Here is a 72,089-nt window from a genome sequence, read left to right on the forward strand (position 1 = left end):
ACTCCCTTAAAGGTTGGAAGACTGTAATTTAATCTTGTAATCTGATAAACCAAGACAAATGAGGTAATTGGCAAACAGGTATTTTAATCACAATACCTCTAGAAAACCACACAAATAACAAACACATGCCAGATCTGAAAGACACATTCATTTCAAAGTGCTGATTTAAGAAAAGCTGGCCAGTATGTGACCAGTTGAATTACCTCCATATTTCTGTGCCGCGTGCATGTAGTATTTTCACTTTCAGATCAAGAACATTGCCTTTAAAAATGGCAAAGGCAATATCCTAGCATAGCCACAACAGAAAGACAGTCTCTACTATATACCAGAGTCATTAACCTAATAATTTTTGCATGGCTGTAAGTTAACCCTGCAAGATTTTGCTTTCATCAGCTGCTGCACATTAAAACTTTCCTCAGTTTTGACTAATCCTTTGAAGAGTTTCATCCCGTAACAGGCAAATTTCTATGTCTAGCTTGTAGTCAGCATTTTATGAAACAGTTCCTTTTGTTATGAAAATGTTTCTCTGCCTTTTTGTTAGGTGCTTTTCTTTCTAAACCCGGCTGTTGCTGTCTTTGCATTTTTCCGTTCAAAGGTCAGGTCAAAGGTACTGAATGGTTGACCATGGCTATGTGGAGTGTAAGTGAACCCAAGAATGGCCTTTCTGATTGATCATCTATTTAAACAGTGAGAGTGTTATGCCTTTGGATTAAAATGTAACCCAGGGCACTGGAAAACTGGAGCTACTGGCTGTTTGTGAAATATGCATAGAGAACTTTCTATTGCTTGCAGTGTTTGATGTGGATCTGAAATTCCATGTGAGCCTTCCAGGTCTTCTTCCCATAACCTCTGCAAATGTCTTTCCCTTTGCTTCACATCTCATTAGAAAACGATGTCTTTAATACAGTGCATTAGCAAGGAGTTACTGTATCTGCACAAAGAACAAGTTAAATGTGGAACGTTCTTTTCAACACTACCTCTTAATTGAAGGCAATTAAGAAAAAACCCCAAAAACCAGCAACCTGAATTATTTCTCTTAACCAGGGCTCTTCTGAAGAGATTGGGTTGAATCTGGTTTGAGAGCTTACTACATTTTTGTAGGCACGGCACGATATTATTTTTAGAAACTTGTCCTTGTCAAAAATAAATCTATTCTACATTTTATGCAACAGTAGCTGCTCTTAATTTTTGCTCTTGAGGTTTAATGTAGTAAGTACATTGCAGGAAATGTACAACAAAGAGAGAATCTGATATAACCTGAGAACATCAAGCAGAATAAAGATCACTGCTAATGTTCACTCCCACCTTCTGCTGTATCATTACTTCTGCAGTTAAGTAGTTCTAAAATAGCATCTGTGACACCAGTACCTGTGCTTGTGCATTACAATATCACTTAATGAGACCTACTTTGATGTAGCAACTGCTGTTTCAAACAGTTTCTTTTACTTCTGAAGACAGAATGAAGTCATTATGAGCAGGGAGAGCATAATTTTCAAATTATTAATTTCAAAAACTAAAAACGTCTCCAGACAATTCCAAGCAGCTGGGTCTGGGACTCAGTGAGCTAACAGGGCATTTCTCACAGACTTTTTGCTGACATTTTGTCGTAACAGCCAAGAAGACAACAAGCCATCTACTGAATATTAAAACAAAATGGAATGGATCCTAGGAGAGTAAGGGGGCACCTGTCTCTTGTTGATGGCAAACTATGAAAAAATATTGAGTCTTTAATAATTTCATCTCGTTCCCTAGATTCCAGTTTTACTAGCATGGAGCTTCCAGGTTGTGGCTCAACAATTGCACTTGCTAAGAGTGATGTTATACAACAGTAGGTGTCTAGGACAAGCAGGTCTTCATACCCTGTCAAAAATTATTCTGGTGACCCTGTCCATTGCATTGCAAAGCTCTTATAACAATGCAAAAGGCATAACATCGTGTTCTGGTTTAGTGACATTTCAAATTGTTGCTTCCCAGCAAACAGGAGGCTATATACAACTCAAGACACTTGGAGGGTTGGGCTGTATATGTCTGTGAACAGTGAGACCATCTCTGAATCATAGAATCATCTAGGTTGGAAAAGACCTTTACAATCATCTAGTCCAACCATTAGTCAAGTGACGCTTGTCCGGCTTCTCAGCACCACCCAAGTGAGAACGAGCTGACAGGAGAGTGATGGGCTCTTCTCCTCTCTCCTGTCTTGGAGGGTGGCCTGTGCCTGGGAACGTCCCCTTGCTGGAGCAGGGACAGTGCTGCTGGTGGCACCACCTTTGGCGGAGCACGCCAGCCCCTCCCCGGTGGGCCCTGCCCATGGGCAGCTCAGCCCGGCCCCGCTGCAAGGTCTCCAATGATAACTAACATTTGATTGTAAGGACTTTATAACTCACATGATTCTCTTACCGAAGCAGATCACAACTGTACCTTGGAGTGGTATCCACAAGTCACCACTTGCTTCCAATTAGCTCCTGGCATCAGCTCCTATCCACCAATTACTCATTTTCCAAACAAGCTCTTTCATCAAAGAGCACGTGTCATCCTTTGGTCCATGAGACAATTGAGAGCCAGGAGGGCCTCAATGACCCACGGGTCCATGACTGAGTTCTTAGTGCTTCAGGGACATAAGGGATATCATGACATTAAAAAAAAACCTTTCACTCTGATAAGTCTTGGATTAAGAACTAGTTGTGAATTTGGCATTCATTAATTTTAGATCTGAACAGGATCACTATGACTTGACCTTTGATTTTATCTGTGTTGCTGCAGCTGGGGACAAAGTAGCAATGTAGTTTTTTTATTAGAAGACTATAATCTCAGAGAGAAAAGGACATTGCAAGCTGCAGTCTGTGTCTGCCTAGTAATCTGAGGTTGAAAAAGCCTGTAAGTGGTACAGCCTGTAAGTGGTACAGTAAATAGAGCATATTATGCAATACAATTACTTGTCTGACATTCTTCTGGACAAAACATGGCATAATTCATGAATGGCTTAATGTTCTTAGCTGCTTGTGAAAAAAGGGCAAAGAAAATCCTTTCTCAGCTTTCTCAAGGCAGACTGACTCCTAGTATTAGCGCCTCATTTGCCCTGGCTAAAGATAAATTACCCCATTACACTACACCTCCTCTGCCCTCTGGCAGTGGATTAAGTAACTTCAGTCAGGGTATGCCACAAGTTATTTCTGTGTGCTTTTACACCGCAACTCAAACAACGTTCTTCTTATGCAGGCTCTGTATGCGTGTATGTAGTTATTAGGGTAGGTCATGGCCCCATTATGGTAGATGATATACGTGTACATCATTAGAGACAACCCCAACTGAGCCTGCACCGCAGCCCTACCTGCACTGAGTGTAACAGTTCACTCAGCTGAATGTGTTCCCCAGATGTGCTCCCCAGGACCAGACGCTGCAGAAAAGTCCCATTCAGCCGCCTGGGCTGCGCAGCCCGCAAGGGGACTAAGGCATGGTTTCAGTTAAGCATGTGCTTAAACGCTTTCCTGGGCAGAGGCCAGAACGAGCTGTGTCCTGCCGGACTGACTTAAACCCTCACGGCTCCAAAGACATTTGCAAGGGCTCTGTAGAGGTAAATCAAACCCCTAGACTTGGATACAAAGTGAGCTCCATTTTCCTCACACCGTCCAGACGAATCCCATGGAAGAAACAGATATCTACGGGATTTTCCACTGATGGCGTTCTGCCCAGCTCAGCCCTTTTGTGGCTGTCAGATCTGCAGTTAAAGCTGGACCCCAAAATTCTGGCAGACTGTCATTCCCTCAGAATTTGCAGTTTCATCAAATACGAAATGTTTTGCAAAACTGATCTGACTTGGCCAAAATAAAGTTTTGGAAGAGACACGCGAAATGTTTTTTCACTATGTTTCCAATATTTTAAATGAGCTTTTTTGATGTCCTAATTAAAAAAAAAAAAAAAAAAAAAAAAAAAAAAAAAAAAAAAAAAAAAAAAAAAAAAAAAAAAAAAAGAAAAGGCTTTTTTTAAAAAATGTGAGCTTTAAGTTATAAATATCACTATTCAAATGTCAGAATGTTCATTCCATGATAAATATAGCCACTTTGCAGTAGGAAGGGAATCTCTTTCAGCATGAAAGATACAGTCATTCGATTTACCCATGGAAAATCAGGCAGGGTTTCATTTAGGTGTAATATAAATGTTTTGTTACATGTATTCAGAGAGCATGTACACTTGAGAGAATGCATTCATTCCCTGAGGCAGCTGAATCACTCGAGCAGTATCCAAGGGCTTGCAGGTTCCCAGTTCCCTCTCACCTCTGTCTAGGGGAAACTCCCAGTCGGAGAGCCTGGGAGCCCAGATAGCTCTAGCACAAGCTAAGGATTTAACAGTGTCCAGACACTCAGCTGACGAGATGAACTAACATTTCTGGGGTTCCAAAAAGGAGGACAAGTGCCCTGAGGGCTCCTGTCCCAGACTGAAGGAAGCTGCAGAGCACAGAAACTGAAATTCACTGAACCGAGTCAGCTTGAAAAGTAACATTACCCAAAGGGAATGGGAAGACTCAGCATCCCATCAGCCATGTGATAAATTGTTGGGAAACCAGGCAAGTAGAGCCCATATTGGAGGTCCTCTCCCATTGACACCTCTTTGGGACATTACTTGGTTTTATGAGCTTCATCACAAGGATTTGTCTGTTCCACAAAACTCTCATTTAGTGCTAACTATATCTCAAGAAAAAAAAAAACAACAAACAACAAAACCTACCTGAAAACATTATTTTGTTTTGCTTCTCTCTTATTTCAAAGACAATTCATGCATCCAGGGGCGGGGGAGGAGGCAATTGCAATTTGAGCAGAAGATAAAGGTCAGAGTCTCAGAATCCTTTGCCAAATGGAACTGCTGCCCTGAACACAGCTTTAATCACAGTAGGACAATGTTCTTCTCTATTGTACCTTAGTGGGAGATCTCTGTTGGCTCAAACAAAATAGGTTCTCCTGAAAGAATGAAATGAGATGACACTGTCGATATTGTCTTTGAATGACCTCCAAAAGAAAATCAGGAAGTGCATACCAAACTTGATTTGAAATATACTTATTGTACTGACTGGGAAAAAAAATAATCAGATGAAATATCCTGATTATACAATTCACCAACATAGAGGGAAATGAGAAATAGGAAATACATGCAAACATCCCTATTCATAGGTTTATATGGTCTTTTCAATTTTCATCAAGCATAGAAGACAATGAATAGCAGGGGATTTGAAGTGTACAGAAATGTTTCTGCAAATCTAGAAGCAGTGAAATGTTATAAAAGACCAGTTTAATAGAGTAAGAATTGTTTTTCCTTTTCAAATTGATGTGTATAATTTTTTTTTTCCGTATCCTAATCATCCTTCCATGTTTATCTTTATTTTTAACTAGCATTTTGCTGTCAGACATTTGATTCTTTTCTCTCTATTGAAATCTTTTCACACTATAGCATTTATCCTTATCCTGCTCTATCCAAAATTTTTTAAACAGGGGTCTTTAAAGGCTAGCGTGGCTGCATACTTTCTTTTTTTTAAAGCCTGGCTAGATCTGGGCACTGATCTAATGGTTCAATAGTGTCTCCTGTTGACTATTTCCCTCGAGGGAAAAAGAAATTCTGCCTTTGGGAACATGAGGGCAGTTCGTAAGAGCTGAGGGCAGTTCATAAGAGCTGTGAGCTCAAACTTTATCCAGAAACTTTAGGAACAAAAGCACACTTTGTGGAATATATCTGTAAAAGTGTGAAGCTTTTTTCCTTGTCTACTATTTTTTATTGGACCCGTTGAATTCTTTCCTAATTTAAGTGAGTACTTGTACCATCTCTGCTTTTCAACTTTGTGACTGTCTATGGTTTTGTCACTGTGGGGTTTTTTCCATTTTTGGATTGATTATATCACATCTCGGAAGGGCATAGCCTATTTTCAAACATAAGGCTTTGTTTCCCTTAACAATCAGGTGTGAGAGTAAATAGGGCAAAGGACTCTTTCCCTTAACAGCTTGGGGCTATAAGAACAATAAAGGTGATGATAATGATGAGGGAAAACAGGTATCCCAAATGAACACTTGTGAAAATATAAATAAAAGTGCAAAAAGTTGTCTTTTAATTAGCAGAAGGGCACAAAATGTTGAGTAATTTCATTGCCAGAATGCAATAGGAAATTGCTGTCTTCTAGCTGCTGCTCTAGATTCCCCCGAAACCAAACCTTACCTCAAGGGGCTGCCTGATGAGGTCCTTGCATTGTCCCCGGTTTCATGAGTGGGGTGAGAGCAAGCCTGAATGACAGGAAGGGATGCCGACCAGCACGCTCACCAGCAGCCCATAGCTCGGCTGCCCAGACAGAGCAGAGGCAGGACTGCACTGGGATGCAGTGCTCTCAGCTGATCCAGCAAACAGATCTTTTGCAGCTAAACCCCAGAGCTCCTGGTGAAACCTGCCTCTCCTGTGTATCTCCCTGGAGCTGCAGACAATTTGAGCCCCTTGCCTGATGCAAGGGCAGGGCCCACATCCCTGCGCCTCTGAGCCAGTACATGCTCCCTCCTGTGCACCTTTGAGTCCAAGTCATAAGAAGTAAGGATATCTTATGAGTCCTGCATATGAGCTTCTTGTAATACAGAGGCCCCGTAATAACGTTATGTACTCTTGAGCAGCAGCATCTGGCCTCATCTTTGTTCAGTGACTGTTGCCACAGGAATGTTTGGCAAAAGAAGGGTTTCTATATAGACAGGCAACCACATAAATGCATCTCCCATTTATCATGTGTTGGTGTCCTGTGTACCTGTAGAGCACTTCATTCTGGAACACTCCTGTGCAAATAGTGCACAAGCAACTCTGAAACCTAGTGGTTACTCTGGAGATCTGGGTATTCTCAGAGGCAGGGGAGTCACAAGATATGGGATGGGTGTTTTGTACACGATTGTATCTTCACAAAGTGAATTTTTCTGTGCTTTACTGTCTTAGGGATATGGTGGCAGAGATATTTGCTATAGTTGCAAGCATACCCATCTGAACTTTGCTTCGGACTTGTCTGGACAGTCATTACCACTTGATCCAGCTCTAAAGAGGCACCTAGTTAGTCACGCTGAAATGTCAAATGTATCCTAGCATGATGCTCGCTTCATCAATCCCGTATGACCCATTGGATCACATACATATTGATGTGCCAGTAAAAAGAGAAATATCAAGATAGAAGACAAAACACTTATTGCTATTACTTTATGAATTTGTACTTTCTGTAATCACTTACAAGCCAAATAAAGCACCACCTCAAGAATTTTAGATTCAAAGAAGAAGCACTTCAGTGGCTGAAAGTTCAGTCTTAGACAGTGGGGAGGAATAATTGAATTTGTTTCTTCAGACTAGAAAAGCTTGCCTGAAGAGCAGGATTATCAGCAAGGTGTCTAAGTCCATACCTGTTAGTCTGAGGCATGAGGAGAGCACAGGCTGAACCTGAGGAGAGTAGACCTGCAGACCTCACATGCAGAAGACAGGCACATTCAAGTCCCTCCAATTCTGTGTTCCCCTCCTTGCACGGATACCCTTTCAACAGTGACACCTGATGGGGATGAGATGACTCAGTGACACAGCTACTACCTAAAGCAGGAATAATACAGTGCTCAACATTATTCTATACCAATTTTCTCACCTGTCAGTATCATTGGCAATATTTCTGCTACCAAGATGGATTTTATGTTATCTCTGTCCTGTTCACCGACAGTGTATATACTCCTGTTTTCTCTGCTGTGGTGCTTGATTGGATTAGTCCTTTGTAAAGTTAATTGAAAAGGCCTGCTGGAGCCCCAAGCTTCTATTATCTCTCCTCAAGAAGCTCATACACAAGTCATGATAGATTCATATGCATTTGCTGATTTTAAATACTACTTGGATCGGTGACGAGATTAATACTTGCCAAAGTCTGATCAGGAAGGTTCAGCGTTAAAAGCTGCAGCAAGCAGAAGTTGTGCAGGCTGCCAATTATTTCCAGCTGATATTCCTGTGTCAGAGAAAAGGCTGGTAGGCAAAATAGGGATTGGTGTATTTGGAAGAGGGAGAAGGTTTCAGATCCCAGGAGCTGGTGATTAGTCTAATACCTCTGTTTGGACTCATGGTTGAGCTGAGTCTGCCAGAAAAAGGAGAACACAGTTTGAGCAAATTATTTATCCTGAAACGCATCTCTGAAACCTTGGGGAATATTCTTCTGAGCTTTGTAGCAATATTATAGTGCTCTTGGGAGATTAGAGATTCATTGAATAAGTTGCTTACATGTTCACTGAGAGCATTAGGCTGTTATGTCCAAAAGACCTTCTAGAGAGGGAAGTCAAGAAAATTACTTATGAAAGAACTGCCAAAGATGGTGGGCCTGATTTCAGCTGTTAGACTATGCTGTGACAGGGAAAATGGTTTCTGGGATGCTGACTCCAACTGCTATGGCTGCATGGTGTGCCTGCAATACAACCTCTCCCCTGGCAGCTCTTCACTGTAGATACATGCCAGGAAACATGCTCTATGACTATGGGCTAGTCTTGCTTTCCATTTTTCCTCTGTGATAGAGGGATAATACCCTTTAATTCACCTACATTGAATGTCAAGTATCTCATCACTTCAGCTGTTGCGAACTATGTACATTGGAGGTAAGGAACAAGGCAATACAGGTTATGGGGAAGAGTTACTGATGTCAAAGAAACACCTCAGTATTTTTATTTTTTGTGAACGTTTACTTACTCTGTCCTTCAGTCTAGACCCTTCTCCCTGTGCCTCTGCAGATGGAGAGTTAGGATTGCTCCAAGACTATCTGGAAGAGGTAGAAATAAGTTCAGTGCAGGGCTTGCTGCGAGATGGAAGAGCACTTCCCTGCCATGCAGTATAATAGAGGAAGGACTGCAGATGGCAGGTAGTAATGTGTTCACCATTTCTGCCACTAGAACTTTCCCTATTTCATCTGGCACAGATTAAGCAGTAAGTGAGCAGCAATGAGCTTAAAAACCAGAGGTCCCATCCTACACTGGCACTTGCAAATCTCTGCAGTTCTCAGATACAAGGCTTTATTCTCTCTATAACAAGACTGAAAATACTGTGGCCCAGATTCTCCTATGTGTTTAATTTAAAATGTAGTTATCTCAGTCATCTCACCACATTATAATCCCATGGAAAACCCACACTGACATAAGCATCTCATAAGCGCACCTGTAGCTCACTAGATGTCTGTCTGGTGGGGAAACATTTGGGAGACAAGCCCAAAGCTGTCTATGAAGAGTTGCTGCAATCACTATTCAGAACAAACTGTTAAAGCTGATACATTGTTTTCAAATCATCCTGGGTGACACAGGAAAACTTCGCAGGATAATGTTCTGAACACAGAATAAATTCAGAGTTGTCCTAAAGACTGCCCAGTCACATCAGAGGGTCAAATGAAAGTTACTGCAATTATCCCCTGACTATTTACACCTATGCAGAGTGGTATTGGCCATCTCATGGCAGCAAGATACTGAGCTGCTCCTCAGTCACATAAACCAGTTTTTCTCATCTATGAAAGGCAAGTGTGAGGACGGTAAAATGTATTATTCATTTTAGTGTAGCATTAATAAGATGTAGTGTTAGATTCAGGCATGCTGAAGTAAATGACATGAGGTCACCAGTCTCCTTACTTTCAAACCAGCTGACTTGTCAGAAAAGGCAGCTCCTAGGAGCTGCTCGGTCTTTTAGTGCTTTCCTTTTTCCTTCCCATTGCTGCAAACTAAAATAAAAAGATTTAATATAAATTTTTGTAGCCTATTTTGCAAAATGCTGTGCTGTGGCAAGGTGGAAAACCTGAATTTTACAGGAACTGTGTTGTTTCTGTACATTGTTTCTGCAAGTCTCGGAGCTGCTCCTAAAAAGGAGGAGCACAGAAGAAGAAAAGAGCAAACAAAAATAATGGATCTCCAGAGGTGGAGCAGAGCAGAGAAATAGAAATACTTTCAAGTCAGACACAGATTCAAGACTCTGGGGCTCAAGCTGTACATCATGTCACTTGCCAGAACAGTGAGGAGCTGTTTTGTAAAGTGAGATGTTGGTAGGTAGCCTGAAAGAAAAGGAAACCACAGAGGAATTGTTGTTGTTGTTGCGGTTTCTGAGAAGCGAAGAGTCTTCACATACACATATATGTTACAGGCTTGCATGGTCCTACTGAAGTCCCACTGAAATACTTGTGTGCTTGAAGTAAAAACAATGTTTTTTTGCCTTAGTGGATCAAGGCCAGTGAGCTCCATACCTTCCCAAACAATCTTGAAGCAGTTTCCTCCTCTAATCTGGCTTCCTTGACAAGAGAAAAAGCTCTCATAGGTTGTCATCTCTGCTTAGCAGAGGCTCTTATCATGGATAAGATGGTGTTAAAGAAGAGATGAGTTGTCCTAGGAGTACCTCAGTGCATTAAAGCTAATATGATGAGACAGCCCTAATCTGAAGACAGACACAACCACCTCCACCCAGACTCTAGTGGCAAAAGAATATAGTGTGTTAGGACACATTAGGCAATGAGTCATTTCTGGCAGAGAAATAAATTTATCATTTTTGATTTGCAAGAGTAAGAGGCCTTCCAGGTCCACAGAAAAGAAATCAGACTGATATCAGTTAAGTTTGTAGACAAGGCAAAAGGGCAATTAGGATTTTCTACAAATAGGCTAAAATGTGGGATTTAGCCATGCTTACCCAAACCTGATTAATTAGGTTATAGCAACATTTAGGATTAATTATTCCCAGCCCATAGGAAAGATGGAGAAAAATCATTCCAATAACACTGAAAAGAATTTTGAAGAAATAACCACTGAAAAGAGACTGTAACCCACCCCAAGGCTGTCAGCCCATCATTGCCCCCTTTTTCTTTTCACTATACCATTAACTGGATGGCAAAACACAGCACGAGTTCTGCCATGGGAGTGGAGTCACTGCATGCAGGTCTAAGCAGGTTGCTCCCTGTCTCTCTACGGCCCATCACAGCCGCGTTTCCACAATAACACCAGCGTAGCTACAACACCTGCCTGTTTGCCTGACACTGGTCCCAGAAACGGCATCACAACCACAGCATAAAAAGTAATAATTCTCTTCTTATCTCTGAAAGGGCTTTGCACATTAACACGTCGGAGCCTTGATCTCTTTGGGATCGTACAGTCAAGGAGTATCCTCTGGCTGTCTGGTGGAAAGCCAGGGATTTCTGAAGGAGCGATCACTGGTACAGCCAGGGTTTGGTGCCATATCCAGCTCCTCAAAACACCACTTTTCAAGCAGCCCCTCTGATCTCACCTGATGTAGCAATTCCTCAGCATATAAAAGATGTGTTGTTCTGATTACTGTACACAGAAATTTACTAATATTGGTATTATATTATATATTTATATATATATAAATATATATAATTATATAATAACCTGGATTAGGTCTCATTTACTGAGGTTAGCCTGCCACCAGATTTACCTTCAGTGAAGTCACTCTCAATTTTAGTTGCTTCCACTGAATAGGACAAGAAAGGGGGAAATGATGGTTCAGCTTTGTGCTTCTCTGGGGTGGTGATCACTGCAAAAAAAAAAAAGGGAAATCCCACTGCCTAGTTTGGCCTTTCTGTGCTGTCTGTGTCATTGGTCTGCATATGTAATATACATACGTTTGTTACTTCTCAAGCAATCAGAACTGTGAGAGATATGTGGCAGGGCAAAAAGCTAAGGAATTCTATCCAGAGGAGCATATAATTTTATGGCAACACGACACACTCTGTGTATGCCTGTTCACAGGCTTTTCGTTACCTTTCCTACCTAAGCAGCTACAAATTTCTCTTTCTGAACTCCAGTCCTTTGAGAACCTGAGGTGCATAGTTAAGAAGTCAAATGCATGAAAACCCCAAATTAAATGGAAATCCAGTGTCTTATCTGTAGATGCTTATAACAACGTAAGAAAATCTTTCTCAGCCAGCAAAATTTATATTTTGTTCAGCTTCACTGCTTTTCTTGCATACGAGTTCCCTTAATTAATTCACAGTTTTGAAAAAGAGACTTTTATTTTTCTCTGGTTGGATGGCCTTACCTCCAGAGCCAGCTAAACAAAAAGGTTCAGATAACCAAACCAAATTTTCTTCTTCTGCTTTCTAATGGCTTTGACCTGAAGTGCTTTAGAGAGAAAATAAAAATTTGTCAGGTGATAGTCTTAAATCAGGGAGTCGAGAAAACCAAGAGGAAGCAAGCCAGCCATTCGGAAGCAGTTAGGAGCCATATCAGCTCACTCTGGTGAAGTGCAGCTGGCTGTCCCCTCGAAACTGTCACTGAGCCACTGCTGGGCTCTACTGTCTGTGTTAATTATGTACTCCTGGTAAAAAAAAATGTAAATCTGAAAAGCATATTCTCTTTTTACCACCCAACTGTAAATAAAGTGGGCCAAGCTTATTCCAAACATATTTATGATCAATTTTTCTTAAGTTTCCCATTTCTTAATGTATTCAGCCTGATTCCACTGTCCCTTCCACCTGCTTGAAGCATGAGTGTGCCATCAAAACCCCTGAAGTTTCAAAGCTTTATGAAAGTAAGATGGGAACCAAGCCTGTGTTCCCCCAGGATAAAATCCCAATTCCGCTGATGTCAGGACTTCAAGAGGCAGAACTGACCACACAGCCAATTTAAACCCCATTTCTTTCACTGGTGTGAACCCTGACTTATGCATATATAGAAGTGCTTATTCCACCTCTGCATATTTTTTTCTTCCAGCATGTTCACAAGAAGAGGTTTAAGGAGATGAAGAGGAAAAGAAAGAGGAAGAAATGTACATAAGAGTTTTTCTTCAGCTTTTTATTGGCAGATAAAAGTAAAATCCCCAGTGAAGCCAGCAATGATTTATTTATTGTCAAAAAAAGGTCAATTAAACTTTATAGTCACTAGTACTCTGTTAAAAAATAATAAAACTAACAGATACATTAAATAATAGGTTTACATTAACGGCAAACAATGTTACCATCTGCCCTGTCAATCAAAGTGTATGCTGAAATTCTTCACTGAACTGGAACTGCAGAAACAAAAAGGGATACAGGAGCATTATGGCAGCCTGGGTTATATATAAATTACAGGCAGTAGATATATTGTTATGAAAGCTATATCATTCCTTAAAATGAATTCAACCTTCTTGACCTACCCCTTTTCTTCAAAATTTCATCTCTTTATATGACCACTTTTTGGACTGCCAGGCCAGAACTCAGGTGTTTGAAGATCTGCAGCTTGTTTAAAAAGATGAGAAACGACAAATACTTTGACGAATTATATCTCAAGCCTGGCCATTTCTGTAGCGCTTCATGCATTCTGATCAGACCTCATGGCTTTAATGAATTTGCCCTTGGTGGAGGCCATGAGGGCAATATTAGTGGTTTTGCAAGGGGGTGAAATCCAGTGATGGCTGTTGCAGTGGGCAGCACCAAAACCTTGCCTGCTTCCCTCCTGAGCTGGAGAACGGGGGAGGGAGAACCAGCTCTGGGGAGGACTCATAAGATCAAGGTAAACCAGATCTTTCCATGTGTGGAAATATTTTTCCTGGTTCCTGAACAAAATGGAAACATTTGTGTGCAAGCGAAATTCTGTGCGAGATGGAGGTCTGATAAAATGTTACTTCGGGTCAATCAAAACTTTCTGCCGTTATGAAATCAAAGCATTTTGGTCCAAGTTTGTCCTTTGAAAGCTTGTCGATGTGTTTTTGTCTGAAAATAATAACAATGAATTGCATGTGGAAAAAAATCATTTCCAAATGAAAACTGAAAAGATTCCATTTCAGATATGTTCACATGGGCCACTTCAACCTTATGGGAATGCTTTGTTTTGGGACAAGAAGTTCTGGAAACAAAATACTGCCAAAACTGACAAATTTTTACAAAACACTGTGAATAAGAGAAAAAAATGGCACTTTTCGCTTAGAAGAAACTTTGGTTACAAAACAAATAGTTTTGCTGTTCTTCTCTGAGCTCAAGCATCAGGGGTTGAACCTGAGCGTCAGGATACAATCTTCAGGTGGCATTAAGTGGTGCTGTTAGTTAAACAGCAATTCCTGCTGAACTCAGGAACCTCATGTGAGCTCAATATTATAGTTGTAACTCGTTGGATAGTTCAGGAGTCTAATCCAAGCTCGAGCCTGCATCATTTTAAGCCTGTAGACATGCTGACAGTTGGGTACGGACACCGTAAGTGCCATGTGGATTTTATTTTAATTGGCTGTTTTCAGGCACAGAGAAGCAGATATCTATTTTGCAGGAGGCAGCTTTCTGTCCTTGCAGGGACCATGCTGAAGGCCAAACTCTGCCTATGAAAAAGCAGGTCGTGGTCTGAAAAAGAAGGGCAGTTTCCCGCTGCCTCACTATATCGATATTTATTCATTTTCGATTTACTGGCCAGAGCTGTCTAGGGGAAAGTGGTGAAGCGTTTATCCACGGCAGCGCAACCCAGAGATAGACCATCAGATTAAGATAAATTTCCTAATTTAAGAATTATTCTGATGGGGTGGGAAAGGGCAGCTCAGTTTTGTCACCTCTGCCAAGAGCCCCTCGGCATGCACGACTGCTCTCATTGTGGAGGCGAGCTGTGCCTATCAGCACGGACATTAGCTCTCAGCCATTACTGCGGGCAGAGCAGCTGCAGGAGCATTGCGACCCCCCCCTACGCCTACACCACCGGGCCATTTTAATTGCAACCCACAGCTAAAAGTCTTCATTAAGTTCTCTCCGAGCCCTGCCTCCTCCTCTGTAAGATCAGCCGCTTGTCGCCCTGACCGGCAGAGCAGCGAGGAACATCTGCAGTTCAAACGTGATGCATATGCAACAGCGGGCTCAGGATTAAAGGTCAACAGACTCCTCCGACACCCAGGACCGTCTCTCCCTTGCAGGGTGTCTGGTGTCTTTTGTTCGAAACTCTATCCTTCCTGCCAGGCTTTTTGCCCACTCGCGCAGCCCAACTGCTGCAAGGCTGGCGCGGCGCCTTAGCAAGCTGGCCGGAGCTGCCCTCGCACAGTGGCTGCCCACGAGTGTGCGGGGGCTGCCGCAGGCAAATCATCGGGTCCTTCCCTCGGCTTCTTGTCGCAAAGCCCAGGGAGAGGATGACTGCAACAGCTGCAGTGCCGGCTCGGTCTTGACAAATGGTCCTGTCACTCTTCTTATTGATTAGCAATGTTATGACATTTCCCTTCAAAAACACAGATGTGGCACGGGCAGCGACAGGAGCACCGCTCTGGGAGGAACATAATGTTTGCTGTTGTTCCCATTCTCCTCTCTGCATCTGTTCATATCCGCGGCGGGCGATGGTTTCATGCGCTGACTCTTTTATCAAGAAGCAGTGGGAGCAGGTGAAACCTTTGCCTGGGTTAAAGGCAAATACGTCCTGTCGCATCAGGGGACTGAGTGTGCAGATGACAAGCCTGGTTCTCCCCCACCCTGTACCAGTGTGCAGGGAGACGGCTGGGGACTCAGTCAAGCTGGCGTCTCCAAGGGAGTGTGAGGGTGTGGTGAATCCATACGTGATGTCAGATTCCTTTTGTGAGGTCCCTGGGTCAATTTTTTGTCTCAGGATGTATTATAAAAACCACATAATAATGGCTATGAAGTTTCAGTAGCATGTCTGCATCCACCAGGTCACTCTCTTGCCCAGTCAGTCTTGTGTGGGTACACACCTCCGCACAGAGCCATATGTGAGCCTACAAGGTGTGACAGGGGAGGCTTACTCATGGGTTTGTTGATTGTGTACAAAGCCTGGAAGCATCTCAGCATGCTCCTCAGAGGACAAGATAGAGCATGTCCATGAATTATCCATTTCTTGGGGGTTTATCCAGGTGAATGGGTTTCACAGCCCTCCAGGGAAGCCATCTTTTCATCCCCTGGAGCCCCTAAAGGGGATGTTTGCACATCAGCAGAGCTGTTCTTATGCAGGTGAACCCTAACTGCACCCCAGCTCCATGCAAATCCTTCCCCCTGCAATAGAGAACAGTGATCTAATATTGGCAGTTTGCAGAGGCTTGGAAAGGGTAGCTAATGAAGAGCACACCAGGGCTGATACTTGGCATGAAGAGGAGGGCATCTGACAGGGACAGTCTAAGCTAGCACAGCTTCCAAGCATCTGATTAAAAAGGGATGATTTGAAACATGTCTGCCTGAGCCAGGGTCTTCTAGGGGATGGAAATCACAGAGAGGGAACCTCAAAACATCAGGACGCCAAGTCTGAGATGGGCCATTCCACGTAGGGTTTAACTGTGCATTTCTGGGCAAAGCCAGCGCTAGTGAACTTTGGGTATCTCCACATATCCATACTCCATGCTCAGACCTCACTGCAAAGGCATGTCCTGGCCACACTGCTCTAACAGCACTGGAGAGAAATCCCAGCTGGTATAGTAAGAAGTAATATTTTCCTCAGTAGGGCATAAGAGCTGACCTCCTTGTATCAAATATTCATAGGCCAAAAGGCAAGTTTAAGAGGTTGTCTCTATTTTCACTGGCATGAAGGAGAGCAAGTTTTTTCTACAAGCATACAAAATACACCCATTTTAATCTTAAAATGGCTTAAAGCCTTTCTTATTAGTCTGAAGCATTTAATTCAGCTTTCAGTGAATCCTTTGCATGCTTCACAGGGAAGCTAGTTAGAGGAAAAGTGCTTACCTTCCAGTCCTAAAGGCTGTTCCTTGGAGGTTGAATTATGGGACCATGCATGGTCTCCATTAAGAGTCTTGGAAATTCCTGATAAGCTGACTCTATACACAACAGTTAATGAGCTTGTTGTTGCAACTCCCCAATTACAGGGATCTCTGTATCTTTTGATTCAGAAAAAGCGAAGTATGTCCAGTATAATTTCTTTCCTTGACCAAAGTCTCTAACAGTGCTAAAACAGCTAAAATGGGCTGATCCACAAGCTTGATTTACATGAACTTGAAGCAAAGCACATTAGCATGATTGTGTAGGCATTACTGTACAGAGCATGCTGGTAATGAGAAGCATATTTGTGAATGTCTCTTGTACAGCTTTCAGCATATTTTACAGCCAAAAAAAGAGATATAGTCTAGAGGGAAAAAAGAAAAATACAACAAAACCATGGTTTTGAACCCCCAGGCAACATGATGTAGATTAATATGAGTTAAATGGCATGTGACCAATTTGTAAGACATTTGGTTTGTATCTTGAGAAATTGAAGACAAGATCATTTTTCCTTGCAATCAGAGTAAACCTTAGGCTACAAGCTCTTGTAGTCTCTACCATTGCCACAGGCCTCCTCTTTTAATATACTAGTGTATCCTAGAATATTTCTTACAACTTTCCTAGTTCAATGATGTGATAGATTTGCCAGTATGATAGTCCTGCTGCCTTTCCTTGGGAAAAGCCTCCATTAGCTGTAATGTGTGCTTATAGCTTCTGTGAGTTTCATCAATTTTTGTGTAAAACTTTGCCCACAGCTGTTTATTTATGCAAGAAAAGAGTTACAGTAATCTACATCCTATACAGTATGCAGGGCTTATAAAGCAAGAAAAGCATTTTTCTGCCAGAAGTTTACAGTTTCTGAAGAAGTTTGTTTTAGTCTGGTAAGAAGCAGTAAATTGTGGGTTCACTACAAACCCACTTTTTTTATATATATAAGATTTTATTTATATAACAACAACAACAAATTCTCAGAACTATGAGGTTGTCAGTGTTTTATTAATGAATATAAAAAGTCTTTGAGATTTAGAGGTGAAAACTTATAAGTACTTAACCAACAGGTTGTAAGACAGTATTCTCAGTGGAGTAGCTGGTCCAGAGAGAGACTAACTGAGGTCACAAGGAACTCAGTAGAAGGCTTCAAGTAGAGCCCAGGAGCTCCATACTCATGAATCAAGCTGGACTTCCTCTAAAATTCATCTTTATCACATCCTTGTCACCTTCCTATGCCAGCAAACAGCCAGGAGACCATCTCAAATGTCTGAAGTTCAGCTTAAGCTTCTACACCACCCTCTGCAGCTATAATTCAGGAAAAGATTTGCCCTTGCTTTTCAAATGACCTGAAGAAAGTGCTCCAAAGGCACAAATCCAGCAACTAACTTCAATATGCCCTTCAGACTTCTTATGCTTAAGAAAAAAAATACCTATGATATATTTGGCAGTCTTCCACTTGGGTGTGTGGGCAATATCATTCAGGAACATTTGGTAGCTATAACAACAAGATGTTCTGTAATTGTTAAGCTCATTTGTTTGACTAGTGGACAAGGAGGGACAAATAGAGGTTGCTTTCCACTCATTTATTTATATATTTAAGAATTAAGACACAAGGATTGAAAGATGGGCAATCGGGAAATCATGGCTTCAAGTGCAGACATTTGGGGCAAAGCTCATCTAGGACCTCTTTGCACCTCCAGATGCCACCATCTATGCCGCTGGTGGAGGCAGCTACGCAGTTCTGCAACCATTAACTCAGAGCAGAGAAGATGTAGCAGCCATGAATGGCTCCTTCTGCCTATCAGTGAGCCATAACAGTGCCTAGAAAGTTCTGCCTCAGTCCTGACTGCAGGTCCTGGCTGGATGCTGTGTCCTTTGCAGAGTTTTGCATCACAAAATACAGAAATCTATTCTTGGTTTTGCAGGCAGTAGAAAGGCATTTTTTCCTGTGATTCTTTGAGCTGTGCTTGTTGAAGAGAAATGTGGGACTGTGCTCTCAGCTAATGACACCTTTTTACATGCTGGATACACAATGGGAGAGGAGGACTAAGCATTTTGACATTTCACTGCTATTGCCACCTTCTGTACTGTACTAATAGTTATGGTGTGCTAGCCCTCAGAAGCATGCCAAGCTAGCCTTAGTCTCCCTCTCTTTTCAGTGGTGTTATGGACAGTTTGGAGAGAAGAGGGAAGGGGAAATTTGCCAGATACCTGTCCACAAAGAAAGAAGGGGAAATGAATCCTCATCCTTTGTAATATCATCTATTCTTCAAGAAGAATTTTATTGGTTTAAATGGGGTTTCTAAGAAATTAATGTCCTCACAGGATTTGGGGTGAAAGGAGCTGCTGAATGTCACCTAGTCCAAACTTTGTCCAACCTTTGAACCTCCTGTTCAAAGCAGAGCCAGCCTGACAGTTCAGGCTGGTCAGGGCCTTGTCCACGTGGGTTTTGAAAACATGTCAAGCAGAAGAGCCAGCATTTCCTTGGAAGAAGTTGCCCAGAGAAGCTGTGGCTACCCCTCCTTGGAAGTGTTCAAGCCGAGGTTGGACAGGGATTTGAGCAACTTGGTCTAGTGGAAGGTGTCCCTGCCCATGGCAGGGGGGTTGGAACTAGATGATCTTTAAGGTCCCTTCCAACCCAAAACATTCTATGATTCTATGATTTAAATAGACAGACCTCTAGGTAGTGCTTTGTTTTTCTTTTTTTAAAACTTGAGTGGCTTAAACTGTGATTTGCTACTGAAGAAGATTCATACAACAGTATGAACCAACCACTTCCTCATTTGTATTTGGTCTTCCTGAAAGCATCCCTGTTGGAGGAGTGTACCTGTATTGAATTTGGAGGGTCACAGTCCTTTATGTCATGGCTGTATCTGGCCAGCATACCCATTCAACCCTTTATTTTCAAGACTTACTGTCCTTTCTTCCCCCACCACTCGTCAGGATGCATCCTCCACGTCAGTTCTTCAGGGTAGCAGCCCTGCCTTGCATCCATCAGCCTGGGTAAAATGGCAGACTGCTCATGAAGGGCATGGGTTAGGCAGGAATTTTCTTTTCCCTCTTGCTCTCCAGCCTGAGATAATTGCGAAACTGGTGGGCTATCTCTCCTTTAAGTTCAGCAACAATGCCTCGCAGCTTGTAAGAATAATTCAAGCACAATTAGCGTTGGTGTGAAGCCAGGGCCTCCCACGGATGAGTCTGCCTGGTCCAGTGCAGAAGCTACAATCTCTTTAATGATGGGAGGTTTGACTAAATTAAAGCTGACCCTCAGGCTTCTGGCAGCTAAATTCCACCAGTAACCTTTCCTCCCACCCGTTCCTCTGGAAAAAATCCTACCAACAACAAACTACAAGTGAGAGGGGGAGGAAACCTCTCTGTTGTTAACCTTTACAGGACAGTGGATGTGTCCAAATCAGACAAAAACCATGATGTCTCCCGCTGAAGTGCCATAAATAGTGCTATCTCCCAGTGTGATCTTTGAGAGAATCTGTTTTGGGGAAAGAACAGAAGAGAAGTCCTAAAAAGAGTGCGTGAAAAATGATGAAAGTTGCTTTGAAGTGAGTCCGAGAGCTGCAGTGCTTTCAGCAGCTTCCCCCTGGAAGCCCTTGAAATTCTATCTGCAATAAAAGGTACCAAAAGAAAACAGCTGGCAGGAGCTGTTAAAGTGGAAACAATATGCAGTTCAGAAGAGATAAACAGGATGGGCACAGAGCAGAATGAAAAAGAAGGTATGGATCTCTTATGTGATGGGAACAGCCCTTCTGTCCTGAGCTTAAACTGTGACAAGGAAAATATCACTGGTTTTAGGAAAGCAGACTGGGGGAAAACAGATTTAGCACTTGGTTTTCATGAGAACGTGCCTTTTGCTTTGCACTGGAGGACAGGGGCATCTGATCTGATCTCCTGATTCTTTGCTGGATAGGCCTCAGCTTGCACAGAACAGATAAGGGTGTAGGGATGTCATGCTGAATGACACTGACAAAGAAGAAGCCGGTCTTCTGTACTGATATTTATCTGGTACCCAACACAATGGCAGCTGGAATGGGAGCCCCTTTCCAGTTTCAGGACAGTGAGACACTCCTCTTGCTAGCTGGGCAGTAACACTCTGCTTCCAGCTGTAGAGATGGGTCCAGTCCTTGTGCACCTCAGAAGCAATGCTGAGGCTGTGGCCAAATCTAAAGCCTGCCACCAAATAGAAAGCCTGGTTTTGCCCTCACTGATACCACAGCCTTTGGAAACAGAAACTGGTGAAGGACTAACATTGGAGTTGGAATGGGATCCATCTCTTTGTGTAATGCAAACTAAAATATTGCTAACGGAGTGTGCATGGACCTTAACCTGTTCTGATTTAGAGATGTAAATTGTAGATATTGCTGTGGTTCCCAAATCAGTTCTGTAGATCTCTACTGAAGGGACTGAGAGCAGATTACAGCCACAGGAGGATGGTGAGGAAACCACATGCAATCACATCTATGAAAAAATCTCCCATGCTCTAATCTGCTATTGACTCTGTCCATGCTGTTACTGACAGAAAGTCTGCTTAGAGACCTCTGCTCACAGGGGAAGGAGTATTAATCAAAACTTTTGTCCTGTCTTTAAAGATGCGCTTCAGATCAAAAGCACTTCTAGGGGAAAACAGTGATTCAGAGATGTGGTGGGAGTGGAGCAGAGAGGAGCTGAGTCATACCTCCCATCTGCTTTCATTTCTGTTTTATACAATTCTCATTCTGATGCTCCAATGTAATTATTTGTGTAACCATTAGACTGTCCCAGTGTTAGGACAGAAGAAAAACTGTATCCCATGCAGCTCCACTGATTTTCCATGCATGTGTATTTTCAAGGAATATTAAAATACAGAGGTCCAGCCTCCAGCTAATTTTAGAAAAGGTATGAAAATGCTTATATCAAGTCATTGTGCAGATGACCTAAGACATTGTATGAATAAAATGTGGCATGGTGTACTTACAGTTTCCTTGAGAAGCCAGCTTGGGCAGGACCATGCTGAAGAGAGAAAAGAATAGCTAGGATTTATGTTTTCTAGATATATGTTTAATCTCCTTCATTTGGGAAGGAACTGGCACCTTGCTGAAGACTAAGGATAATCCATAAACAGGGAGAGAATTGCAGCTGTTATAGTAAGTACCATTTTACCCTGTAGGCAACTCCTCCACCTTCATAAAGGTCCCAAATACTCAAAATGCTTTGGGGGCTTAAATCCTACTGAGGACCTGTGTCTAAAGTGCCTATTCAGAAAAGGACTCAGGCACTTACATAGTTACTGCAGCTCTGAGTGCTTTGATACATCTGAGGTTGCAGAACTCTTTCTCACTTGCACCAGTTTTATCCTGATTTGCAACTGATTTAGTTCCCCATAAAATCAGTGGCTCTACCTCTGCTTTCTTTAATAGATGTTAGATTGGGTGTTAAAAAAGAGAAATTCAGTCTATCTAATCCATATGCACAGATACTGTTGAACTTGCTTATTAGGAACAGAGCTTGGGATGGATGAAAATGAAGTGCTAAATATGTTCAAGAGTCGGGAGACTGAAGAAGCCACCAGCAATGGAAAGGTGGTTCCAATGTATATAGCAGTACTAGACTGTATACTATGCAATTCCATTTTCTCCTATACCTAAATCCTCTGGAATTTAATAAAAATTTCAACCTCCTCTGAATGCCTTTGAGCAACTGAATGAAATTTATTTGTGAATTACAATCTGACCATGAGTTCTAGATCCAGAAAAGTTACAGACTCTTCCCTGTTCCATTCTGTAACTTTTATAAGCAGATGACTTAAGATAGAATTAATTAAAGCACTGAGTTTCATTCTTTTTAAATTCTTCACAAGTCTTAGAAGTTTTACACTGAGAAATTGACAATAATATATTTCTACCTGAATGCATGCAGCTAGCAATTGATATGTACACTGAAAATGAAGATTTTCTCTTCATTGTGAGTTTATAGCCTAGGTAGAGTAACTGCATATACTTGTTTATTGTTTTCATAAATATCTAATAAATTCTTAAGATTTTTGCATAAAGGTCATAGGATATTAGAATGCCCAATAAGTTAAATATATCAAGTTTGGATTTCCTTTCATACTCCTCGAGTGTTAGTTCAGATTTTTTGTGATGTAAGTGCAAATTGAATTTGCACTTTAAAATTTTCATTTTCTAAAGTAACTGAATTATGTGCCTGTTTCTATGATATAAGGATATGAATCTAAACTGCAGTACAAAAAGGAAAACAAGATGGTCCTTGATCCAGTCTTCTCTGTCTGTCTGCCTTATTCTTTCTCAAGTGTCTCCGAACAAATAATTCTCATGTTAATCCTTTAACTCCCACTTCATCTTTGTTTTACTGAGATGTTTTATATTTCTGCTAACATGCAGAAATGTAAATATTATGCCAACATGCTTCTTCATGACAGTGCAAGCCAAAGTGTATACACTTTGTAAGAAGATCCAATGATACTGCAGTAGAGTGAACACCACTTTCCATCCTCTTTTCCACCTCAGTGCAAGATCTGGTTTGCACAGGAGCTGGTCTTCACTGCCACTACTGGTCCAGTGTCTGATGTCTTTGAGATCTGGCTGTACATTGGATATTCCATCCTTTTTGTACACAGAATCAATACTACATGTGAGGAATCGAATGATTACTTCCAGTGTGGGTTTTTTTATGTTTGCCATTTGTCTACCCTGATTTTTGACTTACCAAATATTGTTCCCTCAGCTAATTTGAAACTTGAGACTGTAAGGACTTCTTTGACACTCTCCAGAAATAAAATAAGTGAGACTTTCATGTGCTCAGCAAATTCTCAACATCTTTTGAGATGAAACCTAATTTTCAATCTCCCTGACATTTTATTCAGGACTCAGTAACCTATTGAAGTTGCTATTGCTGAAAACCACAGAAACTCCATAACACCATTTAGAGTTAACCACATCCCATTCACCCAGTGACAGGTCTTTGTTTTCCATCATCCGTCACCAGGAAGGTTATCCCCAGCACCCAGGGACGGGAGCGACCACATCCCCACAGCCTGCACCAGAGCTCAGTCCTGCAGCTGCTGCCTACACCACTCCCATCCACCTTGCCAATAACACCAACCCTCGAGCTGCTGCAAAATCAGGGTCTTGGGTGAAAAATGGCAGGATGGGTGGGTTTTTCCTGAATCGAGAATTGATGGCATTGCAGCCAAAAGGAGAGCAAAAGGGTAGAACAAGGAGTTGTAATCTCATTATACCCCCATCCTCACTTCCCTCCCCCTGATCAAATATAATTTGATAAAATAATGCAGGCAATAACTGCCAAAGCTCAAGCCACCTGGGGAATAACTAAGCACATGCAAAATGATGGATTCAAAGCAGCATGTAACATTTCTTAATACAACATGTTTCCCTCTAAATCATCGTTTGAGTCTTAACTCCTGGAGCAACCTCAATATATGCTGTCTGTCTCTTCAGAAGTGCCCTCTGGCAGGGAACAGGCTCTGTGTGCAGTGTCTTTGTCTAATTGCATTTTGGCACAGCACACTGAGGAGAAAAATAGAGAAAATGATCTAGTTAATTCCATGGTTAAAACCTGTCTATGGCTGGAAAGTGGAGGAGAGTTGAATCCTTCCTGCTTTGCTGAACTGTCCTGCGTAAGATGTGAAACACTACCGTCCTGGTGACTCTCAGCGATCATTAAGGGGCAGGTTTCAGTTAGCTGCTTGCATTTGTGCACATTCACTGGTAATGGTTAATGTGACTATAATTATTGCATGGATATACTTGGTTGACTTTCCCACACCAGCTATTTGTTGATATATGTAAATTGGGGAGAGGCAGGAAACTATTACAGGACACGGGTACTTTTTGCTGGCTAGTTAGAAGCATTTTTACAAGCTGAAGCTTTGCATGAATGTCCTTGGCCAATACTTGACAAGGCTTTTCCATACCTCTGTATTCAAAGCACTTTCAACTCAAGAAGTCAAGCACATTAAAAATTATCCAGAGTATCCCACCTTACATTTCATGACACAAGCCTCTGTTTACGTGTCTTACCTCTCAATTACACCGTCAGGTTTTGCTTTTCTTTGCCTTACCCCGTAAAACACGCCCTACCCCCTGTGAGAGGCTAAAGCAGGTGGGAAAGGTGGATGCCCCTCTAAACTGTGTTCCAGGAGGGAACTGAAGGAAAGGAATAGTCTCTTTTAGGAGGTTATTGATGCTGCCTCTGCTCAGAGGAGACAAGGGAAGATTTCAGGAGATGAAAATGTGCCTTTCTTGGGCAAAGTGCCTGGGCTCTGTACTAGAATTAAAACTGTGTCCTGAGACAAGGTGTTGCAGTGGGTACTGTATAACAGACATGCTTAATACTGCAGAAAAATATGGGATAATGATCATTTCTATAGAGGTGATAAAAACAGCCTTTGATTTGTCTCTCAGTAACAAGGGCATGAAAGCAGATGAGCTTGGACCCTGATTTCAAAATCATCTACCCATGCTCTTTGAATCAGGGGGAGTACTCTTGAAAAACAAAGGTGGAACATAAAGTTAGCTTTATTTTTCACAACTTCCTATAAGCTGACCACGCGAAATCAGAGCCAGTGAATGACAGTTGCCATCGGGAGTAAACTCACAAGGATGAAGTTGTAGGAAGGTATCCAGCACAGTATTAATGCAACCCCAAGCCTTGCAACAGCGCTCTACTCTGTGGCAGAGCCTCCAAGTTCACCAAGGAGAGGAGGAAGGGAGAGTGCAGTCCAGAGGGGGAAAGATGGATTATCTTGTAGCTAGCTCATTCTTTGTTCATCTCTGTGGCACCACATCCTTTGCCACACAAGTCATAAAATTTCCTACCAGTAGCTATTTTGACAGTGACATAAAAAAGCTCAGAAGGGAATGAAAAAAACACATCCAGAAGTGTCAAAATAATGTAGTATACTGTGTTTGTACTAACGTTATAATATAGTGGATTATCAGTAGTTACACGGACACAAAAGAAGAGTAAAACTGAAGTGTTGGGGTTTTTTTTCCAGAGGATCAGATATATTTTGCTTTTACAAAGTACCTTCACATACCTTGAGAAAGAGCCCTTACTGTTAACCTAAGAAGGAATGATTTCCTTGGAAATGAGCATGATTGCTGTGAAATTATCTGGCAGGAATACAGGCAAGAAAAATATAGTCTAGTATCAAAGTGCTCCGGAAAGACATGACTGAAATCATGGTTTTAATTTATTTTGAACAATTTCTCATCTGGTAACATTTTACCATACTATTTTAATGGCTCTGGTACTCTTACTGCATTCTAAAATTAACCTTCACCTTACATGAACTAAAGAAATTTCATAACTACATCCGTATGCAACATTGCATAGGATTGTTAGTTGCTCTACTAATGGTATTACTTTCAAATATATTTCAATTTTCTTTGAAAAGCAACATAATGGAAACAAATGATTTCAAATGCAATAATAATAAATATTTTTTTAAATGTGTATGTAAAAGTAGTAGTCAGAAGCTCCCCTGATACTGGTGTGCAGTTGTGTCAGACACTTCAGGAGCATGCCATACACAGCAAAAGGCTATGAACTGCTAGACCTGTTGTTGGTATGAAATAGGAGGGGGATTAAAGGTGCCACAAAATGAACTGACCTGACCAAGGTGTGCTGTCAGGTGCCAGAGGGGCAGCAGATAAAACATGGGACTCAGGAATCCCTGATGAGTAATCTTTCCACAAATGACCCTGTCCCTGTCTGTATTTAACACAGTCCTTGTACAGAGGCACAGTAAACCCAAGAAGAGATGGGAGGGTTTGAATCCAGGCACTGCCAAAGTCAACCCAGCGCAGTTCCATGTGTGAGACCTGTCTTGCCTCTCTCCAAGGAGAGTCGGGGTCAGCCCTTGCTGGAGCTGGGTGGCACTGGGTGTTTGCTCCAGTTCCAAGTGAATGACAGGTACATTTGGTCAACAAGCCCAAGAAAATGCATCTGCTGCAGCGCAGCAAGAGCAGGGCAGAGTGCCTGTTGTGCTGAGCAGAAGATTGCAAGACCTGGTTTCTCCTGGCCCTGAGCAACAGCAAAATATTTACAAATTGGCCATGATGCCTTTGAAAGGAAGGGTGCTTTTCTGGGCTGAAGGGACCAGGGAAGACCTGGGAACCTGAGCAGAGAGGAGTCACAGAGCCTGGCCATAATGAGATTTGAGATGGAAAGAAAACTGCCTGACAGCTTTGTCTGCTTCATCAGGCTGTGGAAAGGTATAGTCTAGAAATAAGTATAGAGAAGCCACTTTAAGGGATGGCATTCTTAAAGTTAATATACAGTTTATTCTCTATGTCTCCACATACTTACCACAAGACGATGGCAGCTTGCTTGGGTTTTTTTGCTTGTTTCTTTGTGTATTTTTTTATTTGGCACTAATATCTGTTCATTTTTATATACATGTCAGGGACCCTGAGGGGCAGGTAGATGGCTTTCAGATCATCTGTCCTATAAACTCACTGGAAATTACCCAGTCTTCCTTTGCCCAATTATTTGATTCTCCAAATGTTGATACGAAAGAAGACATGAAATTGGCTCCAGGGCAGGTTTAACTTTTTCAGTCCAAGAGCTCTGAAATGGATTTTTCAAGCCAAATACCCAAGTTTTATTAAGAGAGATGTACAGCAGTTTGGGCTCACCTATACGACTGCTCAGTCACTGGCTGCTCAGCGGTGGTTTCCAAGGAGAGTGCCAATCAGTGCTAATTGCACAGGCATTTATAGGTATGTAAGTGTGAGTGTAATGCGGACCCATGTCTCCTCCTCAGATCATCACTCATGTCACACATGCCATAGGCCCATCCAACAGCTGTGAGGTGACCTGGAGATGAAAAGCTCACATCCCATATCCAAACCCCAGAGCCAGCTGGGCCCATCCCCTAAATGACTATATAAATCCTAATAACAGCTAAAGACGGCATCAGCAGGTACTCCAGGCTTTTCTGCTGCCTCCCAGGGAGCTGCCACGGTCATGTGATAACTCAGCTGGTCCTCTGGAAAATCCCATGATACGGTGTGTGCTTCCACCCATCCAACAACAGAGGACATTCCTCTTGGGAGAGGGGTGGAGGGGCAGCGGCTGGACGGATGATCTCCCCATCCTCTGCTCCTGAAGAGCAGGAGAAGACCTTCCCGACAGGTCACTGAAGAAAGGAAAATGGCCCAAATTTCCCAGCTGCCTCAGGAAAATTGCTGCCAGCCCCAGTGAGCAGCTGGTATGGCCCTTGCTGGCAGGACACCAGGGTTTTGGGGCTCCTGGAACATCAGGAGTGGGAGACTTGTGCGCTCCCAGATGCTTGCTCACCTGCACCCAGTTTCTCACTGCTCAGCCCTCCTAAAAGTCAGTTTTGCTCCTCTGTTTGCTTTGCAAGTGTTTTAAATGCAGCACCTAGTAAAAAGCCTGCACCCAGCTAAGCAGGGTATTAGTAATACATGGAGAGCCTGCCTTGACCTGTGTTGTCTTAAGGATTTCATCTCTTTTCGTTCACTAGAAATGTCTGCAGTTAACTTGCCATGGTGGGAGCAGAGCCTTGTAGATCATGGTGGTGTGTGTGCTGCACATTTATAAGCAGACACTGGTAAATGGGCTTTTTAGGACTAAAACTGAAGGAATTCACAGTGAGACAAGCCAACTTGCCACTTTCTTATCATTTTTTCCTAGAATTACAGTCAGAAATAAAATTATTTTAAGGAAAGATTTCCCTTCAGAAACATCCTGATCTGGTGTATTTTAAAGCATAATTCAACAGATATTTCCATGGAATTTAGTACTTCTGCATAAAAAAAAAAAAAAAAAAAAATGCTATTAGGGAAAGTTCTAATGCAGTATCGATGTTTTCATTACAGAATGTATAATAAATTGCTTACCAGTGTGTACTGCATATAGTTCACTAAAGAGCTGCTAGTAAAAGAAGAGGTAAATAGTATTTTTTCTGGAAGGGAGAGAAAACATGCACTGAAGAATCAAAATTTTTGCCTGGGATAAACTTGCAGAAAGTTGTGCACACTGACTTATACTCTTTAGTCAGGAGAGACGAGACCAGGGATGCGATGGCAGAGGCATGTGGAGACCTTTTTCTATGCTGTCGCTGATTTCTGCAGAGCTTGTGGAGCAAAACTTGTGCAGCACTGAGCTGTCACCGGCAATGAAGTAGCTCCACCATCTGGGTTTTTTTAGAATTGCCTTTCTTCTTCTATTACGCTGGATTGTATACATGTTTTTTGTTTTGCTTCTCTTTTTTTTTTTTAAAAAAAAAGGTAAGACCACATACTGGAAATAAAGGTCATTATAAGATAAAGCTGTAAATGTGGGTAAGTGACAACATCCATCTGATGCTTGTGGTCCAGCCAGAAAGAACTTCTGACTCTGAACTAAGAGGAATCTTTGTTTTACAAGTGTCCCATCCTGTTGTGTTACAGCTACTAAAATCTTTAGAAGTCACTGTCCCAAGAGATGACTGTGAAGTGGAAGAAAGGGTTTATTCTAAAAATATTTTTCTGAGACACAATGTATTTATTTAATTCCATTAAGACCAAGTGGAGTTATTTCTGAAATACAAAGGCAGATCCAGAGCAAAAAAGTCAAAGGCTATGGTGAAAGAATTAATAAAGCCAGTGCCTTTATAGCTATCACTTTCCTTATTGTTAAGAGCCTTATCCCAAGATCCTTACACCCTGGTTTCAATTAAAAATCCAGTATGTAAGCATGAATTCCAAACATTAGGAAACTCAACCTAGCCGAGATCAGCCTGCCAGCGAAGAGTATAATCAAAGCCAAACATTGCCCATGGCATGGCTTTTCCCAGTCTCTCACACATTAGTGTAGCTGGGGCTCATATTATGCCCCCAAAGTCTATTTTTTTCCATCCTTCTGTATTTTCCAGAATCCATTAGCTATGGATTAGTTGATATGAATTAATTGTGAATACACACACACACACACACACACACAATTTAGTGCAGGTGGACAAACTGAGGGAAGACACGAAATTTCAGAGCTGTTTGGGAGCTCTAAGGGCTCCTGCTGGCATTGATTTCCCCAGGGCTCTTTGCCGGTGCTGCCTTGCCTAAGGCTGTGACCAAGAACTGATCAAGGCAAGTCCAAGTGGTGATAGCATCCCCTCTGCCACCCCCGAGGTCCTGCTATCAGCCCTTGCACAGTTTAGGGCCAAGCGTCTTACCTCAGTCCCACCCGCCCTTCGGTCCACATGGGCACCTCTTCACAGGGGACTGATGTACAACAGGTCACAAGCAGCCACTGACCTTGGAAGGATAAAATGTGTATGATCAGTCTCAGACCTCTGAGAACTATACAGAGAAAGAAGGAGAGAAGTCGTGGTGCCCTGGATACACTGAGGATATTTTTTTTCCCAGCAATTCTAGTTTTAAGTCCCACTGTATATAGAAAATGCTTATTCCTCTATCACACATGGCTTAAAAAGAGCATGCCTAGAGATAAATAGAACTGGTGTTTGTATTTCCTGTTTGTGAACTTACCTGCAGCAGCTAAAATCCCATGTAGAGACCAAATCTATTTTATAAGTGTTTTACTGGGTGTAGCAGGAGATTTGGCATCAGAGCAAAGAGATGAAGGAGGGCAATAGTCATTGCTGACATCATGCCACAAACAAAATAGACTCTCTCACTCCCTTTCTTATACAGGAGACATTATAGAAGCATACTCATGGCTCTGTTACTTTGTTATTTCTGTTCCTCCCTATCCTCCCTAAAAATCTTTGCTTTCTTCTTTTATTATTGCCTTTTGTGGCACTCTTCAGGATGAGAAGAAAGCAATCCTAACAGAAAAAAAAAAAAAAGTAAAAAAGTAATATCCTCTTTTATAGAAACTGTACAAAAAGCAACAATATTCTTAACAAGATCACTTTGGAGTCTCGAGGAATTGTAGACCTTTGTTTCTGGTGAGGAAATGGGTTTTACACTGCAGACCATGAGCAATTGTCCCATTGCCTCCAGTGATACAAATAAACTGTCGCAGAGTCCATGACCTCAGTGTTGCCGCAATGATCATCTCACTGCTTTATTAACTGAAGAACCAGTAACTTATAGTCCTGAAATCAATGAAACTCAAGTCGATGAGAGAAAGAAGTGGTCCAATGTCAGACACACCGTTCATTCTTCTTGGATAGCAATGCCCTCAGTACTGTGCCTGGTTTTGGCTGGAGAAGAGCAGACTCCTGATTTCATTCAACAGCCATGCGTGCTCCACCACAGTAGCAGCTTTTTTTTTTGGAAGAACAGAAACCTGGAGACCAGGAAGCATCTCCTGTATGTGCCACTGTAAACTCCCCTAAGCACTTTTTCTAGTTGTTAGTTTTCTCAGACCGGTCCCTATCCCCAGTTTATACTGGGCCAGCATCCTCAAGGATCCTGGATTATACTGAGTCAGCCCCCAGCCCAGGACCCCGTCCCAGAGTGTGGGCCACAGGGGCTCCCAGAGCCACGTCCCAGAGCAGGAGCAAGAGTTACCAGCCCACCCTTCCCTTACCTCCAGCTATTCGCCAGCAGGGCACTGGGGATTTACCCAGCCAGAGGCTGCACCTATGTCACCTGTATTTAAAAGCCACTATCAGATCTATTTTTCACACATCTGTTGTGTTTTCAACCTGTCTATACTCCTGGCCTCCACAAGAGCCCATAGTTTCATGGTTTAACTATCCATTGTTGTAAACTATTTAACTATTTGTTTGTTTGTTTGTTTTAAACTCCTGCCTCTCAATCTATCAGAGTTTAAAAAGCAGGACAGAAAAAACCCCAACATTTCTTAATCCTCTTATGAAGCCAAGTTGAAGAAAAGGAAGGGGTTTGATCTGAGATGAGATCAGGCTTCCAGAAGGACTTTTTAAACCTTCCTAATTTGTTTTATTTAAGACCAGTGAAATGAGCTGCATAAAAATACACAAAAAGTCTCAGCCTTTAAAGAACCAAAATTACCAGAAGCTTCTGCTAGTAGAAAATTCCTCTATTACATATTTGGCAGCGAAGTGGCTGCATAGACAGATGACATGCCATTAGAGTCCATATAAGTAACCGCTAGGGAAAGCACCTGCTGCAATACAGAAGATGTTGTTAGAAATGCAAAGATCTGATTGAAAAGCAATTTATATTCCAAGCAACTGCATAATAAGAGAAGACATACTACCCAGTGTAGAGCTTCCTGCAGGGGAAAGTGACACACAATAGAAAGTAGTTAATCCTGTGGAAGTAATGAAACAAGATCAAGGGGAAAATATATTTGAAAATACACAATGCTTAGCCAAAACACGGCTGATTCAGCTTAATGAAAAGGGAGTTTGTGCTCTTGGTCACAGAGTCTTGCAATGTAGAGAAATTCTTTAAGCTAAGAAATAGAGAGACAAGTACTGAGGCTAATTCAGCAATGAGATCATGTTATTTCTGTGGCTGTACCTGCCTATTTTTGCATAAAATGAACACATGCAAGGAAATTCTGGTTTTGTTTCAGAATAAATTATATTACTGCCTTCCTGTCCTAGATATCCCTGTTTCTGAGAGGGATGGGAACAGAGAGAGCAAAGGCTCTTGCATTCACTTTTTATACCAGTAAAACTAATGAAGTTGAAGTCAGTCGGTGCTTTCTGCCCCATTTCTTTGCACTGATTGGATCTTGCTTCCCTGGATGTTAACAGAAAGAAAGATCTATTAAAGCTGGCAGGAGACTGAGTCAGACCCTGGAGTTATATACACAGAAGTGGGACAGTGATGAAGAAAAGAGGTAAGATTGCCTAGCTTGTGCCACTCCACCCAAAGGCAACACAGGTCAAAACACAAGCTGGAAAAGGACAGAGCAGAAAAGCTTATGAACATGGATACACTAAGCATATTCTCTCTCCCGGTAGGAGAAAAAGAACTGACAGCTGTGTTTAGGGATAGGCCTTAGGGAAAATGAACAACTGAAACAATCCTGATAAGACTATGGGACTTCCCTACAAGAAGTATTGACTACCAATGGCTCTCCTTGTGCACTGTCCTGCTCTGGTAGAGTTATGCATCTGTACCATATGGCCAGGGCATGAGGTCACGCTAACCTGTGATGAAACCATGTTTAAATGGAAGGGGCAACTCTTGACTGTGGTGGAGGCAGACAGGAAGATAGAAATGCTGAAACAGAGTTTTTTGCTGAACTCTCCACTGCATCTATCATCTATCTAAGGCTTGAAGAAATCTCCAGGTAAAGCAAGGAAATTGAGAAGTTTCAAATAGAAGTATGTTCATTTTTTTGTCCTCACTGCCTTTCACTTCTTAGTCTGCATGTGATCATGTAACTTAGAAGTGTAGCCTCCTGGCCGTTGTTTTATTTGCCCTCCCTGTCACTGACTCCCTGAAGGGTGAAACCACATAGCCTGTCAGGATGAAGCTCTGGGCAAGACTGCAGGGGCTCACTAGGGAATATGGGATGTCCTCTGTGATCTTGGGACCTACATCAGTGGGACTGTACCCTACAAAAGCATGCTGGCATTGGTATTTCTCCCTTAGGAACTGGAAAGTCACATACAGAGCCAGGTCTGTGTGCTGGCTGGCTGCAGTAGAACCAAGGGGTTTGCCTCATACACAGCCTCCTGGCATCTCTCTTGTGCTTGTCTGCAGGGGGATTCACCTGGGACCGTGGATAATGCTGGATTTTTCCTTTCCAAGGACTGATGCACAACTCATTACAGTAATTTCAGTGGTCACTGGTGAGGTCCTGAATATCTGCTCAGACCTGAGTTGCCGAATAGGTGACTGTGGGTTTTTTACCTCTGAGTGCTTTTGCAAACAGAAGCAAGAAAAAAATGCTTCCAAAATGATAACAGCAAGAATCTGACTTCAATCTGCAAGTCAGATAGGAACACAAAGAGCATTTCATCTCCTTTGTGATTAAGAGTGAGCTTGACACATGGAAAACAATCAGATCACACAGACAAAGGAGCACTGGAAATAATAACCTTTAAAGAAGCACATCTGAAAAAAATAACTCTTCCAATGTTTGAATTTGCCTAGTGAGTACAGATGCCAAATGCATTTCAGGAATAGCTCTGCAATGACTGAGTGCAACATTTAATTAAGTGATTATATAATCAACCCTCTGTTTTATGAAGCAATAATTCAATTCCCAAGTGGATAAGCTATGAGGCCGAAGGCCGGGCAGTTTATCACAATGAAGGAATCAGATTACTGCTGAGGAAAACATAAGGACAATGATGTTATTGTTAAAATAGTAGTTTAATTAATATAAAATTAATAAGGTGGTTTTGTTGTGGGTTTTTTTTTAATTTATTTATTCATAGCAATATGAATTAATTCAAATATGAATTAAAAATAAGCCTGCCAGAAAGATAGTGCTTCCTCCATCTTCCATGTGGAAGTGGTGATTATTTATGGCCACACAGAATGTGCGGGAAGTTAATGATGTCACACAGTCAATTTATTGGGGATAAAATTACAAGAGTCATTTTAACAGGGAATGATATAGTTCTCTTCCTGGAGTATAAGTAGACAAGAGACCCCACTTATGCTGTAAAAGAGAGATCAGACAAGGTAACTTCATTGCTGGAAAGCTTTACACTGGATTATTAATAATAATTCCACTAAATGAGAGGTTCTAGCCCCACTGAGCTGTGACTTCACATATACACAATACATGATCAGGGAGACCTGATCAGCAGCTGGTGAAAATACATATAGTATCAATAGTATGTATGAAGTTGTGCCAGCCACGCATCTTACTCAGAGAAGTAATGCCTTGTGCAAACAGTGTACCAGGAGATAGGGAGTGAATTGCATTCATTTTTATGTGTCTGGGCTGTGTTTACAGTTCTGTTTAGATTATTTTATTACAGGTTTCAGCAAATCAGTGTAGGAATAAGCATAGAAGGCATTCTTAAAAGAGATTCAGATTGACATGGATGGAAGAACTGTTTACTACAATATGAAGCATCAGAACCACAGGGAAAGCAAAAGGAGAAAAGATCAAATGGAATTTGGATTCAGGAAATCAGCTGGATATAGGGACAGGACAAGAGAAAAAGGAAAAGAGATGCAGTGACCAGTGTGATTAATATATGCAGAGTGCAGTCTTCAGAGCTGAGTGAATAATGACTTTAGGAGAGCGTGAAACCTCCTTTTCGCTGCTGCTATTGCATTTGCAGAGGGTCAGGAAACCCATGTGCACACTCAGCATTTCCGAGAGGCACCTGCGAAGATGTCCCAACTGCTTTAAGATATCCGTATGAAAAGAAAGAAAACTAAAAACCAAAAGAGTCTGAGCATTGAATTCAGCCTATTGCAGTAAATTCTACTTTTATGGTGGCACTATGATATTAGGGGCTGTATTACATGCTGCGTTCCCAGGATGGGCAGTTCAACGGACCGCATACCATGTAGTCATTGATTCTGCTCCTTGAAACAGAGCTTATAGGGAAAGCTGCTGGGGGAAATAGTACTAATATAGACTGAGACTGGTTACTAAAATGAGGAGGAAAACTATTAGGTTGCAATCATTTTATAGGAAAGTGTTCTTAAGTGAGGCAAAAGGAGTTTATGTTCCATGTAGAAGAATCCCCACAGAACAGTTTCAGCTTATTAGTACTAAATTGACCACAGCAAATGAGTGCCACTATTGTCAATGACCTGGCATTTTATAAGCACACTGGGGCTCAGTTTTAAACTATTTTACACATATAAAGAATGTGAGATAGAAGATGAAAGCAAGGAAATCCACCCAGTGGTCACAGCTTCAAAGACCGCTGCAGAAGAATGTTCTCGAGGGTGCACGTATAAGTACAATGAGATTTGCTTTGCTTCTGGAGTTTGACCACTGGCACTGAAATATGAGGCTTGAATAGAGCAGTGATAACCCTTAACAGGGAAATAGTTAGGGCTATGCACAAGTTGCTAAATGATGAGGAATTTAACCCTTCTGAGAGGAGTCACTGAAGGAATTTAAAAGTGGGAAAGTAGTAACACAAATTGATGTGGGGGAACGACCACATGAATTGGACAAGTCCTTTGTGTCACAGCACAGCCCAGGAGTTTTCTGCACTGTGTCCCAGAGATTCCTGTGCAGAGCTGTCTCTGCTCTGCACGCTGGGGCTACAGGACAAGTTCATGGGCCACTCAGCTGGACCTTCCTTTAAGCTGGGGACACCACAGCTCCCATCATTCCAGGTTTTGAAGTCATGCCGCAATAGAATAACCATCCTACAAGCTATGGCTTGTGGTGAGTGCTCTACTAGATTCTTTAATGCAAGTGCAGCAAACCTGCTGGGTAGGTCACCAGGCAGGGTGATCCTATGGCCCTTGGTCAAAACAGCCCATATGATCTTGTCCCTCCATGTCTGTCTGTAGGGCTGTATCTATGTACCCATCCTCAGCCTGGGCAGCATACTGCTTCATCAGGTGAAGAACAGCCTAGATGAAAAAGAGGGTAGTTTATTTTCTACATGATGCGTTGCAGCATTCTCTGCTGAGGCTTTCTGGGCTGTGTCAATAAACACAGCACAATCTCCTTCATCTAAGGCCCATTGCCAATGTTGATTAAACTCTGTGTTCAGTAAATCTAGACTTGAAGCTTTGACGTTCATAGGATTTCAGATGTCAAACTGGCAATCAAATAGCCAAAGCAGAATTGGTAGGAGGCCACAGGCAACACAGAACAGATTCTGATGCCAGTTTCTAAGCACTGACAAATATTAACCTCCCAAGACAAATATTAACCTACCATCCAGACTATCAATCAACAACCAAAGCTGTTGATACACCAACAGCAGATACCAAAGAGCACGATACCTTTATGCTCTTCTTTGAGTTTATTACACTTCAGCACTTTCCTAATCAAAAGTTTTACAAAAGCTCTGAATTTTCAACTCAGATTTTAAAATGCACTGAGCTTCCCAGATACAATGTCTAACAATGTTAACGACGGCTGGTTTCAGAACTCCCAGTAGAATTTGTATGCAATTAATGTTCTCCTCCTCTGAACAGAAACCTAGAGGTTTGCAAAACACACCATATGTTTGTCAGTTTGCCAATGAATCAAGATGGTTTTGTGGCCTTCTGAGTTTCAATAATTAATGGTAATGTCTAAAACCTAAATCACAGTTCAGAGGCTCAGAACAGAACTTTTGCCATGTCCAGTGTTGTTCAGCATCATCAGAGTGAGACATTTCAGGTGAGAAATTAAACATTTGTACTAACTCCCATTTTTCCCTTCCCTTCCTGATCTCCCATCCCATCACCATTGCTCCTTCCATGATAACTGACTGGATTCCTGCAAAAGCCTTATTTATTATGCAGAGTAATGCTATTACCCGCAGCCCAGGCTTTGGTCTCAAACACCTGAATGTTCAATACTCCAGTGTAATCTATGTAGGTTGACTTGATCTTAGTGACTAAATGATGTCTAATGGTTTACAGGTCTGAAAATATACTATATTCTCATCAAGTGGCTTGTTATTTGGTTTAGCAGACTATTAGCAACCAATTAATACAACAAACTCAAGCGAACTAAATCAGTTAGGTCTTAAAATTGTTTTCACAAGCAGGCGGGATAACTTTTTCCATGTTTTTTCAATTAATATTTTAAAATGTAACTTCTTGAAAGACTGGTCCAGAAGAGAATACTTAATACCTCATATACTTATTTCCTTCACGCTCGGATAATTCTTCTGAGACCTCCTCTGCTTCCACACTTGTGCATGAGCACTCTTGCTTTAGCTGTGACTTTATGAGTAAGTTTCTTTTCTTTGAGGTGATGATTTTGCTTTTTGCTAGGCTACTAAAAGTATTTTCCTTTTTATTGATTCCCAGATGATCAGACCTATTCCAGATGGCTGATAAAGGAGCATGAAATTCCTTAACTATCTATAATATGCTGGACTGCTTCTCCCCTTTTTCCCCTCCAGAGCAGAAGTACTGCAGGAAGTGTTTGAATAATAGTGATGACACCAGCATTTGTGCTTCAGAATTATAAACATCCCTTGAAATCTTTCATTTGGCTAGTATCATGCTCATTTTAATATTATTCCTAAAATGGCTAATTTCTATGCTTAATGAATTTAATTTATATCTAGCCTACCATATAGGTTAGCAGTTCCCATATCAGCATATTTTTAATAAGGATCTTGATTTTTCTCAGGTGCACCACGATAAGGTTAGTGTTGTGTTGACATGAGAGAACATGTGTTTTAGGACCTATTAGTTTCATAATACTTTCCAACACCACCCATCCACAGAACATGGAGTACATTTGAAACATTTAGAATAATTCCTTCAAGAATCTACCAATTGTTCCTGCTTGAGGAGGAACACGAGGCATGGGCTATACCCACACCATTTGGGCCACTGTCATCCTTTCCATTTCTCTGTTAAAAACACTCCCTAACAGCATGCAGCATGATACTAAGAACAACATAGACTGGAACTACCAGGAGATTTTCTGGACAACAGCAGGGTTCAAACCCTATCATGAGAACTGCAGCACAACACTAAGTGATCACAGGCAGTTCATTATGCCATCTCTCTTTCTTTTTAAAAATGACACTGTCAGCAGCAGCAATAAAAGTTTCTGGCTTAAACCATCCCTGAATATTTCTGGGTTTCCTATTAAATGACTACTTGCTTGCAGTGCATTCTTTACTAAATTGATATTCCAGCACTAATAGCATGCCCAGCACTAAAAAAAAAAAAAAAAAAAAAAAAAAAAATATGACTTGCACCAATATGGTTTATTTCAGTCTGAAGCTGGCAGCAGAAACCTCAGTACAGATAACATCTAAATCCTATTAAGCTTCAATGCGAGACAGTATTATTGAGACACAACCTTGGCTGTGGTAAACACAAAGATTTTCTTTAAAGATTCACTATCTATCTGTTTTGTAAAAGCTATATCCAGTCCACCTCCATACGGTCATTTTAACTCAATTTTAATCCAAAAAGTCTTGGTTTTCTTTTTGACAGTACAGTTCTCAGCTCCATGAAAATAGTCATTAAAAATATCTCCCTTGCCTTGAGAAAAAGATGGATTTAAAAAAACCCTCACCAGTTACTCCAAAACTGAGAAGTTTTTGCCATTCAAAAAAATTGAACCTTTGAGCAACATTCCTATCCAGTACCCCAAATTATTTTAGCTGGAAATGCTGATGCAGTGACTTCTGGGTGCTGCAGGATAAGTATCCTGTAACCCCAGGCTCCCACTTCCCATTAGAAAGCTCTCAGCTGCTTGCCCCGTTTCTGCCTGAAAGACCACCTTCCTGGACTTCGGCAATGTAGTGAGTCCACCAGACAGGAGCTCTTGTTGTCCATGGGTCTCTCAGGCTGGGCAGGATGCCAATCCTTCAGGGAGGGGTACGGGCATGGAGAACCAGCACTAAAAACCCAAAGGGAAGAGCTGGGCAGAAAAATTCTGACAAAAACAATTTTCCATAGAAAATTGCCTGTTCAGGAAAAGGGATGGTGATTTTCACTCACCTTGCAAAGACTCCAGCAGAATACCGTCTGCTTTCCTGCTAGCTCAGTCTCTCCCCTCCTCTCTCTGCCAAACTTAGCAACCACCAAAATGCTGGGGGCTGAAAAAGCTTCAGATTTCCCAGACTGGAACCATGAGCTCAAAAGCCCTTGCGGCCGCAGGTAATCAGCCAGGACTCACAGGTCTGCCAGGGTCCAAAGGCAGAACTGGGTCCCACAGTAGGAAGCGGGGGAAGAGGTTCCTCATGGATATCAGAACCTGAACTCCCCCAGGGATGTTTCCTTCTTAAAGCCTTGAAGTGAGACATTTTTGATAGTTTTATAGTATTTTCCTTTAAGAAAATCCTTGGTGAGGGGAATTTTGTAAGTTGTTTGAGGGGTTTTTTTGTCTGAATTTCCCAGAGAATGGACAGTCCAGCTTTAGTCTGGATTCAAACGGGAAAATATTATTCAAAGTAATTTTTATTTTAAACCAAGTCAAAGTTTATAATGTCAACTTCTATAATTATTCTCTTTCAATAAAAGCTGAAAATTTCTATGAGGGCTGAGAGAGAACAAATACAGTTGAACATGAAAACAAGAAGTTCGACAGTTTCTCCTGTACACAGAAATCTGCTGCTGCTGTACAGCTGCCACTAGGACTTTTAGGTCATCTTCTTCTCATCCCCTATACATGAGAAGCACCCATAGTTTAAGACAGTGAGATAATACCTACACCAGGATGTTTGTCCACCACAACCACCCCTTGAGGCCCCAGGTAGCCACAACTATAAGCCTGCTTTAAACTTATGCCTAGGTCTGATCTAGGCCTAGTTAGAAAGGAAGTGAAAAGAAGATAGAGAAGTGAAAAAAAGTGAAAAAAGTTGGAAGTGAATTGCAGAAATAGCCTGAACATACTTCGTTAACATCAAGCAGGGTATGGGTTGGCTGGTCCACAAGATCCATACTCTGAATTCTGCAAACAAGGCCCCATCAAAAAACTTACTGTATGTGCCTGTTGGTGCTCAAGAGTTGTCAGGGCTCCCAAATTCAGTAGCACAGGTTAGCAATTCAAACAGATAGAAGTGCAGTCTTGAGGAAAAACTGGGACAACTGTGTCCTTATTGACTTCCACTGCCTGTTAAAGGCACAAAAATGGGCAAAGGCAGGCAGATTTCAGCACTGTCACACTGAGAGGGATAGAAAACTTGTTTTCTGCAGCTGAAAGGTCAAAGAAATGCTGTCACCCTGCAAAATGCTCTTATAATGCTAAGTGCAAGAACGTGTTTAGCAACGACACGCACAGGACTGGACCAAGAGGTTGGGAAGCAACTGCACCTGGTGCAGTAAGAGCAGGACATCATGCCGCTGTTGTATGATGCTGCCAAGGGTCAGCAAAACAGTCGTGCCACTGCAGAGGCTCCCAAGCGAGGGGAGACCAAGTGCTCTTCAGGGAAGGCAGTGAAGAAACCTGCCACTAACTCCTCCATGGGAGCAGCCTGATGCTCCTGAGGCAGTGGGAACAGCAGGCAAGGAGGAAGAGAAGGAGGAGGAGGCCCTCCAGAGAGCATCCTCCAACAGCGATGACTGCTGCCATGGCAACAGCAGTTATGTGGGAGAGAAGGAGAGAGGCACCAGCTGTGTCTGGGTGATTGCTTTTTCCTTTATTTTTAGCAGGACTGTGCAAACACAGCACTGTTTTGCTGGGTTAGAAGGACGAAAGGGCAGATGCCCCTCTGCCAGCGGTGCTGCCTGGGCAACTCTGCCCATGGGCTGCAGGTTCTTGTAAGGCCACTCCAAGCACAGGACAGTCCCAGTCCCCACTAGTCTCTAAGCTTCCTTGCATTATTTTCACTCATTTAACACAATCCTTCCTTGCTTTCTGCAGATGTAAAATAAAAAGAATCACTAAAGTGGCACACAGTTATAATCTATAATCTACAGACTACACAGATGATCTGCTTTCAGCTGTACCAGCACAGACTTTGTAGCTTCATCCCCACTCCTGATTTAGTTTCTTATAACCAAACCATTCTGCCCTGGAACTTCTTGGATCAAACTCAGCCCCTGGAACAACACCTCTGATCCTAGCCATGACCACCTAGGAGTTTGGTGTGCAAGTCTAAGCCAGGCTCCATTCATTGTCAAAGGCACCTGCAGAAGATGAGTTATCCACAGATGAGGAGACGACTCATGTTCTGGAAATCCAAGTCCTTAGCATCAGATAGGATAAATTGCCCTCTGAGGGCAACAGAGAGCCACTACTCAACTAAATTAAAGCGCAATATTCAAAGCCTGATGTCTGATGAAGTGACTCTCATCTGCAGAGTAATGTTGCCTACAGACCTACTGAGTCTCATTCATCTCACACAATTTACTCCCATTTCTTGCTCCCTGCAGCTGAGTCAATGGCTGACATTTTCAGAGCGGAGCTACAGTCTCTCGTCTGCTTGGGGACACCACGCCAGACGCAGCTAAAGATGGCCCTGCCTCCTTGTTGCAAGATGCCAGCTTCAAAATACAGTGTGCTTCTCCCAGACAGAAATTATATGAACAATGTGATTAGCAATCGTGCCTATAGGGCACATTCTGAACTCCAGTTATTGTGTGATTGCCCAGAGAGTCCATTGAAACTCAAATAACCCATTTCAGTACATTTACCAATCATCATGCAAGGATGGGCAAGAAACAATTTGCTATTTAAAATCAGCAAATGAAATCAAGACAACTTTCATCTTTATGAGTTTCATTTGATTTTCCTGTACTCCAGATGAACCCCCAACCCCCAACCCAGAAGTCACAAGTGATTAATATATATATATTCTACTGAAAGCCACCAAGGGCACTAAATTAAATCTGCGGTGCTCTCTCTCACTCACCCACACACATAAATGGTCTGGAAGCCTGTGCAAGGCTTCCTATTGGAGTGAGATTGCCAGCCTGCCTAAAAGCTATTAGTACCGGTTAGAGAGTCGCAGAATGATTTAGCAGGATTTTAAATGACTGCTGCAGCAGCATGCTCCCATGCCCGAGACCGGACGCTGTTCTTGGAAATGCATTTGGAAAAAGCTTATGAATTTAAAGTTATTTGACAGATCTTTTGGTGTTTTGGGTATTTTTTAAGGATCCAAGCACATGCACATGTACACTATCTTTTCATGATTTACCATCAAACTTCCTGTTTTAAAGACTGATCATGTCTAATGCAAATGTTGTTCATTTCAACCCTTCCTGTCAGCTATCAAGGCCAGCAGTTCCTGTGCAAATGAATGTTTTCACAAGGGTCACAGGTCTACTAACATATCAAAGGGCAATTCCAGTAACGAGTGATGGTTGTACATCATGTATATTGCACTGACTTGCAGCCTGGGTCTACCAAAAGTGCATGCTACTGAAGTCTATTATACTGAGACAGAGAAACCCTGAAATCTCCCAGGTCCTATAGCACCACCTTTTCTGATATGTAAAAGGAAAGATTCTAAGAGCATATATTTATTCTTCTGTTCAAACAGATGGGGTTTATGTGATCTTTGTCATCAACCCACTGGAAAGAAAAAAATCCCATCAGCATAGAAACTAGAGTCACATTTGGAACTTGAACCTCAGAATTCCTGTTTTTCCCAGTGAAGACCAAGCAGTGTAAGAATCTGGGGGTCATGCGGTAAGGATGTGAGAAAAGGGACAGATGGTCATCTTTCAGATGTCTGCACAGATTAAAAGCCATCTTTAAACCGAATCAGCCATTTGTAGTTTCCTGCCGGAAGCGGCAGATTGAACTAAAGGCTATGAGATAGTATGATTTTACCCAATTCTAACAATCTCAGTCATCATCTTGACAAGGAATTTACCTCAACAGGCAACTGAGGTTAAAAAACCTTTTTTCTTTTGAATGACAACAGAATGGTCTGTGTGGGGAGAGCTCTCTTATTTTCCTGCAGGTTCACAATCCAATGTGAATGACAACCTCCAGTAGGATCCTCTCTCTTTAGCTTGTGCTAGCCATTGCACTGCTAAAGGTTTTAGCTTCCTAAGATTCAGTTTGGACAAACTTGAATCTGAGAATGTACAGCAACAGGAAAATCTCGGAGTCACATGGAAGACTTAACATTTTGCCTGCAGGAACACAGGCAGAGGTGAAAGAGAGCTTGTATGCTATAGAAAGGCTTTTTTTTTTTTGCCTTCTCATTTGCCCTTGTGAGAAAAGTTATATAGAACACTGGCATTTCCTTGCCTGGTTTTAGGTCTAAATAAATGGCCAGGATTTGAAACCATAATCTCTACTGATCAAGAACTGCAGTGGCTCAGCCACAGACAAAGGGTAATGATGATTCCTCAGATTCTGTAGGTCTTAGCCACTTAGTAAGGGCAAGTGACTTTCCTGAATGTCCCTCCATCTCAATTCTGCCAGCCAGTATGATCTTATGCCACAAAACACAAGCCTTCGTAATGATGAGTACTGAGATTTTTATTCAGAAGGGAACGGGTATTTTTCAGATGTCTAGTCCCGTTATTCCATGCAACATTTGTTTTTGTACCATCCTAATTCCTGTCAGAACATGCCACTCTCCAGTGGTCATCTACTGTTTTTTCTGGTGTCAGCCCATCCCCAGACTGCCTTTCACTCCTCTCTCCTGTTGTGACACCCACCTCCCCCTCATTTCCCCACTTTGTCTTTCTATGTTGAAGCTGGGCTTGCCTGCATATGATCCACCAGAGATCATCAAAGACTGGCAGAGAAATGATCTTGCAGGTTTGTTATGGGAGGAAGAAGAGGACTGACTTTTCACATCTGTTTTGGGTTTTTTTCTGTCTTTATACGGAGCCCATAGAACCTGGATTTGCAGATAGTTTCTTCCCTTTTCAGCATGAAGAACAATGTGAGTTATTCATCAAAACAAATGAGCTGGGAGAGCATTTTCCTTGTGAAGCCTGATCTCAGAGAGATGCTATGAGGTATCAACACTGCATTATGAAGTTCTTGGTAAAAGCCACATAGAAGACACTGTGAGCTGGAGCCATTGACCATTGCAGTCAACTGAAAGACTTCCAAGGGCTTTGGATCAGACCCTTAAAAAACACTAAACATGGGAATACATAATTCCTCAATAAATCCCCAGTGTCTGAGAGGCATGTTTTCTTGTGGGAGGGAGAAGCTGGAGAGTGCTATGGTGAGTAGTACTGTTATCTAAATCTTCCCTTGTCTGGTAGCGTTGCCCTTCCCAGAGAGCAGGATAGCATCAGAGCTTCCCCTTACCAGCTCACCCACCAAGTGTGGTCAGCCTCCTCTTCAGAGGCCTAGCTGCTCTTTGTCAATACCAGAGAAGTTCAACACATCCCATAATCAAGTAACTGCTTTTTACATCAAATGCACCAAAAGTCCTGGCACCTCATCACTTGCCAGTCATTCCTATTCAATCAAATACCCCCATAAATTCTCCTGAATGTTTTCTTTTCCCATTTTTGTCTTCCAGTCTGGATTAGGGATGATGCCAGGCATTCCTGCCCTGAGTGAAGGTGGACAGAGCTGGGGGAGCTTGAGGAAAGATGCAAGCTTCCCTGGTCCAGCACCGCTGCTGTACTGCTGTCACCATACACACCAACCCACAGTGAGCAATGGGCCGGCTGTCCCAGGGCTTTTCACAGTTCAAATTGTACCTCAGGGCTGACTTTGGGTTGGCTCCAACTTCACATTTTCTGGCTTGGCCAAGTAATTTCTTCATTCTTCTTATTATTCTCTCCTCCTTTTCTTGATACCATGCCACAAGATTTTTTGTCTTGGGGCCAAAGGCAACTACATGGACTCTTCTGATCCCATGACAGGGGGAATGGAATAGCCATCCCAGGGATCTGTCTGACATTAGTCTGAAGACTTCCTTGCTAAAGCACACAAATACAGTTTTGAAGGAGCTGATGTGAATAGGATTCCACATTTTTTAATTTCATGACATAGTGAGAGCTTTGTTTTACATTCCTGTGACTGTAGAGATGTGCCAGCTTTAGGTGAGCCTGGCCTAACAGACAGAAAGGTGAAAAAAAGCCCACCAAATATATTTTCAAGATGTAAGGATCAAATCTCTATAATTAAATTCACTGGCAGTTGGAAACAGGGCATAATCAGGGTGACAGTGTCTTAAAGGAGAGAACATAATCTCTTGTGTGACTTTGCTATGGCCTATGAACAAGCCTCTGTTTGTATTTAACATTTTCTGGGTTAGCTTTCTGCAAATTTGAGTGGAAACAGCAAATCCCAGTCCAGGCTCCAAGGTCCAGAGGGCAGATTGATGGATCAAAAAATCTGAGGACAGGCCCATAACACAGAACACCTGGGGAAAAAAACCAACCACAAAACCCAAGTTGCAAGAACAAAACATCTTCAAGCTCAAATGAAGTACTGATTTTGTAATCAGTTATAGAAAGGTCAATCTTTTCCTCTCCCTCTAATTGTATATAAATATATGTATATATATATACACACACACATGCCAGACTATAAAAAGCTGTAGGCAAGTGCTGACTGTGTTTCAACTGGTGTGTCCTTTGACTGGAGACTGGATTCCACTTATGGTGAGAAAGTTAAGTCTGTGAAACATGCAGGTACCATTTTAGTGTGTCACCTGTTCCCGCCACCCTTTTATTGCTGTGCATGACATCATATGGTCTGGAATATTCCTCTGGTCATTTGGGGTCAGCTGTCCCAGCTGTGTCCCCTCCCAACTTCTTGTGGTCCCCCCAGCCCACTCGCTCATGGGGCAGTGTGAGAAGCAGAAGAGGCCTTGAGGATGCATAAGCACTGCTCAGCAATAGCTAAAACATCTCTGTGTTATCAGCACTAATACCACACAAGCTACTGTGAAGATTAACTGTATCCCATCCAAAATACCATGGTTCCTAAGCTAATAAAGTTGTTTGCTTGGGTTGATTTTTTTGGAAGGGTGGGTATGATTGGTTTTGTGTTGATTTTTTTTTTCCTCCAACCATAGATTAATTTAATTTTTATGTAACTCTTCCCATTGATCCTCACCTTTCTGCAGTCTTCCAGTAATACAAACTTGAGATGTTACAGCACTTTCAGGATGGAAGTTTAAGTCGCCATCAAGATTTGTATCCAGTCTGTCATTGACTGTTATCATCAGCTTCTACCTCTAGCTTTCTAACGTTGCATGCAACGGTTTGTCTTGTTGGTTCCGCTGTTTTGACAGACACAGACAGATACCAGCCAGCTCTGGTTCAAGCACATAAGGAGGGAGGGAGGAAAGGATCAACCACAAAAGTTTTACACTCCTGGCAATAATTTTACATCCCTCCTGAATCCCAGTGGGAAGCACAGTCCCAGCTTCACTGCCCACCAAAGGAACAGGGGTAGCAAGGTGAATCTGGGCACCACCACCGTAGATGTCCGGAACTAGGAGAGGTGAGTCCCACACTATTTTTCTGCAGAGACAGCTGTGAGAAGGAACAATTAATGGATCTACCACAATCCACTTTTACATGGGGCCATGTGTCACCCAGCAGAGTGGCTAGGAAACCCTGAGAAGTTGCAGAGGGTTTCAGACTGGCATTCAATTCATCATTCATTCATTTCAGCAGCAGCCTGTGGCTGTTACAAAGAAGATATATTTTATGGAGCCTCAGGAAAAGTTTCAACAGGTATAAAATTAATGAACTAATCAACCTGCCAAAACTCTGTTTCTTTTTCAGACCCTGGTCAATTCTCAGAAGCCTCCTTCTGAAAATCTCTTTCCTACATTCCACAGCCTACTGCAAATATTAGGTGTGTTTGTTTATTTATTTATTTTTACCAGAGCAGTATCAACTCCAAGAGTTTTAGCTTTCAGATCATTTTTTATGGACAATGTAGTACAGCTGTCAACAAGAACAGATGTGTGGGAGGGTTGAAGAAAAGGCCAGGCACCTAATACAAGAAATATTTAAGTCCTTTCCCATGAGTAAAGCCTGAAATCTCTTTGACACTTCACAGGCAGTGATGTTCACAAGAAACTATGTGCATACCGAATAGAGCAAACGGCTTCAGAGGGCTGATCAGAGAATCACACAGCCACAGTAACTGCTGTCTACTTTTGCCTCACTCATGCACACACACACTCGAAGCAGAGCTGGGAAGGGTATCTGAAAAACTGCTGCTGCTGCTGCCAGTTTCGTTACTAAAACACATCTCCCTTGGAAAAAAAAAAAAAAAAAGGAAGGAACAGAAATGTCATTTGCTGACATTGTCATTCCCTGCTGCCCAGTAAATAAACATAACATCTATTTGTCACCATGGAAACATCTTCCATGGTCCAAAGTATGCAAAGGAGAGGTATTTGAGAAACTCAGAAGTCTGAGGAAATGAGTAAGTATCTAACTTAGAATTTCATGTTCTGTCTTTCCTGTAAGTATTCACACTTTGATTTTTTTTCCCTCTAAGGTACAAGCATACTTATTTTAGAAAGGGCAGAACATACCTTAGAGACAAAGCTTAAACATTCGCTTAACATGCTGTCTCTACTGTGCCTAGTGCTTTCTCCCTCTCCCTTGCCAGGAAGGCATTTATAAATAACTGCCTTATTTGTACATCTAAAAAGCACTTGTGTCTCCAGGGACACTGCACTTGTTCTTATCTTATGCGTTAAAGTTAGAAAGACATTGCCACAAGCAACATAAATGATGCATTGATTTTCATCAACAAAGCTCTTTTTCTGGCCACACTGTGTGGTCACCTGGAGATGTGACAAACATGTCTCCTCCTTCCTAGGGGACTGTGGTGCCACTGACAAGGACCTGTCCACCACACCTGCTCAGGGACAGATGCTTGAGGTGGCACCATGCTGGTATCCCTAATCCTCATAGACATGCCTTCCATTTACACAATATATGTTACTTAGGAGCTGGACACTTCCTTTTGCACTTTCCCTGTAGCAGCTGCAGCACCATCAAGGTGAAAAGAGTCTATTCCTCTGGAGTCTTTTATCATAAAGGTTATGCTAACTTGCAGATATTGGAAGAACACCAAGGTACATATGAAGACATTCTTGTTTCTAGGTATCTAAAGAGCTACAGACTTGGGAAAATGTATCCTCCTGATAATCCATACCACCTCCTGGGTCAAAGGAAACCAGGAGAGAAAACATTTGCATTTATGGGTACCTCTAGACTGAGCAACTTGTTACTTGTCAGCTATCCTAGCCATGTTGCCACGTAGTGCCTTACAGGAAACCATCATCACACCAAGGTTCATGACCTTCACAAAACATGCATGTAAGCAGTGCCTTGTACACTTAATTCGGAAGCATTTGTGGTCCCCTGTGAAGGAGATAGCCCATCTCAGAACACTGGCAGTCAACCACAAGGCTGACTGAAAAGAGCATTTGCATTTCTACCTACAGTCCAGCTCTGGAAGTCAATGGAGGTGTGAGGTATGAGCTACTGAGGCTGCATAGGTATGAGCAGAAAGCACAAAACCAGCTTTAAAATGAAAATGGGGAGTAAAAAAGGATTTGGGATCTAGAAGGGTATTATGGTGGGATCACTCTGTGAAAATACAGTCACTGGGTTTCAAACAGGGACAGAACAGAGGTTAACAGCTGGAAAAGGAGTGACATTAAACCCAGCTGCATCATCTATAAAACATCTTATGGTATGCAATAGGAAAGGTATCCAGCAATTACATGCAAAATTATATTTTATGTTTGATTTATTTGTGATTTTTGTTTACAGTCTCGTGCTTGATTTGAAGTCTGACTTTAATTCTTAAGCACAGCAAACAGGTGTATTTAAGGCTAAATCCTAAAGAGGCATGCCTCCAAATTCTGCTAGCACGGGTAGAAAAGAGAAAACACATACAATCTTCTGTCAGTTTCTTTTGCATTAATGAAACCTCTCAAAAGCTTTTTCCCATTCTTCTTGTGTTCCTCTATGGAAAAAGTAGAGGTGTGTATACTCCATGCATAGAAACCAATACCTTAACCAGATATGCCCCAAAATATTTTGATGCAGAAAAGAACCCTGAAGAAATCAACTTGAATTACAGAATGTTGGGAATAGTGACTAGAAAAGACTCAGAAGATTTTGATAGGTAAAAAGTCATCAGCTTATGGATATAAAGTAAATTTTCTGCCTTCATACAATCTCAGCTCTCACAGCTTTTTACACCCTTCCACGAAAATATAGTTGAGTGGCACATGATGTCAGATCCAAACTTGAGATCTGTCATTCAATTAATTTGTTTATTTTGGTGAAAACCACTTTCCTACAACTTTCCAGTAGAGCAGCTCCTGATTTTCACCAGTGTCACAGAGAGGAGGACTGATTCCAACAGAACTTTTCCCTTCTAGTTTTGATTTCTTTTCGGTCAAAGCAGTGTCACTGACGCTACACAGTGACAGTGAATATGGAGCCTGCCTCACTCCTTCACCCTTCTTCTGAGCAGCACAGGGGCAATTTCTTTTCATTTTTTAGCAGTTTATTACTTCTTCTTGGGACTGCAAGAACTCCTCTTAAACCTGACACCCTCACAGGGACCCTCTCCACTAACAGAACTATTTTTCCTGCATCATTTTCCCACAGGCTCCCACAGGCTGGTCCCTCACACCTGGGGTCACCTCCCTGCCTGAGATACAGCCCAAGTTGTGCTCCTGCAAACAAGACAGAGCAAAGCAGGTACAGGTTTTTGGAACAGTTAGTGTGTGGAGTTTGGGTTCATGTTCAGCTTTAGTATTTCTGCTTTTCTGCCTTCCTGCATTTCTTTGTTTGTTTTGGTTTTTTTTTTTAAGATTCTCTATTTCCCTCTCATCTTTCTGACATCATACATACTCCATTGACGCATCTCTTTGTCTAACCTGCTTTTATTTCTGTCATGCTGCTCTTCATCTCTAACAATATAATTTCTGCTTCTCACGTTAAGTGACTTTTGCCTTTTCACCACCTTATTCTTCCTAGATTTGAGACTCTGCTTATACCAATGTATAACTGTGTAATTATCCATTGTACTTAAATAGCCTTGATTTATTCCTTGTGAGAAAATCATTTGTCTATACTGACCTCTCCAGTACCAAGCCTCTCCTATTGCTTTTTTTCTCATGCCCATTGACACAAATATAGTACATGCCCTGGTAATACCTTTCCAATTGTCAAAAATTATTTTTTTTCCCAAATACCAAGGGTGGATAAAAGTTCCCCTTCAAACACAGTTTTTAACATATACTTCCCCACATTCTTACTTTAGGAAAAAAGTGCATAAATTCAAATAAATAATGGGATCTCAGGACATTGGCAATGGAAAAAAAAATAGAAAAGACACAAAGCTGTGTAGGGTGGTATATTTTTGCAGTGCCTTTCATTTTGGGAAAAAAAAACAACTTTTGACTTATAAAAAAATCCTCTTTCCTCCTACAGGTTGCAAATTAAGAACTGACCACTTTTTCCCTTATAATTTCTTGCTGATCTGTGCAGACCTGGAAAGTCAGAGGTGGTACTATTGGTCAGATGCAGCTATGCTGGCTGAATTTTGGCAAAAAGCTGGTGCAGTTTTTGCTTCCACTGTACTCAATTTCCCAAAGTACTCTTACTCCTCACTTTCAGGAACATTAAAATTCATTGAGTTTAACTATTTTTTTTTATTAAAAAAGGAAAAATGGCGCACTTTTTAAGCCTGTGATTAGGAAGTACTCGTTTATTTATAGACCCATTTGTTGCCTAAAAGCATTTCTTTTACATAATTGCTTCTTCAGACTGTTTGCTTATGTCGATCAGAAAACGTATTTTGGAAGATTAGGTCATTTGTACTTGTGCAAATCTGAGCAATAATTCAAATAAAGCAAGGTCAGTTTAAGTGAATACCATATCTAGCACAGGGACAAACCTATTAAATTAAAATCACTGAATGTAAGACTGCTGATCATGTACTTACGGTGGAAAATGTCAAATGAAGATACTTTCTATTTACTAATTTATGTCAATGCCACAAAAATGAGATGAAATTCCTTTAAAGTTGAAAGGTAGTTAATACATATCAGAAGGTCAAATAGGAACTGATTTCCAGTTTGGAGTAAGTTAATGTTACTTCTCTCAGTCATTGTAAATAGCTAATAGTTGAATGTTTTTTAAAAAAAAAACAAAAACCCAAGAGTGGCAAACAACCCAGCCAGACAACTGAAGGAGCTGGATTGATCTCACTGTTATATTTTAAGAATATGAAACAGAGCAATTACATTTGTAGGATCTCTTATTTGGTTTATGAAACAATGTAATAATTCTGTCCATAATAGTGGAGTTTCAGTCATTCATGGACGAAAGCATAATTTCAGATGTATACCTCACGCATGCAAAGTTTACGCGGTGCTTAACTTTACACATGCGAGTAGTTCCACTGAATGCAGAGTTGTAGTCCTGCCAACGGAGGTCAAATCGTTCTTTTATTTCTAATAGTCAGAATTTGTTGATAATCATTACATTGGATGAATGATTTTCAGGGTTTTTGCTAAATGTTTGTGTTAAAATTTTAGATACCTAAATTGCGCAGTATTGTCTTTGTTTCTCCCGTAAATGACTGAAATGGGAACTTAATGAAATTACATCCATCCTCGGTGTTTCAGGAAAATACAAAAGTATTTTGCTTCTGCTAAAGAATGTACTCATAGGCTTTGCTGAATTGAGGTCCCTATGAATATCAGACAACAGCTGCATGATGGTCATTTTCATAAACATTCACCTCTGCTAAAACTGGAATATTTCAGAATTTTTCAATATACACAGAAATCTTCCTGAACAGCTGAAGGCACTGAGCAACAGGAAGCCCAGGCACAAGAAGAAGCAGATCTAGGGACCAGGTGCATGAAGAGCCTTCCATCAGGCTTCTTGAAACTTTTGTGGGTGAGATGTGGGGAGGCAGTTTGGCACCTTTGCAGTGGGTATGCTCATCAGTTCATAACTCCTGGGGCAATCCCACAAGACTCAAGTTCCTCAGTCCCTTTGGGTAATAGGAGGGAACAAGCAAAGATGTGAGGCCACAGGTCAGGTTGCTCCTTCTGTTTATAAGCTGCTTGTAGGCATATTTTATGTGTGCATTTATATGTACACAGAAAAAATATGCATGTAGAAGAAAACTGTAGCCAGTGCATGGGTGGAGGACCCTTGTTGGTACCACAGCCACGGGACATAAAATTCCTGTCCTGGTAGGAACCATCTTGTCTAAAAATGGAGTTGACCCATTTTTGATCCTCTTTCAAGCAATCTCAATGCTTGGAAAACACTTCCTGATGTTTTGTGCTGCAGGCTGGCCTCTGGCCAGAGCCAGCAGCCTGCTGCCTGGTGAGACACTCATGAGGCACCCATTTGACCACCCTGGCACATGCTGGATGTGATGTGTGGCATGACAATCTGATGGGATGCAGACGTAACCATTTTAATTCATCATGCATGTCATTTACTCTGTGATGTCTTTTACACAAACAGTCCCTATTGACCTCCCAAGACATGGCAGCTACTTTTTTGCCCCAGTAAAACCTGTGTTAGTCAGGAGATGGCAGCAGTCCCAATGCAGAGAGATGTTTTGTCCACAGAGAGGCTGTGGTGGTTTTTCTGTACTTGGTTCATCAAGAAGGGATAAGTCATAATTTGTAAACAAAATTGAGTTTAAATAAATTTTCGTGATGCATTCTGCTTCAAGTATCCTCTAAAATGTATCACTTAAAGTTAGCATTAGAAGAAAATGCTATTAAGGGGGCATGAGGTAAGCTCATTTAGTTGCTCAAATTGTATAATGCAATGAATTAATATGGTAATGTATCTTCAGAGACCAGAAGTAGATAATAGAGGTGAACAGAGGTTTTCTAGCTTGGCTTTGGAAAGGCAAAAGTAATTTATCATTCTGTTGCAGTTTTGGAGGGAAGCATTTCTCATTTCTTCTGACTCTCCCTCTGAAATTCTCTGAGTTTCATTTCTAAACCATACGGTTTTTGAGGTTTTTCTTTCTTTTTATTTCAGACAGAGCTTCTATTGAATTCAGCCATACATAGCTTCCCCTGGAGATGCAGCAAGAACCAGACACTTTTAGTTTCAACCTTAGGCTTACTGGCTTTAAGGGGTTGCAGCAACCTAGGACTTGCCTCTCTTGGACATTCAGCTCACTTCTCCAGCTAGCATAAGCAGGATATGGAAAGAATAAAATAACACATTTTTTATTTTTCGCTTCTGTTGTCAGGGTCAGGGCGAGACTCCAGCTATGATCGGTGGTCTATAATAACTCCACTCCTTTTCTTTACAGTCACACAAATACACATTATGTCTTTATTACTTACATGCATTGTTCTATATAAGCCTATTTTTAATTAATAGAAAAGAAAGCCCTTTTGACCTTATCCACAGAAAATATTGCCTCATTGATGCTAGCCATAAATTAAGCTAATACAGCCTGAGTGTTCAACATATTTCTCTCAGGTAACATTCATTCAAATATTAAACAGGGAGAGAAAAGACAGGAAATTCTATTACTAAACCTTTGGCATCAAGATGGACTCTGTAACTGCTAAAAGGCATATCAGAGTGAGAGATTTTATTCTGCCATAACAGTTGCAGAAAATAAAGTATCTGATACAGTTGAAAGACAGAAATTTAAGCAATCCAAAATCTAGCTCCCCAAATTCAAACGTCATCTGATGTTATAATGAGGCAAACATCTTCAAAGGAATTCAGTGGAGAAGAACAAACCTTTCAGTGAAGAATAAAATCTGCTGTAAAGATATATACTAATTAACCTTACTAATTTGTCTGTATAATTAGATAGTCTCTTTGTTTTTCCTTTTGTTTTTTTTTAACTTCAAGCAAGGCACAGCAGTAGCAGTACAAAATATTTTGCTTTGCCTTATGTGTGCTCAACACTGGCAAACAGTAGATATCTCCTCACAAATGAGCTGTCACAAATTACTTTGTTTGCAAAGGATGTTTGCACCACTTGTTTGGTGGCAACATCCTTGGTCTACATCATAGCTACAGGAAGCCTAATCAATTATGCTCCTAAAATGAAATAAGAGCTCTATGGTGCCAGGGGCATAGCTCATAAAATTAATTACAAGGCAAGTTTACATATTGAAGTACCAGTTTATGGAGGGACTAATAACTTTTGATGAGACTTTGACAGGATATTACTCACAAAGATTATGAAAACAAAAAAATCATTTGCAACTGGCTACCAAGACAGTGGCTTGCGTCTCACAGCTGTAAGTCCCAGCCATCACCCAGGGTCTGCCCCTTTCCTTTGTCAAGTGCAGACAAAGGTACCCAACGATAGTGCAATACCATTACCCACGCAGAGAGCACAGAGCAGTCCCTCTTAGCTGCTCACATCTGCTCAGGCAATGTCTTGTCTCTTTGCCTCTCCTTCCTACAATTCTACATTACTTCCTGCAGATTATGGCAATGTGGGGAAAACAGAAATAATTTTTTTTTTTTAAGACTAGTCAACCCCTACAATGAAACAATGAAAAAACCAGGATGGTCGCAGCAAGGACAAGGCTGCAGGGTGAGCCCTGGGGTCCCAGGGAATCCAGCCAGGAGTGAGGCTTCACAACTGCCCCGACCTCGGAGCACTTCCAAGGGCTGATAATGGGAAATAGGGTTACTGAGGCATTGGTGTTTGCTCAACTGTGGAGCATAAAAATGTAAAAGGTGAATAGTGACAGATGGTAGATCTTTGGGGGAAACAAGTAATTTTAATGGTAGAAGCAAACAAAGCAAAGCGTGGCATGGATTAATGTGAAGCCTTTCATGCAAAGATTGAAAACATGTTGCTAGTCAGCCCACCAAATGGGTGAGAAGTCAGGCAAATACTGGTACAACCATTACACTGCTGGCTAAACTGAGGCACCAAAAGGACAAACACCCTGGCAGTGTCCTGCAGCCCAAGGCCATAGCACTGGAATGCCACGGTCAGTGGTGGGTGCCAGCCACCAGCTTTCATTGGCTCGCTGAGTCACCTCCTGGTCTGGCTAAAGCTGTTTAATGAATTGCCTTTATGAAGCTTCAAGACAGTGAGAGGCCCACATAGAACATCAAATGATGAATAGCCTGCCTCAAAGATGCCATTCATAATCAAATTTTAAATGTAATTCAGCTGAATGGAGTCATTGCTCTTCTGTGTACCATTTACAAGCCCGGATGCTGGTCTTTGTGAACTGGCACAGTACCTTCTCCTGAAAGACAAGCTGTGAGCTATTCTGCACAGGAGCTTGAGAGTGAGCTGCACAAAACCACACAGATTAACTCATCACAGAAGGGGATACAAGAGAAATGAGATGTGTGAAACCAGGGTGTGAGTAGGTGTGTGCATGTCTGCATATAAGCATCTCAACTTTTGAATGCACTGGGTGGTTTCAAGCAGGCACAATCCACAGGTAGCAATCCGGGAGATGCTGTAGTTTTCCAAGTATTGAATACAGGGAAAACGGGTTGCTGAGCAGGCAAGAGGGGAACCCTATCCATGACCCATTTGGGAAAAAAATTAAACGATGAGCCAAGGACATTGGCCAGAAAAGTTGAAAGGAAAGTTTTACATCACCTTAAAGCAAATCACTCAATTCCCAAGCACAAAGTACAAGCGTGTTCTTTAAATTATCATTACAGAGTTCCTTGTTACTTAGACTGGGCAACAGATTTTCATTTAAATGGAGGTCTCCTCAGAAGTGCAAAAGGGCCTTTGGGGAGGTGCAGGGGAGGAAAAATGTAATTTTTCAGGCTCCAAGTGTTCTTTTGTGTTTTATAAACAGCTGAGTGACAGCTCAGTGATTAATAAGTTACATAAATAATTATAAGCGACATGTAGCTGAATCTAGTCCACATTCCAGACATGGTACATTAAATAAAGAGAATTCTGCTCTTCCCCCCAGAAGAAAATTTATCTGGCAACAGCAGATAAATCAGAAATGATACTGTTAAAGCACATCCAGGTCTTTGGAGAGACAGCTCATCAAAACCAGAAGTTTCTACTGAACCCACTTTCTCAAGCAAATTGTTTCATTTAATTCAGTCCTACCTTGTACTCATTCAATATAAAAAATTACTTTCTTCCTTTATTCATCCCCTCTGGTTGAGCTTATTATTTACCCAGAAGTGCCCCTGTGAAGAGTTTTGTGCCAATACAGCCTCATGCATAGGAAGGTAAACGCTAGTTTGCAGTACCAACACTGGAGCTCACCAGGAGGCTCATCAGATCTGTTAAACTGGTCATGTTTTACAGCACCATCAAGAAATTCAAGTTGAATCAGTCCCCCTTCCTTGGCTTAGACACTGAAAGAGACAAATTAAAGACAGTGCCTGCTTATGTTCTCTGTTGTAAAGCCTCATTTATAGTACATGGGAATTGAGCACTATCTCTTTAAGTTGCTACTTGAGATTTTTAGAGCACCTTTCTGTCTTCCACAGCAAAATGAAAGAGGATGTAATAGAAAAGAGTAGTCTGACCCAGAACAGTGCCATAAGGTTAGAGAACACCCTTGTTTGAAACCCAGCTGTGCCCCAAGGTCTCCGCATTTTGTGGAAGGTAAGGATGTGACCTCCAGTTGGAAAGTTGTATGATGGGAGTGATCCCAGTATTCAGAAAACATTTAAGAAGTATTTTGAAATGTATGATTTAGAAGTACTAAGTAATGCTTAGCACCTCTCTTCCCCAAGAAATTCTTTTTGTATTTGTTATTGAGGTGCATACATGTGACCGTGATCTTCTGACATACCTCTCCCTTTCTGTGAGTGTTTCATGCTCTTACAGAGAAAGGGGGTCACTCAAGGAGCTACTTTGGTGTGCATTAATCTATGCCAGCTTTATATTATAACACTGAGTGGTTTTCTATATTTTTGAGTTCTAATGAGCTTGTGGAAATAATAAAAAAGAATAATTCTGGCAACAAACACTGTTCTTTCGTGAATTTCAATGAAACACTGATCATCTGGTATATCATCTTAGCAGCTAGCAGCCACATTTCCAAGAAATGTGATTACTTCAGTAATGAAGGGGTGTTTTTAATGACTTACACTGTGAAATGAGGCATCATTTCGTAGATTCATAGATTTTAGGGCCAGAAGAGACCTGAATGATCATCTGCTCCCAGTTCTCTTATTAAAAACACCATGATTTTTTTCACTGCTTTTCCTGAAGCAAATACATTGCTTCTGGTGAAGCTAAGCACAGCTTTTTCCAAAGTGAATTTAGCTGTAGTATGTTTTGTTTAGTGACAGCACTTGAACTTTCTATATTTACATTAAATTGCATCTTCATTCCTTTTCTTGCCCTTAGGATAATTTACCATTTTAAAGGCAGCTGGTTGACAGCAAGAGGAACACTAAGATTTGACTCCTAAAACCATACATAGACACTTATTTAAATTAAATTTCAGCAGACCATTCTCAGAGCAGCAGTACTGCACTGTTATTTTCCAGTTACCAATCCTGGTAGGAGCATCAGTGACACCGGTGGCATCATTAGCAGGAGCAGTCACCAGATTTTTGCTGGGCCGTGTATCTCTTCAAAATGGATTGCATGCTGGGATTAGCTCATCAGCTTTTCTGAGGATCAGATCACAAATTCAGGGTCTCTTTTTTAAGGGTTTCTCATATAGGAAAGTTTTGGCCTAAAAGCTCCTGCCTGGAACCTGAAGAAGCAGAGAACTTGCCAGAACACCTTATCCATGTCTTGCTTGCCCCCGCTCCAGGGTACAAGGATGAGTACTTATTCAGCCCTTGTTTTCCAAGCTCTGGCCATGGGCAGGGAAACTCTACCAGCACCCATGAGATCTTCTACATGAATTTTGTCTTCCTGGCTTACTTTCTTTTCTAACTAATTTTGATCTCTTTTTTTCCCCAGTGTACACAAAGGCCTTCTGGCAGAAATGTCACCTTTAATCTGCTCTTTATACTTCTGTAGTACATGATAATGACCCCTATTTTTTGGTGAAAACTTCACCCTGACACATCATCAGCTTAATTCCACCATTTAGGTCCAAGCCAAGCAAAACTCACCTTGTTTTCATCTCTTGCTGTAATTCATTCAAAGCTCTTCCAAGAACTTTCAAGATTTATTTTGTCATTTTAATCTGTTCTGGGGAAATAGATTATCCAAACAGATGCACACTTTATTTTTAGTTTCTGATTTGTAAGCTGCAGTAAAAGTGGAAAAAATGCAATCTTCAGTAATAACTGAAATTTTCAGAGAAATTCTGATCCATCTCAGTGACTAGATGAGAAATGCAATCAAACAAGGCAAGAGCTCAAAATATACTGGGGAGATATGGGTGAGAGGGGAACATTTGCTTGTTTATTATGGCACAGAACTGCTGTGCAGAACAACCCTCTCCCTTCTAAGGCTTCAAGTTCATTGCAGAAATAAAATCCTCCAGCAACTGATGGAGATGCCATATAGCCACATCAAGTGTCTGCTGACTCCTTATATGCTGGTTTTGTGGCTGGTTGAAAAATGAACCCAAGTATGAATTTCAAATATTATTTTGTCTTATCATACTGCACACCACAGTATTGTTCAATTAAAAGTAACTTTTCAGAGAAAAGCTTAGAAGACAACAGGCAGCAGATTATGTGCAAATTGTTATAACTACTTTAGTCACATATTGCAATTTTTAAAGGTTTTAACTTTAGAGGCAATGAACAGATCTTATGAAAATGAAAGCCATAGAAATAAATCATCCATCAGTAATGAAAAAAAGAGAATGTTATAATTTCTATTTGTCAAGGTATAATGATGTCACCACCCATTTATCCTCTGCACTTAAAGGTTGAAGCTGTTCAACAAATCTCTCCTGAGCCACATACATCTGTTGCTTTAATGGCGGCTATAAGCAAAGCTTTCTGATTAGTTCACACATCATTCATCAATTAGAACAGAAGGTAAAAGTTATTTCTCCCTACCCACAGTGCTTCATTAAAAAAATAACCTTTAATGTAATGAATGACAGCAGAATCGAGAAATAAATAAGATGAGATATGATGCCTTAGGAGGTCACTCTCTGAAGAATTCCAACTTTTTCTAGAGCAGAGGGAAATGAGGAGACATGGACAGAGGGCGACTTAACATCTGGCATGAATACAGGTTTTTTTGTGGCTCCACACAGTGGCTATTAGTACAATCAGATACACATGCTACACTATGAGCTGTTTTACAAAAGAAATTACTAAATAATAAGAATGCACTGTAACTTCCAGCAAAGCTTGCATTGAGTATTGTCCATAGTAGTAATTTATCCTCAAAACTCTTGCAAAGCAAAGTATTTTAACCAATTACAACCAATTTCAACAAGGAAGCTGAGTGATTTGTCCAGATGTTCATATGAATCTTTAACTGAACAATTTTGTTCTTATACAGTGCATATGCTGGAAGATGAACCTCCAAATGTATTAGCAAACAACTCTCTGGGTTGACAGGTAGGACATGTGAAGGTGATATGAATCCTGTTTTCAACAATTTATTCAAAGAGAGCAGCACCAACTAAAGAGACCCATCATGTCCTCCCCAAATGGCATACAGCCTTACCTCCATATCCTATAGCTATGCAGCTATTGAAGGCTTTCCTTGAGGGCAGAGGACTGTGACTGCCTTCAGGGAGAGGAGCAGTGTCCTAACTGAAGGCTGCTGGGTAGTCAGCATGAATCTAGCCCAAGGCTTTCTCTTACAAGGGCCACAAAATGAACTACTTCCATTTTGTTTGGGTTTTTTGCATCTCAGGTTGGACACTTTGTGTTAAATTACTCCATTTTATTAGGGTAGAGGTTGAAGGAGGATATTTGATTTGCTATTTAAAGTAACAATAGTAACCACTGATTCAATATAATTGAATTCTTTTTCTTCATTTGGTTTGTCCAGCAAACCAAAACATTAGGCTCAAGTCAGGTATTCATTTGTGAAACAGTTGCTGCAATTGCAAAGTTAGCTGCCCTACCTATTGCATCAAATAGGTAGGGCATAGAATAGCTTCAGTCACAATCAATGACAGAGGTCCTTAGGGTGATCAAAATGAACATACTTTCATTTACCTGGAAACGGGCCTGGAGCAGTTGCAGGGCCAGTTACAACACTCAACTTCAAGGACAGTAATGCAGTGCAATGGGATGGGAATGTGGACAGCCCCAGCTGCTCCACAGGTGGATCCCTGGCTGCGCCCTGAGCTCTTTGCATTGCTCCAGCCATGGGTCCCCACCCATGTACTTAAGTGGGCACTTCTGGGAGCCTTATGAACTGACAACACACAATGCATTTTCATACATGTCGCAAGTTCTGGTCTCAGCTAAAGCAGCTTTGCAGAGCCCTGTCCTCACTGTCTTAGTGACTTCTCATGGCTGTCCTGTCTGCAAGTCAAAGCATGTTTTTCATCTCTCACAGTGCCACCAGTAACATCAGTGTAAACCCTGAACTCATTTGTTTCCCCCTATAACTTCATCAGTAGTAATTATTTCCGATGAGAGGAGAGAAATCAAACTGGAGACTGACCCCACCACCCATTTAGTGGAAAAGACACAGTACTGGACTCTAAGCTGCTGACTGTCAGGGCACAGCCAGCCCAGAAGCAATCTCTTTTTCAGTAACAGCAGTCACCAACTTTGGTACGTGGTACTCATCTGCAGCCAGGAAACACTTTCAGGCTTTTGCCAGCATCCCTGTGACTGTCATCCTTATTATAGCCCCTGTGTGGGTTTTGCAGAGGTATAGCAGCCTGTGTGAAATACACAAAATCTGTGCAAGCTGGGGGTGGGTTTTCTATTGTCCTATTGGTCTTACGCTGGTGTAAATCGATGGGAAATCAGAGTCAGAGGCAGGACATCTATTATCAGTTGTGATTCAGAAGGCAACAGTCTTGATTTTCAGTTTCCAAATTGAATTTGCTTTGAGAAACAGTCAGTAGAATCAAACCAGAAGAGAACTTGGCCATATCTTTTGTTTAGAGTCTCTCTTAGTTAGAAAGCACAGTTTATGATCCAAGTACCAGTCATGCTGACTGTACAGTTGTCAGCACTTGGTTGGTGACTCAGTCCAGGTTCATTTTTGCCACCCTGAGGAGAGGCATCCAGGGAAACGCTACAAGCTGCCATTTTCCCTGTGTGAGCACACTGGCCTGGTAGCGATGGGGTGAGACAGGAGATGAGATGACCCCGTTCACTTCACATCTCAGGCTGTCACACAGGTAAGATGTCTCTCCCCACAGAGGAAGCACATCTGGTCTTGTGCCTGTTCTGCTCTGCCCACCTGCTCTGATGGGCTGCAGGAAGACTGGGACCAACAGAGAGGATGTTTCTGGAACCATTTCCTGAATGGAGCAAGTAAGAGAGACAGAGCTATGCCCTCATGAACAGTTTGAGAACAGATGAACAAAGCCATCACTCAGCCACCTCCCTGAGATCTGTGATTTCAAGCAGTTGGCGTCAGCCTGTGACTGAGGAAGTTTTTGATGAGCCAAGCAAGATGCTGCAAATCTTCATCTCCATTTCCTCTGGAGTCAAAAATTTCTCAGGAGCATCCATGACCACAGGAGATGGCCATGACCACTTCTCTCTTCTGAAACATTCAATAAACTAAAGCTTGCTCAGAATCATCTCACACTTCCTGTCTTTATGCAATGCATTAATTAATCCCACATTAGCATGGGGATGGATTTCATCCCATTGTGGATATCTTCTTCCATCCGTAACTCTTATTCTTTTGAAAGCTATTTAGAAAAAGCATTGTTTCGTATTGATCAGCTAGAATTTTCATTATGCCCATGGGTTATGTATGTAGACTGCACACACACGACATTCTAATACTGATTGCTCTTGGTTTGCTCCCGCTTGTTACCTATTGATTTTCAGGGCTTTGGTATAACCATGTGTGCAGTTAGTAAAAACCCCATGTCCCAGTGAAATGACACAGCTTAAACAGTATAGTGCATTTGTGCCTGGATGCACATTTGCGCAATCTGTGAATTTCAAGAGCTATAAGCACAAGCTCGCCTGTACAAAATACATTTTAAGAGATGACATTAAACTTAATATGAAAGTTCAGAGGTGCAAAATAATTTAAATGCACAGAAGAGGTAGCAATAACGTTTCTAAACCGAGGCAGTGAATTATGTATATAAGAAATATTAAAAATGCAAAGCTGACTCTATTTGCATTCGGAATGCCCCCTAGCTGTTACCAAAGAGGAGGAAATTGCTTTATGCTGAATTCAAGGGCATACTACTTAGTGCTGTATTTAAGTCAAGGAGGAATATCACTCATTTTTATTCTACCACTTAACTTGGGCTTATGTAATCTGTCTGATAGCCAAGTCAGTTGTCTTATATTATTTTCTATCACAGAGAGAGAATATATAATTCAATCATTAAACCTTTATTTTCAACTGGTTCTGAGACCCCTCAGAACCATATTGCTGCATGTAAATCATGGGCTGTCATCAGTCCAAGATGATGGAAACATCAGTATTGGGTTGTGCTTTCCCAAATCACTTTTAGATTATCATGGGACAAAATTAAACTTTTCCTCCGTTTGGGAATATGTAGATGATGTGGAACAATCAAATGATGCCTGGTTTGCTTGAAGGGAGTGGGGGTAAAGCATCATTTCAGGGCACCAGGATCTAAACCAGAAGCCTGGTTCATCTAAATGAATTTAAACCTTGTCTGGGATTAAATTTGTGAGTGAAATTAGCCTTTCTTGGCCCCCAACTCCAACAGCAGTGACTGTGAGCTGGACATGAGCAAGTGGCATGGACAAGTGCATGATCAAATGACACCAAAAGTGGTGAGGAGGCAAAGGTCTTAAATCACAGGTAGCAAACACGCTAACCACTGGGGTCAAAGCACCTGTACTGCAGTCATTAATAGGGATTTTTCTGTGGTCTTAACAGCAAAGGGAATTAAAGCAGAAATAATCATTAAACCCAGCAGTTTCTGTCTGTCTCTGTATGGGTTTCTTTGCCACTTCCATGTTTTCCACCCTGATCAGTGAAAATCAACCAAATCTTCATAAAGATTTTTTTTAAAGTCTTCATTTCTAAGATGTTACACCATGGCAGGAAAATACAACAAAACAGCTGCTTCCACCTATGACTTTAAAAAGAGAATAAGCAGAGGATCACAGTGGAGTTTAGACATCTCTCACCCATAAGCTTCTGCATGCTGACCTAGAGTCAACTATTGTTTTATATTCAGAAAGCCAGCACTCCTAACCAGGCCTGGATTTAAAATGTCTGATCAAATTAATCCTAGTTCACTGTGGTAAACAAAAGGAAATGGTAGCAAGGATGGACATATGCAAGGGCAAGATATGTTTAAGTAGACAAGCAGTTTGTTAAAGTATCTGTTTACTTCCATTTATATTACAGATGTACCATAATATCTTGTATTTTCAGCAGCCCTGATATTTAATGAAAAACTAAACTAAAAAGCATTCTAAGTGCATCACATGTCCCAGGAGTCTCCAATCCCAACAAATGCACAATATTCTATGAATACAAATTTTGCAAACTGCCACATTCTTACAATTAAAAGAAATTATCATTTTCTCCTCAGGTCTCCCAAAACAGCATCTCAGAGAAGAGTACAGAGGGGAGGTATTCAAGCTCTGTGCCAGGTCACAGTGTTGCTTCTATTTTTAATGCTAATTTACTTTAATATTAATTAAGGATTTAGGCTTGAAGGTGGTACTGAGAGAAAGATCTTGTCTACTGCTGTCAGGATATTTTAGCTCACAACAGCAGTAAATTGTCAAAACTGACCTCACTTGATGTCAGGAGAGTTGTCCTCAAGTGTAATTCTGGAGTTCTCATGGGATCAGCTGTTTTTCTGAAAAGACCAGGTTCTTCCTGATGTCTCAAAGAACAACAGTTATTGCATGGTTTTGGTCACTTTTTAAACAAAGGGACAGAAGGTAGTAGGAGAATTACAGCCAAAGCTGGAAAAAAAAAATTCAGATATGAGAGTAAGAAACTTCCATTAAAAGAAACATTGATGTGTAGTTCACTAAGGGGAAAAAACAGAGCTGGAAAAGTGAACATCTCCTTAATGAATGCCAGAAACATGGGGGCAGGAGACAGACAAATCAGAGGTCATGTGTTGTATCACGCATGTCAAAAAGAAGCAAGAAAATAAACGAGACTTACAAGAATAGACTAAAGCCATTAGAACAGCGATAGCTGGGGAGGGCAGGTTGGGCACGGGGCTAGAAACTAGCACGTGCCTGCAGAAAGAAATGAAGAGTGGATTCACCAGTCTTTGGCAATTACTGTAACAGCAGATTTCTCGCAGAAAAGGCCTTTGATTGTGTTAGGGGAAAAAGAGTGGTGAAGGGGATTGCACTGTATGGGGCAGTGCATGATGACAGGAACAGCTGCTCCAGAAAAGTGGTGTTACAGGATGGAGGTCTGAAGCCTGTGCTCTGCTGGGCACTGCTGTTTGGAAGAACTGGAGGAAATATTCATGGAGAAACCCAGAGCAAGAATACCGGTAATGCTTCAGCCTGGCATATTTTGTTTAATACTAAAGGGCAAACTCATGCTGACTGTTAAATCGATATCAAATCAAGACTGGAATTGGTTTTATGATCATGGACAGTGAACTCCTTACTGCTGGAGTCATAAATGATGTCACATTTCAGCAGTCCTGTGACTGCCAATATTCAGGCCAGAAATGCCCATTTTAATTAAAAATTTTGATCTGAAAGACAAAATGTCACTTGCTGACAGTGAGAAGTACTCCTTCATGTTCTTCATGCAATTTTGAGGCTCCGTGCAGAGCAGAAGCCAGTCTACATCCTGCTCAGCCCTGTCCTGTCCCTCTGGTAAGGCCCTGCCCGAAGACAAACCTACAATTTACACTGTGAAAGTAAGACTGATGTGAGAGCTGAGAAGAGCACAGGTCTTGAACTGGCCTTTAGGGATGAAGGAATACCACCTGCTTGTGTACAACATAACCCCAATGTACCCTGTGCACTTCAGACACAACTTCAATGGGATTGGGAAGTCCACTCCCTTATCCCTCCCCAGTACCACTGAGCAATGCAGCATGTGCTTTAAATCAGCAGCGCTTAGTCTGGCTTTGCTATTATTTTTGCTTGGCATGGACTGGACCCAGAATCCTCTAAAAACAGGTGTATTTCACATCTCAGCCTTTGAAAGAGATCCCAGAGGATTAATTTTATCAAGGATTTCATATCCTAGAATGATTGAAATCCACAGAGACCTTTGCCACATTCTTATTTATGTTGCCCCACTTGGTGAATACATGCCAATGACTGGAAAGGCTGCACTACAGGGTCATTTTTTATACTTTTCAAAGTTAGGCATAATTTAGGTACATGTCAAAACTTTCACAGGTCTAAAGGATTAAACATGAGCCACAGGTATTTTCTCAGGGATGAAAAGGTTTACTGGCATGGGGGATGTTGAAGCAATGTCTCCCATAAATCCAAAGACTGTCTGGAGGCCTGTGAACAGGAATGTTAGGAACTGACTTCCTCTTGTTGTACTCCAAATCTGTGTTGTAGATCCATGAAGACACAGAAACATCAGGATCTCATCACCATGAGGTCCATTCCCAGGTCAGGATTCCTTGCGTGGCCTGTGACGGATGCCTGACCGCAGCCGAAATCAACTCACCCTGTTCAGTAAAACTTTTTCAGCACAGTGGCAATTACAAGTTCTTCTGATAAATCAGCCACTTGATTGAGAAATAGTATATTTGGAGGAGATTTAATCAGACAGAAGCAATGTCAGATCAGAAACTTTGCATTGCTCTAGTCTTGTAATATCTTCAAAGTAGCTGAGTACAGTTATTTTGCTGTTGGGAAACACATCTACGTTTATCCAGCAAAGTAGCACAAAGAAGGGGGATTTGCGTAGCTCTTTGTCTTCTTCAAAGAGACACAAAATATCCTCTCTGCAAAATTTATGCCTGCTTATAAATTCTAGGGTTAGCTGTCTCTTTTGATTTTAAATTTGCCCCAGATCTGTCAGAATTGCTTTCATAAGTGCAGGCTGACATGATGATAATCTAAAAAAGACAGTTTATAATTGAAGCGGGACATATGTTGCAGTCATACCATTTTACAAGGGGAAAATAATGTTTTCTAGTTCGTGTATTATGATAATTTTCCTTGAAAAATTATATTATTTCTCCTAGATCAGATTTTTGCCTATATGTTGTAGATCCCGCAGTAAAGAACTGGAAACATTCTGGGAGTTTCCACAAAAAGTTTTTGTGGAAGAGATTATGGTTTAACATATTACACATGCTCCATGGAGAGCATTCAATGTCCACAGCAAAACATGTCTGGTGTATAATTAACATCTCATTTTACTTCTGCTTTTCAGTTCAGAAAAAACGATAAAAGTGTATTTAGACAGAAAATACTTTTTACACATTTCACAAGTTAAGGAGCAGAGTTTATTATTTCAAAATCTAATTAAAAATCTACCTTTTACATCAGAGAGGTAATTTTTTTTTCCTATGGGCAGACTTCTTCCACCTTTGCCTAAAGTAATTTGTATTAGATATTCTTTGACTAAGAACACTGAACAAAATAAGCTGACAATCCTGTGCAGTATGATCCTCCTTATCAGTAATATAAGAACATTACTTTTAATTGCTTTATTTTAAAATGGCAATAACAGACTATTAACCTGGAAATTAACTTTGGACAACTGTTCCTATGAGATAATATATGGATTGGATTTCGTTGAAATCTCTGTCTTTATGAGAGTAGCTTTTAGCTAATTTTGTTGGCTGCAAATGGGCCCCCCTATTTCATTTAAATGGGGACAGAAGTAAAAGGAATGGAAAATTTCACAATTAGATCCAGGTCTTTTCCTTTTGTCTCTATGAAAAATCCCTTTCCTCACAGTGTAAAGGTTACTCTGTAAATTATGATGTAACTTTTCTCTAGCAAAGTTCTCTGCCTTTGCAGTGCTAGCTCCCTGGTTATGCCAGGCAGTGCCTTCACAGATTCAACATGGTACTTGCAGATCTGCCCTGTTTTACAAGGTATGTGAGTACATTCAGTAGCAGCAGCCACAGGGTACGTATTGATCCAAGTAGTAACAACACTGCCAATTTAGCCCTGACCTGGTGCTCACTGCACCCTGACATGTGCAGGGATGGAAGTTGCTCCTTAGTGTGAAATACAGCACAAAAACTTCAGTGTTGCTTCTACTTGCAGTGTCCCAGGGCTCCGATTTTTTTTTTTTCTTTCCCCCTGATTTCCATTTAGTCAAGCTTTTTTCATTCCCAGTGTCAGGTCAACTTTGACAACTCAGAAGAGTTATCATACATTTCCACTAGGGTTTCTCTTACAGGTGCCTACAGGTGATCCAAACAGGTCACAAAGGACGTACTGTTACATGGTGAACAAGGAGGGCAGGGTGACCACAGTCCTGCTCTCCTGCTCTCCACATGAGAGTGATAATTCCCATAACAATTACACCATCTAACACTCCAGTGAAGGAAATAATGTTCTATGATCTCCATTCAACAAAATTCTCAAGTACCTGCTTAAGATGTATGCCCTGCTGCCTCTGGAGTCAAAAAGATTAGTCATATGTACTTGCAATTAAACACAGGCATGAGTATTCAATATGTTTTAATGGTTCTGGTATATTCATTTGTCTGTTAAATGGCTGCAGTCCTGAACATCCCCACTGGAAACAGGATGAAATTCATACATCAGATGCCTTCAGCCCACCAGAGTCTGTTCCATGGCTGGACAGGGGTGCATAAACCAAGATTCTGTATCATGCAACAAGTGGTAGATATATATTTTTTGTAGATTGATATGAAGTACTCATATTTTTTCTCTGAAAGGCTGCTTTGAGGAACTATTAAGAAAGGGACTATAGGAAAACACAACTGTACTTGAAATGCTCTTTCCCTGCTCTCTCCATGTTGTGCAACGGATCACAGATGTGGTTGTGCCAACTCACACAAACTGAGAGCCATCAAGATGGACTTTCACCATACACTTTCATTTTCAGCTTCTGGATCTTCTATATCCTTTAGTTTAATCTATTAAACAATTTTCGTATCAGTTAATATTCTGATTCTATTCTGAGATTTATTTAGTGAAAAATAAATAGTCTGGATATCATTGAGCAAAATGAACCCTATTTTAGGTAAATGGTCTTTAACTATTATTATAGTTCACACAACTGCTGAACAGAACAGCAATCAAAAATTTTGCTTCTACTGGAATATTTCTAGTCAGTAGCAGCTTCAAGAATTCTTTAGGTTACACTAAGTAGAAGACAACATTATATCACAGTGCACTTGTCACTTCAATAAAGCACTTGTTTAAACAACCTACTATGTACTGCAAGAGGTGGCTTCAGCAGTGCAGTCACTCAGAGTGGCTGTAGACCTGACTTAACCAACCACTAAGCTGAGTTTATGACTGTTTTGCATTGTTAAAGCAACATGGGTAGCTAGAGCATGACAACCAGTCTGGCCCAGGATATTCTACCATAAAGTGCCATATGGTCAATTTACAGATGTGGATGCAAATTCTACTGAGGTTTTAAGCAATTATCTGTTAATGAGATGCCATAGCAAGAGCTGTACAGAGTGCTATTCTTTATTTTAGAAGCAAAGTAGAGAAGAACATTGCATCACCTTGAATAGGACTGGAATAGATTATGGTTCCACTGCATTGCTAATGTCCCTTAAGTCTGAGCAGCAAAAAGTTTCTTACCAAGGAAGAGATTCACAGTCCAGGACACTGGACTCTGATTCAGGTCAAAATATTAACAGATGCACTAGCTCTGACAATGATTTGGGTACCGTGTACTCTTAAGATTCCACTCAGAGGATGTCCTGAAGTACATGTTCTTGTTTAAGAATTGCAGAACATTCTCATTAGACTAGTTTCAATGGATTTATTTGCATACTTAAAGTTAATGCATGCTAAAGTACTTTGTTTTAGCTGAAGGCTATACATGATGGTAACACCCTACTCATTCTTTATTTGCATAATTAAACAACCATCACATAAGACCTCTGCTCCCATCAAGTGAGCTTCAAAGCAAGAACTTAGTGCTGATTGACCCTACTTCCAGATACCTGTCTTCACAGTCAGACAAGCCTCCATTATTTATTTTCTTCATTATCTAATCGTATTTTTTTATTTACAGTCTTTACTCAAAGAAGTGAAGGCTTTCTATACTTCATTTTTGTCACTGTTCATGGTTAAATTGCCATTGAACAGAAGACAACAATAAAGGTCCCATCAACTTCCATTAGAGAAGGACTGGAACCCGAAGTCAGTCACTGTGTATGAAATATATATATATATATATATATATATATATATATATATATATATATATATATATATCCTTAGTTTCTTCCTTGCCTTCTCAGTTCCCCAGTATGAAATTAGGAGAAATATTTCCTTGTATTTCTCATGTCTGAATGTTGTGTCACTTAAGCCTGCATAATAACGTTCTGGAAGTGGCTGGTTAACAACTGGCACAGCACAAGCAAGTAGCTTTGATCAATCTTAAATCCTCTTCCCTTGACACTTTAATCAAAATAATTTAAAATTCTATTAAGCACAATATGCAGAGCATTAACACGCTGAACCAGCGAGCAGTTAAGAGTGCGGATGCTGAGTGATATGTCTAAATAACAGCCTTGTTAGAAAGGCTATTGTGTTTTGCCTCTTGCTGAATCATCTGGGACAATAGCAGCAATATCACTCTTTCATTGCTAATGTATGGCTCAAAGGATGTGACAAGGAGCTAGATGTCTGATTACCTGGGAGAAGATGCTTTACTGAAGTGTAAGTAAAATCTTGTCTTTTAAGACTTAAGTGGATTCTGGAGCTGCCCATCATCCAGGAGTTGGGACAACAACCAGCCACATTCTCAACATTATTCCTGCTGCTGTGCAATTCCCCAACCTCTCCAATCTAGCTGCTGCCATCTCACTTAATTCAGATCTGCTGCTCTGCTTGAGGCTTCTTATCTTTCTCACTGTTTCTCCATTATTTTTCTAAACACCATAAAGCTATATCCAGCATCCCGAAAGAGAGCACCAAGAGTCTCATCTACCAGTCACTGGGTGGCTGCCACCTCCCAGCACAGTTACCATTTAAGAATTGAAACCACTTAATTGCCTTTCAAAGCTTTGTACTGACTAAATGTACCCATATGCACCCAATTTGTTTAGATGTTGGGGGTTTCTTTTCAGTGATAATACAGATGTCCATCTGAATAATGACAAAGGAGGGTAAATGTTTTGGGTTAATTTTGGCTATGCCTGTGTGGCCAAGTCCATCATGAGAAGTCCACACAGAAATCGTAAATATCCTCACAAGCCCCCTCGCTTTGGACTAGAGCTCTGTTTCAATTTGTGCAATGCCTTAGGCATGCAGATCTGAGGTAAAGTTCATATTTCAGGAATCACACAATCATCTAGGTTGGAAAAGACCTTGAAGATCATCCAGTCCAACCGTTGACCTAACACTGACAGTTCCCAACTACACCATATCCCTCAGCGCTATGTCAACACCTCCAGGGATGGGGACTCCACCACCTCCCTGGGCAGCCCATTCCAACCCCTAACAACCCCTTCTGGAAAGAAATGCTTCCTAATATCCAGTCTAAACCTTCCCTGGTGCAACTTCAGGCCATTCCCTCTTGTCCTATCGCTTGTTACTTAGTTGAAGAGACTCATCCCCAGCTCTCTGCACCCTCCTTTCAGGTAGCTGTAGAGGGCGATGAGGTCTCCCCTCAACCTCCTCTTCTCCAGCCTAAACACCCCCACTTCCCTCAGCCGCTCCCCATACGACCTGTGCTCCAGACCCTGCACCAGCTCCGTTGCCCTTCTCTGGACACGCTCGAGTCATTCAATGTCCTTTTTGTAGTGAGGGGCCCAAAACTGAACACAGGAATCGAGGGGCAGCCTCACCAGTGCCAGTACAGGGGTCAGATCCCTTCCCTGTCCCTGCTGGCCACGCTATTGCTGACACAAGCCAGGATGCCATTGGCCTTCTTGGCCCCCTGGGCACACTGCTGGCTCCTGTTCAGCCGGCTGTCAATCCACACCCCCAGGTCCCTCTCTGACTGGCAGCTCTCCAGCCACTCCTCCCCAAGCCTGTAGCGCTGCTGGAGGTTGTTGTGGCCCAAGGGCCGCCCCCGGCATTTGGCCTTATGGAAACTCCTCCAGTTGGCCTCAGCCCATGGCTCCAGCCTGTCCAGGTCTCTCTGCAGAGCCTCCCTACCCTCGAGCAGATCAACACTCCCACCCAACTGGGTGTCATCTGCAAACTGACTGAGGGTGCACTCGATCCCCTCGTCTAGATCATCAATAAAGATATTAAAGAGGAGTGGCCCCAAAACCAAGCCGTGGGGGACACCACTTGTGACTGGCCGCCAACTGGATTTAACTCCGTTCACCACAACTCTCTGGGCCCGGCCATCCAGACGGTTTTTTACCCAGCAAAGCGTGTGCCCATCCAAGCTGTGAGCAGCCAGTTTTGCCAGGAGAATGCTGTGGGAAACGGTGTCAAAGGCCTTACTAAAGTCAAGGTAAACAACATCCATAGCCTTTTCCTCATCCAATAAGCAGGTCGCCCTGTCATAGAAGGAGATGAGGTTTGTCAAACGGGACTTGCCTTTCATAAACCCATGCTGACTGAGGCTGAGCATACCTGGTTGTCCCGCATGTGTTGTGTGATGGCACTCAGGATGAGCTGCTCCATCAGCTTCCCGGGCACCGAAGTCAAGCTGACAGGCCTGTAATTTTCCGGATCATCCTTCCAACCCCTCTTATAGATGAGCGTCACACTGGCCAATTTCCAATCTGTCAGGACCTCCCCGGTCAGCCAGGACTGCTGGTAAATGATGGAAAGTGGCTTGGCGAGCACCCCAGCCAGCTCCTTCAGCACCCTCGGGTGTATCCCATCCGGCCCCACAGACTTGTGTGTGTCTGTGTGAT

The sequence above is a fragment of the Athene cunicularia genome (assembly GCF_003259725.1).
Source record: "Athene cunicularia isolate RWA chromosome 2 unlocalized genomic scaffold, athCun1 chr2_part1, whole genome shotgun sequence".
NCBI lineage: Eukaryota > Metazoa > Chordata > Aves > Strigiformes > Strigidae > Athene > Athene cunicularia.